Source organism: Lolium rigidum, chromosome 3 (genome assembly GCF_022539505.1).
Source record: "Lolium rigidum isolate FL_2022 chromosome 3, APGP_CSIRO_Lrig_0.1, whole genome shotgun sequence".
In the NCBI taxonomy this organism is placed as follows: Eukaryota; Viridiplantae; Streptophyta; class Magnoliopsida; order Poales; family Poaceae; genus Lolium; species Lolium rigidum.
Window position 1 is genome coordinate 38,990,927 of NC_061510.1, and position 70,986 is coordinate 39,061,912.

General features: G+C 43.9%; 4 protein-coding genes and 1 pseudogene across 6 annotated transcripts; 4 read left to right on the top strand and 1 right to left on the bottom strand.

The window, feature by feature from the left end:
• Nucleotides 1-2,014: 2,014 nt before the first annotated feature.
• On the bottom strand, nt 2,015-2,919 carry LOC124695695 (probable glutathione S-transferase GSTU6). The gene has a single exon (XM_047228519.1). The coding sequence runs from the start codon at nt 2,803-2,805 to the stop codon at nt 2,095-2,097; it is 711 nt and encodes a 236-aa protein (XP_047084475.1). The 5' UTR covers nt 2,806-2,919; the 3' UTR covers nt 2,015-2,094.
• Nucleotides 2,920-5,673: 2,754 nt separating this feature from the next.
• LOC124701465 (putative ribosomal large subunit pseudouridine synthase SVR1, chloroplastic) lies at nt 5,674-9,553 on the top strand. Its single transcript, XM_047233528.1, has 10 exons — nt 5,674-6,154; nt 6,265-6,344; nt 6,643-6,743; nt 6,875-6,941; nt 7,088-7,181; nt 7,256-7,304; nt 7,611-7,761; nt 8,001-8,057; nt 8,684-8,739; nt 9,071-9,553. Exons 1-10 carry the CDS (start codon nt 5,674-5,676, stop codon nt 9,174-9,176), a joined length of 1,242 nt encoding a protein of 413 aa, XP_047089484.1. The 3' UTR covers nt 9,177-9,553.
• Nucleotides 9,554-10,313: 760 nt separating this feature from the next.
• Nucleotides 10,314-15,195, top strand: LOC124701467. Its single transcript, XM_047233529.1, has 10 exons — nt 10,314-10,608; nt 10,740-10,817; nt 10,899-11,467; nt 12,152-12,742; nt 12,828-12,982; nt 13,407-13,612; nt 13,695-13,828; nt 13,902-14,203; nt 14,290-14,393; nt 14,691-15,195. Exons 1-10 carry the CDS (start codon nt 10,329-10,331, stop codon nt 14,759-14,761), a joined length of 2,490 nt encoding a protein of 829 aa, XP_047089485.1. The 5' UTR covers nt 10,314-10,328; the 3' UTR covers nt 14,762-15,195.
• Nucleotides 15,196-16,837: 1,642 nt separating this feature from the next.
• Nucleotides 16,838-27,047, top strand: LOC124701468 (kinesin-like protein KIN-UA). Of its 3 annotated transcripts, XM_047233531.1 has the most exons (18): nt 16,838-16,939; nt 17,034-17,156; nt 17,599-17,784; nt 18,440-18,661; nt 18,740-19,043; nt 20,670-20,758; nt 21,283-21,495; nt 21,895-22,029; nt 22,151-22,330; nt 23,124-23,237; nt 23,509-23,634; nt 23,712-23,841; nt 23,932-24,024; nt 24,203-24,328; nt 24,775-24,900; nt 25,473-25,616; nt 26,307-26,435; nt 26,585-27,047. In XM_047233531.1, exons 3-18 carry the CDS (start codon nt 17,629-17,631, stop codon nt 26,725-26,727), a joined length of 2,430 nt encoding a protein of 809 aa, XP_047089487.1. In that variant the 5' UTR covers nt 16,838-16,939; nt 17,034-17,156; nt 17,599-17,628; the 3' UTR covers nt 26,728-27,047. The 3 variants fall into 3 exon arrangements, with proteins under 3 accessions (XP_047089487.1, XP_047089486.1, XP_047089488.1); XM_047233530.1 differs by lacking the exon at nt 16,838-16,939 and having other exon boundaries at nt 17,054-17,156; nt 23,130-23,237; XM_047233532.1 differs by lacking the exons at nt 16,838-16,939; nt 17,034-17,156; nt 17,599-17,784 and having other exon boundaries at nt 18,457-18,590.
• Nucleotides 27,048-57,435: 30,388 nt separating this feature from the next.
• On the top strand, nt 57,436-58,715 carry LOC124695697 (annotated as a pseudogene).
• The last annotated feature ends 12,271 nt before the right edge of the window (nt 58,716-70,986 follow it).

Below are 70,986 nucleotides of genomic sequence, written 5' to 3' on the forward strand. Positions count from 1 at the left end.
GTGGATGGGAGCGGGGCGGCAGCTCCACGACCGTGAGGACTCCTTCTTCTCGACCGCGAGCGGCGGGCTGCCTAGGCGTTGGGGGAGGGGTTGGAGGAGAGGTCGTGGTCGGCGGTGGTGGCGGCGGCGAGGACGGAGCGGGTTGGAGGAGGAGAAACCGAGGGGATTGGGGGAGCGAAGCGTGCGGGGGATTGGGCAGCGTACCGGGCCAGGCGGGCTTTTAGTGACCCATGGATAAAAAGTGGGTCTGTGGGAGGGCCTCAGCGCCCTGAACGGAACAACGGCCGAGATCGCGCCACGTCAGCTCGATCGGACGGCCGAAAATCCAAAGCGCTGTGAGAGCTCCATGGGGGTGCAGCAATCATACCGTGAGATCCATATTTCAAAGTTTCAAAAAATTCTAAACTAAATTCTTACATGTACATCTAAACATTTTATGTAGGTATAAAAAAACATTTTTCTGTGGCTCCTGTAAAAAAGACAAATTTTGATGTTGTAACACGAGAATATATATTTTTGTCTTTTTTTGTACACACCACACAAAATGTTGTTTTTCCACGAAAACTTTTGAACGAACATAGGATGTCACGATGTATACCAAAAAAATTCGGTCAGATTTTTTTGACATTTTTAAAATTGTTTTTTTTATTATTTTCCATAATGAGTGCATATGCATGCGTGTGCCAAAACGCCACCTCCAGGCAAAGAATGCAGACTGCAACATGGCCTCAACAAAATATTTTGGGTTAGTGAATTCACACCATTGAGCACGAAGATCTTCTAACTTTGGGTATGTTTGATTCATATGAATGTTGGAGAAAAACCATAGGAATATGAAATTTTCCTTTGGTGGCACTATTCATCCATTTGATTCTAAAGAATGGAGCATAGGAAAAGTATATAAATTTTCCCTTTGGTTTAGATTTCATAGGAAAAGCAAAGGAATTTTACAATCCACTCAAAAATCATTTTTACATTTCTATGCAAGGAACGAGAGAAAAGTCATAAGTTGCATGATAATGACCCAATCTTAACTTTACATTTATTTTAATCATGATTTAATTATGGTTTAAAGGATTCTTCCCATTCCTACAAATCAAACACCCAATTTCACAAATTCCTGTGCTTTTACAATCCTATAGGATTGCACATACATTTCTATCATATTCATGTGTTTTTTTCTACTCCTACGTTTGTGAAATCATGCGAATTAAACATGTGTAGGTCTTGCTACAGCTTCTTCACCGGTTTGCATTTCAGAAAGAGGTGACCACCATCCTCATCAAGGCGTTTACAGTCTGGACAAATAGTGTCAATCTCCATCACTTGGTGTGCTAGATTGCGACGGATTGGTAAACTGTTATGAGCAATGCGTCATAGTTGTCCACTTAGAGATTTTCTCGAGGAGGATTAGTGGCCGGTATACTCAGAAAAGTCGGAATTAATCAAAAAGTTGGCGCGCATGGGCGTACCCACATGGTGGGCCGGGTGGGCCACGTGGCCCACCCTAAATTCTGGGGGAAAAAATGAATACCCCTAATCTAGATCTCAGGCTATGGCCTCGTTTGATATTTTCCCGAGCGAGAGCTAGCAGGGCGCAGTCCCGTGAGAATGGCGCGTATATGTCAACATTGTACCTATGCACGGTAATTTTTGCGGAAAACTGACATTTTTGTGTCTTGTGTGAAAAGATAAGAAAATGTTTTGCGAAAAGCTTTTTTAAGCACCAAAATTTGTCTTCTTTTGCACACGACACAAAAAATATCGATTTTCCACGGAACGACTTTACGAGCACATATAATGTTGAGATGTACGCGTCAATATTTTGTTTAAATTTTTTTAATATTTAAAACTATGTTGAAAAGTCATTTCAAAAATCGGGAGCATATTCCCTGGTGCAAAAAATCTCGTCCCAGGGCACGTGCCTAAATAACACAATCCTTTAATATTATTATCTTTTTCGCAAAAAAAGGAAAAAAGTGCTGGCCAGTGGCCACGTCATCACCTTCTTGGCTAATCTCGTGTACGTGGGCACGTGGCTGTTCCTCGTTTATTCTGTAGCCACGCCGCCGTGCTTGATCCTCCACTTGCTAATTATGTAGCTGCAGACCCGGCCGCAAAGAGTGCCATTATCATCTTGGCATAGTCGACCACCTTGTCGACATCCTGAAAGACCGCCTTGGCGGCGTCGAGCTCGCCGAACCGCTCCATCCAGGCCGCCAGGAGCGGGGTCCTGGCGGCGTCGAAGAGCTCGTCGCCGGAGATGGCCGCGGTCGCGTGCACCCACGGGACGATGCCCCCCAGCAGCACGTCGACGTACCCCACGCTGTCGCCGCCGAAGAAGCCGCCCTCCTTACGCCCTGCAAGCACACCCTCCAGAGCGCCCACCGCCGCCACTGCCTGCTCCATCCACTCGGCCCTCTCCTCGCCCGTCCTGGCGCTGAACACCCGCCGCCACGGCTTGAGCACTTTGTCGTCGATGTAGGCCGCCCAGAAGAGCGCCGTCGCGCGCTCGTAAGGGTCGGCGGGGAGGAGTGGCGGGCTGCCGTCGCCGGCGGCGACGAAGGCCTCGTCGATGTACTGCACGATGATGTACGACTCGCAGACGGGCCTGCCGTCGTGGATGAGGACGGGCACCGTCTTGTGCACGGGGTTGGAGCTCAGCAGGAGCTCGCTCTTGCTGCTGAGGTCCTCCTCGACGTAGTCGTAGCTTAGGCCTTTGAGGTGGAGCGCGAGCTTCACCCTGGTCACGAACGGGCTCGCCCACATGCCGACCAGCTTCAGCTCATGCCCTGCTCCCGCCATGTCCTGCTCCCTGAAGATGGATCTGTGGTGAGTTAGTGGGATCTGGTTTTGTTGGGTTGGTATGCTATCAACTCTGCATAAATATACATATCGGCTATGGACCAATGCGTCATCCCTGATGTAAGATGCGCTTCATGCGCAGGTTTTCTATTCAGATTACTTGTACACCACGATTGCTCAGAAGAATTTTCATGGTTGATGATGCCCTTTCTAACTATAACTGGACTGATGGAAGAAATGCAATATTCACTTTATGTATACACGGTTATTTATATTGCAGTTGAAGTAATTGTGCCGGCAACTCCAAAAGGTTGTTTAAACTTCGGCATGGGGGCCCGGCATGCTATCCACAATGGACGCGCTACTAGATTCTGGGTGGACTGGTGGCATGAGAAGGGCCCCCTCAAGGTCCTGTTCCCGGGCCTCTTTGCCATAGCGTCGGAACCCCTTGCCACGGTGGCCACGCTCTTCCTGGGTAACCAGTGCAGGCTCACGTTCCGCCGTGAGCTGGGCTTTGGGGAGCGTGTGGAGCTGGCCAACGTCGCCCGGCTGGTGGAGACCATCCACCTGTCGGAACCACAGACCGGATTTCATGGTCCTTGGAGCCAAATGGGAAGTTCTCCGTGCGATCGCTGTACAAGAGCTTATGCCAAGGCATTCCCCACAAACACTATGGGATAGTGTGGGAGATCAAGGTGCCACTCAAAGTCCGCATCTTCCTCTGGCAATTATCGAAACGCCGACTCCCCTCCAACGACAATATCCGGAAACGTAAGGGTCCATCCAATGGTACTTGCGCCCTTTGCTTGGAGGTGGAGGATAACAATCACATCTTCTTTAGATGTCCGCTGGCGCGCTTCATGTGGAGTGCGGTCAGAGACCTTCTTGGGTGCTCTTGGAACCCCTCGTGCTTTGCCGACATTTTTCGGTACATGCGCGTCCACGTTGGCCAGACTAGGAGAGTTCTTTGGTTGGCGTGCGCTGTCCTTCTGTGGTCTCTTTGGAACGTTAGAAACAAATTCACCATTGAGGGTAGTTTCCCTACTAACCCGGCTAACGGCCTGTACAAAATGACTGTTTACCTGCAGGCTTGGAAGCTTCTGGCTAGGAGAGGAGACCGACAAGCGGTGGAGCTGGTGATTGGAAGGATCCGAGCTCTTCATGCTTCTATCAGAGATAGTGTCTAGTGTCTTGTGCTCCCCTCTGGGGCCAAGCGGAGTCAGGTGGCGTCCGGTGTATCTTCGTGGCAGGCTTTGACGTTGGGGCGTCGCCTCGCCATCTGTTGAGCTAGGTCGTTCACCTTGTATCTTGTGCTGTCCAGGTCGTGTAACCTGTGAGTGTGGTTGTGTGGAGCATCCCTCCATCTAGTCGTGTCATGTTCGTTTCTGTGGATGATGTATGAATTCTGCCGTTGGGGCTTTATTAATTTAAAGCCGGGCTCTGCTCGAGCCTTATGTTTAAAAAAGGTTGTTTAAACTGTATGTAAATTTGATGTACTCCTACCGGTTCAAAATAATTGCTTAAAAATGGATATATATAAACATATTTTAGTGTGTAGATAGATACATCTTTTTTTTGGCAACTAGTATAAAGTATAAACCAAGAGAGAGTACATCAGATCTTGAAAAATGATGATAAGTAGTATCAACCAAGATCTCCCATGTGTATATCGACATCACTGACACTATCTTAATTGTCCACTGTTACGAGATTCGTACCACGATGGCTTCCTCACAGTTTTGTATATAAACCCTTCTATTTTCGGAATCAACCAAACTCCACGTTGGTCGTCTTATACTCTCTTTGATTTTTTTATATAAGATGTACTTCCCTGTTCCATAATTATTATCACGGTCTTAATTTAAATTTAATAAAATCACGATAAAAAATATGGAATGGATGGAGTATTAGATTTTAGAAAAGTCAAATGCATCTCGCCGTTATGTTCTTTTGTCCTTACAATTACACATAGGACCAACATGTCAATGGATCAATTTTCTTTTCCTTGCTTTTTATTTTCGACATCTCTCCCCTTCGCACTAACACTTCCTTTCTCACACAAAAGTCGATAGCATTTCGGAGTAGAGATGCCAGAGATCTGGTATCTCTACTCGGAACTGGCTAGTAGACCTAGGCAACACTGGCGGAGCTACGTAAGGGCGGAACTGGGCCGTGGCCCGCCCAGGATTTCTGCAAAATGCCTCTATACCTATGTGTTCTTGGCCCAATCTGCTAGAAGTGGTAGAGCAAACACCAAACAGGCAGCCCCTCACAGCTATGCAGGGCGACCCAGGCAATGTAATGGGCTTTTATTCCCCGCTATCTTGTGTAGCGATCAAAAATCCCAATAAGAAAATTGTCTAAGAAAACACTGCGTCCGCTGTTTTGGCTGCTTCGCAGATTTTCTTAAAAAAGAAGTTATCGTTGGTAGAAAGTAGCTATATTTATTTTGTTATTCGATCATGTATCTTCGCTAGTCTAGCACATGTAAATTTATATCTTACCCAAATTCATAGTTAGCATCTCAATAGCACAACTTTTCACTCAAATTTTCATCAAATAATAATTTTTTAACAAAAAAATCACCAAATTCTTAGTTAATCAATTAAAAACTGCTCTAATCTAGTCTGCTCTAATCTTCCATTCCTTGGTTATGACAAAATGACACACCCTTGTGCCACTGACATGTGTGGTCAAGGCCACCTGTCACTGACACAAAACGTATCTACTGTCATTCGTGTCAAAGCACAATGAAGTGTGTGCTATTTTGTCAATATTTTCAAATCCGATTTATCAAAGTGTCCTTCGTATCAGATATTTTTCCGCGGGGATATCCGATAACCCCTGCCCGCTCGCTCCCACACCCCAATGGCCCTCGCCACCGCCGCCGCCGCGGCTATCTCCGTCCACCCCTTCCTCTCCCGCCCCGCCTGCGTCCTCCGTTGCGGCCGCCGCATCCGGCCCCTCCTCCTCCTCCGCGCCTCCTCAACCTCTTCCTCAGACTTCAACATCACCTTCGCGGAGCCCGCCCCGTCCAAGGCCTCGCCCTCCGGCCAGTCCGCGCAGCCGCTGGTCCCCTGGATCGCCCGCGGGGCGGACGGCAAGCCCGCCCTCCACACCTCTCCGCCGCCGGACGTCCTCCAGGCCGTCGCCGCGGCCGAGGCGGAGGCCAAGAGGGCCAAGAAGAGCCAGAAGGGTGCCGCCGGTGACGCCAGCCTCAAGGTGAAGGAGAGGAAGGCCGCCCCGACCGCGCCGCCCAAGTTCTCCAAGGCGGCCAGGAGATTCTACAACGAGAATATCAGGGAGCACGAGCCGCAGCGCCTCGCCAAGGTCCTTGCCGCTGCAGGAGGTACCCATCCTATGACGCAGGAATCTTTGATAAGTTTCATAGATAGGTAACAGGTCGGAGATTAGAGCAGCATTGTACATGTTTTTTGCTGACTCGGTGGCTCTCCCTAGTGGCCTCAAGAAGGACCAGCGAGGAGCTCATCTTCCAAGGGAAGGTCACTGTCAATGGTTCTGTCTGCACTTCTCCCCAGGTACGAAAAATACTACAACCTGAAGCCAAATTAAACAAGAATGAGCAGGACCCAGGAGCTAGTTCTTTAGGTTGGTTACACATGTAAATAATCTTGCAGCCCCTAGCCACATTTATTTGGTGTCAATCTCAAAACAGTTGTCTAGTTGCGGCAAATAAATAGTAGCTTGTTTAACTTGGCTAGGATCTGTTATTTTGCAACTGTATGGAATTTGGTCAGTCTTCTTGAAATGTATGTACGGAAAATGTTTTTTTTTACTTCGGTTGCGTTTTATTCATAGCCAGTTTCTCTTATGTAGACCAAGGTTGACATCGCAAAGGATTCTATCTACGTTAACGGGAATCGCATTGCGAAGAAGCTGCCTCCAAAGCTGTATTTTGCTGTGAACAAGCCAAAAGGGTTCGTATAATTTCTTCCATATTGTTGCAATCTGCAGATCATTAAAAAGTTGCCTTATTTTTGAATCGTAGATAAGGAGCCATCAGTCCAGCTGTGTGATATCCTTAAATGTTATTTCCGATGTCCTACAGGTACATTTGCTCATCTGGCGAAGAAAAGTCTGTTATCTCCTTATTGGATGACTATTTAAAAGGCTGGGTATGTTCTATGTTAGGAATTTTTTTTGTATAAAATACATTACACTGGTAGCAGTGAAACTTCACCATATTCATGGTGTGCTGAACCTTCGTCTGTTGGTTATACATATGCATGTTTCCCAATACATCTATCTATCACATGTGCAGAACAAACTTCAGCCAGGAACACCAAAACCACGCTTGTTTACTGTGGGTCGTCTTGATGTTGCCACAACTGGTTTGATAGTAGTTACAAATGATGGTAATTTTATAATACTTGGTAGAAAGTACTTAGGGATGAACTCCAAGACCTAAAGTTAGTCGCTCTCCTTTCAGGTGAGTTTGCCCAGAAAGTTGCACACCCTTCTTCAAATATAACGAAAGAGTAAGTTCGACCTCCTTTGCATCATTTGTAGTACTGCAATGCGGAAGTAAACTGTTATTGAAATACAGTAGATGCTATTCAAAAATTTGAAGCAGACAAATTAGGTTGTCTTTTTGGTACTACCCTCATGCCCCCATTCAGTGTGCAGTGGTAATGTGGAGAAGTACTGTTGAAATGGCACTCGTATTAAACTGAAATATTCTTTAGGGAGATAGTTGTGCTCAGACATGGTAAATGGACAATGAGTAATAGGCAAAACCAACATTGGTTATACGTCGATAATTTGACATTTCTTCAATATTGCAGATATGTAGTAACTATAGATGGAGCAGTGCACAAGAAACACCTCATAGCTATCAGCGAAGGAACAAGAATTGACGGTGTCAAGGTCGTACCTGATTCTGTAGAGCCATTGGATGCACAAACTGACACAAAAAGGACCCGACTTAAAATAGTGGTAATTGTCCTTTCTAGCATACCCCATTCTATTGTATTTGATGTTAGTTTTCTTAATTTCTGCAAGTGGTACAACTATGTATAATATTTGCCATGTTGATTGTGAATATCTAATTCGTTCTATTACGTAGTTTGTGGCTAGCGCATATGCTTGACTAAAGCATTATATATAAGTCAAAGGCATCACATTTAGTTATCTACTCCACTGGCATTGATATTGTCAAGTTCTGTTTCTGGCAGGTTCATGAAGGAAGAAACCACGAAGTTCGTGAACTTGTGCAGAATGCAGGACTAAAGGTTGTTTTATGTGATCAGTATATCCTTGTCAATTTTTCTTTGTATTTTATTTGTCCATATCATAGTATTTCTTGTTGCTAAGTTACATGTGATGTTCGAGAGGGTAAACATCTGTCAGACTGCGTTGGATGGTGAGGCCTTGATCTAGAATAGCTAGTCAAGGACTTCAGGGACTAGGAGACCTTTTCTTAATTTGTGTTTGCTTAGTTCATCTCAAATTCAATAAGCTTCCTTTCCTTCCATGGAGAATCAGAGATTGGCCCTAACTCTGCCTCACCACTTGAAGTAAAAGCTGCCTTAAGAGTGAGCAGTGAGCAGTGAAACTAACTATAAATATGAGATTCGTCACGTGACTGACAAACCTCGTCAAGAGGGCAGGTGTTCCTGCAATTTCATAAAGGGAAAGAGAGTTGGCCTGTTTATAAGGGGAAGCAGGTCAGATAACCATACAAAGCTCGGTTAATTGGAGAAACCCCCTACATTTGTTCTTATTTAGGGGTGTAGAACTATTTGTGTGATTTTACGTGGAGCTGTTTGGGTGGACTTGTATGCATCTTTTTGTTCATCAAATAATATCCGTCTTATTGTTTTGAACGTAACTGATATTTTATCATTGTTCTTGATAGGTCTACGCATTGAAACGTGTTCGGATAGGCAGGTTCCGCCTCCCATCAGATCTGGGGTAATGTTGCTTAGCACAGCAGTACATGTTTGGCAGATAGCATTGTACAATCTTTTTGGCAGATTTCCATAATGGTTCTTACAAGTCCTCGTTTCCACCTTTTTAAAATATCTGAAGAACATGGCTGCTTGGTGCAAAATGATAGTGTAAAAAATCAGTCCAGTGCAGTAACTGATATACCCTCTTTTAGGGGCTTGAGTTTTAATTATGTGCTCAACAAGTAAAACTAACTTGACAATCAACACTTATTTGAGTCTGACAAATTTTCCATTTTCACGATGAGGTAACGGAACACTAGATATTAACCCTTTGTTGGATGTTACCCTTACAGGATTGGGAAGATGGTTGAACTTAAAGAAGCTGACATCAAGGCACTCGAAGGCGACCAACGTGCTAGCCCAAAGACCCGCGATTCTGTTAGTGTAGAAGTTAAATAGGGACTATAAGGCAACGACAACTAGAGTGGTGGTCACCTGAGTTCATGGGCACTGTTTTTGACACCGACTGGACAATCACGTCGCCGTCAAAGGATGAACACCTTCCTTGTTAGGTGTCAAGGCGATAGCTACTCCAAGCCCAAAGGGCCGTGCTAGCCTAACTTAAATAGAGGCTTTACCCTGATGGTCAAGTGATTTTGCTTCCAAGAACACATGAGCTGCTTGGCTGAAGAATTTTCGGGATCCCAGTGGTAGCGGTATGCTCAGATAGCAGAGTTGGTTTTTCTTTTGAGATTGTAGCAGAGTTGGTTATATTGGCTACTCTTATGTACATTTACCGATTTATCTGTGAAATGTATATGCTCTTAATCGAGTCACAGACCACTTTCAGCAGTTTTCGTAACTTGTAACTCGTACCACTACAGCATATAGATGCCTGATAATTCTTGAGAGCTCGGTCAGCATCGTGTTTTCAACAGAGTAAGGCCTATTCTGCTTAGTACGCCTTCTCCTTTTCTTCATTCCTCATTTATATTCTCTTCTCGGCTGATCTAGTTTTTCTTCATCAACATTGCATCTTTTTTTTTTTTGAGGGAACATTGCAACTTTTATTAGGTGTAAATATTTTCTTCAAGAGACTTTTTTTTTGTAAGCTTTTCAAGAGACAAATTGAATCGGTGGGCCATAGTAGTAGACAAAAACAAAGAGATGAAGCAAGGCGTGTCTGGGCCCATCTGGGCCGATGTTGGGCCCTGTGTTAGTTGGCAACGAGGAGGAAGAAGATTTAGTTTAAGCCGCCCCATTACCATGAATCATCATCGTCGTCTCCGGCTCAGATCTGTCTCCTCGCTGCACGCCGAGGGACGGAGGGATCAGCACCCACCACGAGCCACCACCACCACCACCCACGACTCCACCAGCACTTGTCCCGTCGTTCCCATTTGCGAGCTCTTCCCTTCCCCTCACCTCCCAAGATCTCCTTCCAATCCCCAACCCGCGCCGCCGGACGACCGCCCCGTCGCCGCCCGGGGCAGCGGTACCGGCGTTCAGTGCTGCTCAACGGAATTGACCAAGAAGATCTTCAGGGCCATTTCGTCCTCCTGCTCGCGCTCGCGCTCGCACGGCAGGGGAGCCTGCTGACGACGAGCAGCGATGAATTTCCTCTACCGAGCCGCGCAGCCGGACCTGCCGCGGGTCCCCGAGCAAGATCGCCGCAAGGACGGCGCCTCGCAGAAGCAGGCCAAGACCCTCGAGGGTCTTATCGCCGACGACCCCTACCGCGTCTCCGCGGCCGCCGAAGGAGACGGAGCTGCTAGCAACAATGGAGCTGGAGAGATCGCCGACGACGCTTCTTCAGATTCCAAGAGCTCAGCTCCGGCGGGGAAGCATAGCGACGTCTCGGAAGACGAAGGGTGGATCACGATTCCAGACGGTCCGTGCCCTTTGCCTCCTTGCTCGGCTTTTCTTTCCGTTGCATTCGAGATTCACCAGCGCACATTTCTCCTTGCAAATGTCGTCTGATGCTCTGATGCTAGCTTAACAATTCACAATCTACTGTCGCAGGGGAGCTTCCTGAAAATTGGAGCGAAGTTTCAGACATGCTGCAGCTGCGGCCTTTGGACCGCTCCTTCCTTTTTCCTGGTAAATGCATCTTCATTATTCTCAAGGTGCTACTTGAGACAGTAGCTGTTTTCTGGAATCCTGAATTTGTTTGGTCATCAGGTGAGCAGGTCCACATACTGGCGTGCCTGTCAGCCTCTAAGCAAGACATGCAGTTCATATCCCCGTTTAGAATTGCTGCCGTGATGTCTAAGAACGGGAACTCGCCGCAACACCCCGCAAAGAAACCTAGCTCTGTCAGTGAAAATGGTGACACGAACCGGACAGCCGAGGAAGATAGCTCTCCTCGTGGTGCTGAGGATAATAACATGGAGAGTGTTGAACTCGGTGACAATGTATCTCCTGCAGCACAAGATGTTTTGGAGACTGAATCTCTCCTTCGGATGGAAGATCACAAGCAACAGACAGAAAAAATGCTGCAGAAATTCAAAAGATCTAATTTTTTTGTCCGAATTGCGGAGTCAGATGAACCTCTCTGGTCCAAGAAAAGGGTGCACGCAACTAAGACGGTAGACGACCAACCATATCCGGATAGCCAGGGAAATAACACGGCTTCAAGGAGTAATGCTTACAACACCATCTCTGATAAAGGGGTTTTTGATGGTAGCACGTCTGGCGGAGTCGCCCGTGATACTGCAAGGTGCTATGCTCTGCATAATGGAGACATCGTGGTATGTTTCCATTGATCCGCCTGTTTACTTGTTGTGTGACACTATACACTAGCTACTTTATATTGTAATGATTGACTTGGGAAGCTTATCAGCTATGCGTAAATAGTCCCAAGTTTACTACTCCGTACTATAATTCTAGTTTTACCAGGTATCTACTTGATACTTGGAGACTGATATGAAATCTTTTACTCCCTCCAGTTCAGAAAAAGTAGACATGTCTTTAAGTTGAACTTTGATAACTCTGATCACTCATATATTTTTCAAATAGTTAGATTAGAAACTTAAAAATCATTTGCATAGATTTGTCTCTGAGAGGTATTTTCAGAATACTATTATCCTATTGGTCGTTATGATAGAAGCTAATTGTCAAAGTTAAATTATGGATGCTGTCAATATCCTAAAAATCATTTTTTTTCATGAACTGGAAGGAGTAACTCAATGCATCAGTTTTCGCGGATTCACTACATATCCTTTGCACAACTACTGCACTTGTCTGAATATGCTAACCATGTTTGTTAGTTTAATAAAGATGCATGTTTTTCGATATTAAAGAAAGCAGCTTCTCTAACAATTGAACCGTGCTGCCGCTTGGCTAATTAGCATTCACGTAATTTTGTCGTCTAATTCTGGGTTACTTATATGCGTACCGATTAATGACTCCTGTTATCTGTTGGAAGGATGCAGGTTGTTTTGCAAGTGAATGTTGGTGTTAGCAATATGGAAGACCCAGTGCTTGAAGTTCTTCAATTTGAAAAATGTACATCAAGCAATTATATGCGTGAGAATCTTGTCAACAGACTCACTAATGGTAATGAGGATCCCTGTCAGGAGCTGCTTAGCTGGTTGCTCCCTTTGGACCGCACACTGCCTCCTCCTCGTTCTTTATCACCTCCTACTCTCAATCCTAGTATATCGCACAAACAATCTTATTCTGCCTCTGGGTCTCAAATTTTTTCGTTGAGTAATTTCAGAAGCTATTCAATGCCTTCACCCTCCTCAGCTCAGTCTCCCAACATAAGACCACCACCTATTTCTGAAAGTGAAGAATTTATGCCCGAAAAGCCTGCAAAAACACCTGATGTTATAAATGATGGGCAGCTTTCCTTTAGAGGAGTTCCTTTGGAGCCTGAACGGTATTCTGTACGTTGTGGTCTAGAAGGTGTATATCTACCAGGGAAACGTTGGTCAAGAAAAGTTGAAATCATTCAACCAATTGAAGTTCATTCTTTTTCTGCCAAATGTACTGCAGAAAATCTTCTGTGTGTCTTAATAAAGGTTTCTTTGAACATCCCAAATCCTTAATTTATTTCTCATACTTAAAGAAACTCCAAAACCTAATGCTTATACCTTCAATTTTCAGAACATTGCTCCACAGCATGTGCAAGATATAGTTGTATTCATAGATGCAATTACTGTTGTCTTTGAGGAGGCATCCAAAGAAGGTTCTCCTCTGTCACTACCCATTGCCAGTATTGAAGTTGGGCATGGTCACAGTTTACCAAATCTGGCACTCAGGTATACACATATTTTCTCATGGATGCTTACTTGAAACACATGATTTCTTCAATAAATTATTTCCCTCTGGAATTTGCCAAATCAACCTGCTTGATCTTGTCTCTAATTTAGCAAAATAAATAAATTCTCACAGTATGCGTAGATGTGCTATGCCCTGGAAATTTTCAGTTTTGGTTTTGGTTTTTGTTTTAGTTTGAACAAGTTTGTTTCATCTTCCTCAAAAATTCCATTTTTCGTTAGAAGAAGTTGATTTCGTAGGATCTAGAGTATTGACTTCGCTGATTGGACCAAACCCTTTTGCTTTCACCAGATCCAGTTAAGTTCTTTATGCTAGCTGCCTTACATACATTATGCCTTTATTTGAAGCTTCTCCTGAAGATTGAAAGCTTCCATATGTCTTAAGTATTACTCTGTTCCTTTCCAGGAGGGGTGAGGAACACTCATTTATTTTGAAGCCAGCAATCATGTCATCCAGGAATCGAAGGAGCAACAGTGATGCAACTCCCACTTTGTCACTCCCAAAGACCAATGGAGCTGCCACAAATGCTTCTGTGCCGAGGGTTAGCGACCCCAGTGTTGCTCTTACTGATCAGTATGCTGTACTTATATCATATCGCTGCAATTATGCAGGTGAACTGTTGAAAATTTTTTTTTGCTTGAGATCAAGTACTGGCTGATAATTCTGACTTCCAGCCCTTTTTGTCCTCTGTAGAATCAAAGCTTTTTTTCAAGCAGGCCACGAGCTGGCAACCCTGTGCAGCCAGTGATCTTATGATATCCGTATCTTCTGAACTGTCATTACGAAATCCTATCCCGAGTGCTCGAGTTCCTCAACTTCCTGTGCAGGTTATTTTGGTCCTTCTTTAGGTTTTGCTGTGCTTCATGTCTCACTTTGATAGTGGTCCTTGTTCTTTTCCAGGTCTTAACCCTTGAAGCTACCAACATGACATCAGAAAACCTCACACTAACTGTTCTTGCTCCAGAAGCATCTGGTTCTTCTTCAGTTGTATCCTTGAACTCAGCTCCAACCACACCAAATGGTTCGCATGATAATCTTAATGAGTCTGCGAGAAAATCTGGCTTGGGAAAACAAGGAACTGGTTTTCAGAGACTAAATTCAGTCGTTGCCGGCTCTCCAATGGAAAGTGACAGCGGAGGAAATAGGTTGAGTACGTCAGCAGGTTGTACTCATCTGTGGTTGCAGAGTGCAGTTCCTCTAGGGTATTGATCCACACCTTTTTTTCCCCTTAACAGTCACAGTGCAGTATTTCAGTACTTTGAAGAATTAAATTTGTGGTGGTAAACAGGTGTGTCCCTGCACGTTCAAGCACCACTGTCAAACTCGAGCTACTTCCGTTAACAGATGGGATCATTACATTGGATACACTGCAAATAACCATAAAGGAGAAAGGTAATTTCTTCATGAGAAACCAAAAGCATAGAAAATCAGTAACTTAGCAGCCAGAAACCCAGAATAGTGCCTACCCAAAATGTGTTATTGCTGTTCTGCTTACTACCTGCCATAGTCTGAATGCATCAGATTCTTCAGATTCAGTGAATCTTTGCTTTCACAAATAAATTTTAACAAGTGCTCGTGTGGTGCGATCATACTACGAAAACTCTTGAATCTGTCCTGGCTTCCGCTGCTGATTCATGCCATGTTCTACTACAGGTCTTACATACTGAATCGTGAATTGTTCTACTACAGGTCTTACATACATACCGGAGCACTCCTTGGAAATACATGCATCTTCTGGCATTCCAGCGGGAAGGTCATAGGAATCAGCAGAGCATTATTCCATGCCTTGCAGTTTCTGGCTCAACCTCAGCGTGGAGCAAAAGTGAGCAAATGCGTTGTTGCTCATTTGTATTGGATGCTGGACATGGGAGCTCTCACGGCAGGATCCTAGAGTCTGAGCCATATATCTCCATTTCTGCTGCCCAAGATGATGGTCTCTGCATCAACTAGAGAAAACACGTTCCGAAATCCGTTCATGCACGGGGCAGGCTCATCGAAAACCTGTAATGTTGTGTTGCATAGTTTTGATTCTTTGTCTTTTTCTTTCTGATTTTCATTTTTGTTTGCTACATGTAAACCTGGCCATTGGCCTTGTTTTGGCTGGCAGGCAGATGTATCATGCGATGTATCGGAAAATGAGAACTTTACGGATCTCTGGTATTTTTTTGGGGTTGGTATTTTTATGCCGGTTTTATTGGCTGATAATTTTGCTTGTTCATCCAGTGTTTGCTCTTGGTAGATTTCGGCTCTGATCTATGCTAGCTAGCTTGTACTCTGTTCAAATCCAGGTTGGTATGCTCGTTTTGAGTGCTAATAGAAATGTTGCTGGACTTGACAACGTTCAACTCAACACACGTGTGGAACGCATGATTATTGTTGGATTTTCACTTTACAAGTCTAAGATTTGCTGATATTATACCTTACTTGTGCAAACCAATGATTCATTTACGAGTCTGAAAGTTACGATTTGCATGTATATTTTGAACTTTCATCAGCTAATTATACATATATATTACTCTGTTTCAAGGAACAAGGCGCACGTGTATTCCAACGAATTTTGACCATAAAAATTGAGCAATAAAATCTTGATTATATTATGGATTCGTTTTAAAAAGAACTTTTTAATGATACTAATTTTATACAAACAATGTTTATCTATTTGAAGTAATTGTTGGTCAAATAAAAAACACGTAAAATGAGGATGCCTTATTCTTTGAAACGGAGGTAGTATGTATGTAAATACGTCCAGGTAAGGCCAAGGAATTGAAGAACCGTTGGTTGTCTCGTTTGATCGACAAGTAATATGGATCGATGGAAACTTCATTCTCGATTCTACGAGATTTTCTATGAAAGCATTTCACTTGCCTCTCTTCAATGAAAGTTTTATTCTTCCCATAATGTATCATAATTTCTGGCTTACTTTTTCTGATGATTGATTCAACCTCTGATAAAAAAATACAAACAAATCTTTAACACCATTCATCAACAATATTGCTAAAGAAATGGAACATAGAGATCTTAACACACTGCAGAGGCACGACCACTGATCATATATGAATAAACAATTCAAATCGAGGCGAGAGCATCAGGAGTGGAGACTGGAGAGGAGAGGCACCTTCTCCTGTACGCCACACTCTGTTTCATTCATTCTTGCTCCCGTCGTGCGCGCCTCGACTGGACTCAAACACCCACCAAAATACAAACAAACCCCAGCGAGCGCCTCCGCCCTCAATCTCACATTCCTCTCCCGCTCTCACCGTCCCCGCCTCACCCGCCGCCGCGAGGATCCATGGCGACCGGCGCCGCCGCCGGCCGGGCGTCGGTGCGGCCCGTCGACAGGAACGGCGCGGCGCCACGCGGCAGCGCGCGCTCCAAGTCGGTCGCGCCGCGGCGGCCGCCATCCCCCGCCCGAGCGCGCCCCGCCGCCGCCGACCACGACGGCGTCGCAGGTACGTCGGCTCCTTCCTCTCCCGTGAATGTGTCGGATGACGCCCCGCCGCTGGGCGCGCTTCGTGTTTTGGGGTTTCTCGGGGAATTTTATTGCGGCATGCTGGAAGAGAAGCGGCAGTAGAGTTCTGCTAGAACGGGGATATGTTCTGGTAACCGGACTGCCATAGATTAGACGCGCACCGCAATAGTTGCAGCTCAACGATACTACTAATTAATCGCTGCTACCTGAATATATTTGCATATATTACCGTTAGGCCGCCCGGCAATCGGTGTTATTCAGTTACATCATGATAACTGGCACATTACTGTTCTTATGACCAATTACAACTTCTAGATCGGTTTTGGAGCTATCTATGTTCTCAGAATTGATAAAAGCCCGCTTCTCAGATGTGTGCAGAGTAAGGGTCGCGGTAAGGATCCGGCCGAAGAACGCTGATGAACTGGCTCAGGGCGCCGACTTCGATAATATTGTGGAGTTGCAGCCTGAGGTTAGCATGTCCGGCCTATTTTACTCTCTGAGCCCGCGCTTCCTTGTTAGCATCACCACCATTGTCGATTAAAGTTCTTTCTCCTTCTCTGCAGTGTAAGAAGCTGAAGCTGAAGAAAAACAACTGGGCCTCTGAATCCTACCAGTTCGATGAGATCTTCACTGAGAATGCTTCACAGAAACGTGTATACCAGGTCGTCGCCAAGCCTGTAGTCGAGGCAAGTAACGTGTTTCTATATCTTTTGTTTGAAAAATGCAACAGAAAAATTATTTATGACCGATGTTTAAGTAACTTGGTAGAAATTCGAATACAGCTAGCTAGTATTTTTTAGTCCATCATTTGAAACAAAAAAAAAATCTGAAATCTCTTGGATACTCTATGATAGTTAGCAACCCATTTGTGGCTCAAAGTAGCTTACTGCACATGCTCCAATTTTTGTGTGGCTCATCTCTGATGCTAAACAGTTGCAGAACTTTTTTTTTTTGCTTCAACAACCACAATTCAGTTTCACTTTGACTTATTCTTAGATTGCTAGATAATGTTTTCATTTTTCATTTGTTGCTTCAAAATCTACTTTCATCAGTCCATTTTCTCGGACTTTTGTTAGACATAAAGCCATATATACCTATTTTGATTTCTTGACCTGGGAACCTTTGCAGAGTGTGTTAGAAGGGTATAATGGGACAGTGATGGCTTACGGTCAAACAGGTACTGGCAAGACATACACAGTCGGTCAGCTTGGAAAAGAAGACCCTTCTCAACGTGGTATAATGGTCAGAGCGTTGGAGCACATCCTTTCCAGCATATCTTTGGAGACAGATAGCGTGGCTGTATCATACCTCCAGGTTCAGTTCACGACTACTAACTCTATTTTCCTTATACACATTTCACCATTTCCTACCAGTGGACACTTCTTTTTTGCATGAGTAGCTTTCTATTAAGGACTCACGAATATCCATGTTGGTTTGATTTGTGCATGAACAACCAGACCATCGTAAGCTTACATTATGGAACATACATTGAGTCATTGACATAAACTGCGACTATTGACTGGCATGTTTAGAAAGTAAATTTGGATTGATTAGGGAGAGGCACGAATTTTGCGAATTGATCTTATGACTTCAAAGACATTACATTAGGTAGGTTATCTGTAAAATGGTTTTTACTATTTTCACTTGTTTGGATTGTGCCTCCACATGTCCATAATGCAAGACAAATGGAAAATTGTCATGCTAGAATGAATTGTATGACACGCAACAAGAATGTTTGGAATTGTGAACTGCTGTTGACGACAAATCTTCCTATTGACCTCACAACATAAAATAGGTGAAATAGACCATGGTTCATCCAAACAAGTCATCACCAACTCATGCTTATGCTTATATCTATATATTTAAGGACTGATAGCAAATACTTATAACTTTATAAGTCTTGATCTAATATCACCTTTATTGTATTATAGTACCTTGCCATACTAACGGCTGTACCTTCTTGATATAGCTATACTTAGAATCTGTTCAAGATTTACTGGCCCCAGAGAAGACCAATATTCCAATAGTCGAGGATCCTAAAAGTGGTGAAGTTTCATTGCCAGGTGCTGCAATAGTTGAAATCAAAGATCTTGAACATGTTTTTCAACTTCTACAAATTGGTGAGACAAATCGTCATGCTGCTAATACTAAGATGAACACAGAGTCATCTCGCAGTCACGCTATTCTAATTGTATGTTGGTGGGTTTCTATCATCTTAGTGTAAGCTGCTCTTGTTAAGTTTTTTTATGAAAATTTAATTTATTTTCAGATTTATCTACAAAGAAGTGTAAGAATAAAAGAAGAAAGCACTAGCACTATCCCTAATGTTGCAGAACATATTCTTGCTGATGATTTACCACTTGTTCTGAAAAGCAAACTCTTAATTGTGGATCTTGCTGGATCAGAACGAATTGACAAGTCAGGAAGTGAAGGCCACATGATTGAAGAAGCCAAGTTCATTAATCTTTCACTATCATCTCTAGGGAAGTGCATTAATGCACTAGCAGAAAATAGTCCTCATATACCAACAAGAGATTCGAAGCTTACAAGGATGCTTCGTGATTCATTTGGAGGTGCCATTCTCTTCATGTGCTTATTTTTTCATGATATGTTTCTTGATAGCTAACCAATGTTTGCTAAAGCTCTTTCATTGGGTTGTCTAAATTTGCGACATTGTAGAAATTATAGGTTTCTATTCTAATGGCTTATTTTTGGGAAAACGCAAAAAGCTTTGTGTTTCGATGCAGTGATAGAAAAGAGAGTTTTCACAGATATGTACAAGCTAAGGACAAGCCAACACCCCACCATACAACTCGAGCCACTAGATCTAGATCTACGTCACGATGGGGATCAAAGCTTGTAAGACGATTGGGCCAGCGGTGGCCCAAGACCGAGCCTCGGATCAAATCGTGTCGAGGACACCGTTCGTGCTAGGTGACGTGTTGTCAAAGATGACCGCGTTCTGATGCTTCCAAATCCAAATCCACCACACTGTTAGCATGACGAGCGACATCCAGCAGAGGTCTAGGCAAGCAAGCCAAATGATTCATTGACTTGTGTGTCTGTGTGTGTGTGTGTGTGTGGGTGGGTGGGGGGCAAGAGCGCCAATTAAGCTTCCACGATCTGGATACGAAACAAGGGCATCACCGAGAGCTGCACATCCTGCACCCTTACCCAGAACTGAACGTATTGTTAAAGGGCTAGCGAACTGGGCACGCCCTGGATATCGGCAATCCACGGGCGCTCCACCAACGTCTCTCTCACCATACGGTGCTTCCAGGTGCGCTTCGCGATTAGCGCGAAGAGATCCGGTGCTTTCTCCCTGATGGCTTTCCCATCGAGCCATCGATCCACCCAAAATAGGGCGGTCTCACCATCTCCAACCACCATCTTTGTGGAGGCATCATCAAACACTTCTTTTTTCTCAAGTAGACGCAAAGGAGGCAGTACAAATTGTTGACCTGTGAGAATTGCATGTCGAGGCCGTGCCAAGGTTGCAACGGGTTAGTACACATCCTCCAAATTCAGCATGTCCACAGCCTGAGCGGTGTGTGAGCAATGTCTGGGATCCCTAGCCCACAACACCTCAACGGCCTGACATTTCATCAAGCCCACCTACAAGGCTACGGCATACGTTATGTGGCTACTAGCCGAACAAAAGCGTAGAAGATAACTACAACACTTCTATAGTTTGATACTTGATTTCGGGCCATTTTCTCCTTTTCGAGAATACAAAAAAGCTTTGCGTCTCAAAGCCTTTGTAGAAGGGAAGTTATAGTACACTCATGTGATCTAGGCCAACCCCTAAGGTACACCCACTACAACCCAATTGTTACGCAGCACACATGTCCTTAGCCAACGATGCCAACTTAACATAAGCAGCACCTACAATTGCACAATCTCTAGCCCCTGCCTTATCTCCACATAGTCCAATGTCTTTAAAAGCAGTGTCTCAACTTACAGCAGACAATGCCATACTTATTATAATAGAAAGCAAGCAATTAAAAAAAAGGTTTTCCAAGGCATGAGAAACTAAGAATTAACAATTGTGAAACTCCCTAAAAAAAGAATTAGCAATTGCCAAGATTTAAATATTATTTAAGGGTCAAATCATTGTTCTGTCATTTTTCCATGCTATGGGTGTAGAGTTTATCTGCTCAAATCCGCATTTGTTTACTCAAATTGGCAATTGTTTGCAGGAACTGCTAGGACTTCCCTTGTTGTGACAGTAGGTCCATCCATAAGGCATTACTCAGAAACTTCAAGCACAATTTTGTTCGGTCAAAGAGTAAGTTCAGTTTTGCTCATTTTCTCCTTTCTAGTCCCTAGAAATGTGCCTTGCTCTTCTATGGAAGTTAATATTGTATAGTTAGGTCGACATTACTTTCCCCACTTGATATATGGTGGTTACTAATATCTGAATCTAATCAGTTGTACTTTAAGCTGGCCATGTCATCCCAACTGCTTAAATCATACTGCCTCTGTTCCCTATTAATTGACTCTAATTCAGTATAACTTTGTACTAAATCAGAGTCAATTAAAAGGGAACGGAGGGAGTACAAATTTCGGTAATAAAACTAGGTGGTGTTAAATTTGCACATGGTGAGGAAGTGTATAATATTGGAGCCTTAGTTCATGAGATCAACTCCACCTCATGTTCTTTGTTCTTTCCTATTCAAAGAAACTCATTTGGCCATTTAAGACTGAAAGTGGGCATTTGCTCAAATAGACTTGTTTGTTCGGTTGCTTCATATTGTTTCTTCTCACTTGCACTTGTAAAACTGTACCGAGTACTTCACCTGTGATTTTCAGGCTATGAAAGTAGTAAACACAATAAGGTTAAAGGAGGAAGTTGATTATGAAAGCCTATACAAGAAGGTAGAAAGTGAGGTTGATCATCTCACATCAGAGATTGAGAGACAGCAAAAGCTCAAACACAACGAGAAAATACAGTTGGAAGAAAGATTGAAAGAGTCAGAAACATTCTTGAATGATTTAAGAATGACCTCTGCCATGCAAATTGAGGTATATGATGTTCATATCAACTTTGCATTATATATGCTAATTTCTCTGTTGACTCTTTAATGCTGCAATAACAATCTACCCGAAATCCAGTATGGCTTTTTTTTTTTCGAGAAAACGCAATGACATTGCGTTTCTTTTCATTGCATAGAAGAAGAGTATGGCTTTCTTTTGGTTGTTGTACAGCCGGCTTATTATCCTTTTGCTTCCTGAACTATGACCCACTACTTCCTATGGGGAAGATATTAATTTACAATAGGGTATGCATTGTTGTAATGCAAGAAAAACAACCTCTGCATTTATTCGTATTTTCCAGAAAATGGGTGGTTCTGAGCATTAGAAAACAACTACTTTGAGTTCAAAAAGTGTGTTCCAGGATTAACAGGTGGTTTATTTACCCAGAATCTGCAGAAGGAAAAACATCAATTTGAATACGCAATCAAAAGATTGATGCATGAGCTAGAGGAAAAGGAACACCAAAATAAAGTTTTATCCGAGAGAATCATTCATTTAGAAACATCACTGAACGAAAAGAAGGTATCTTTTCTTTGCCACCTTGATCCATACTTTGAACTTGTATTTCTAGTTTTCTACTATTGCAATGCAAATTTCTCTTTGGATGATAATTTTTTTTTGAAACAAAATTTGTTGATAGTAGCAACAACAACTTGAGATCTTCTCAAGCACGAAAATTCTCGCCGAAACATCTAAGGGCCATGAGAAGAAAATGGTAGAATTGGTAAAGCAGCTTGAAGAGGAAAGATCTCGTTCTGCTAGTATGAAGAGTCATTTTAATATACTACAACAACAACTGAGTGATGCTCAGAATTCTGCTCAGGTATACTTTCAGAATTAGAAATCATATCACTTGTAAGCTAGTCATGTTTTGTACTCTTCTTTGCTGCTTCCTGCAGTCATGCTTGTTACAATGTGGTATTCTTCATCTTTAAACTAATAAATCTTCTTATTAATTAATAATTAAATTTGTACGAACTGTTTGGATTCACTTTGGAAAGTTTGTTTAGCTTCCTCAACAAGACTTTTGTTTAATGCCTGTAATGAATTTTTCATGGATATCTTCTACCTAGTTCAGATTCAACTAAGTTCAGTCTTGCTATATCAATTTAAAACAAATGTTTTCAGCTTTAAAATGGCTTATTATATCCACATAATTTAGTCCGGAGACCTCTCGGTGTACATGCATGGAATAACAACCACAAGAAACAACAAAAGTTGCCTAAACAGTATGGAAAAAGTGGCTTTGCGTTCTTGCGGTATCCCAAATAACTGTTGATATTATTCACAGAAAAAATAACTATTGATATGGGTGGTAAATATGTTAGATAATCCCTTGGCAAATAAGTCAGACTTATGTCAATATCAATTTGACCAGGCCGACTATTGAGATATTTTGTACAGTGTTCATGGAATTTAGCTTTCATCTACTATTCTATCTGGCATTAGATTGGTCGTCTTCTCTCTGGTACATTTTTTGGTTGCTTTGCTACAACATGTTTGTAGCAAATCATATCAATAATTTTATACGGTGCAAATATACAATATGTCTGCTCGAGGATGTGCTTTTGTCTTGCAGAAATTTTGGAAAAAATGGTTCATGGATTTTTTTTCAGCTCCAGGAAAATACAGCCCGTGAGTTGAAAAGAGAGCTATCCAAAATCACTAAAGAATTTACTAGCCAAGTACACTCACTAGAAGAAAAAAACAGTCAACTCATATCAGAGAAGGTATGTGAAACCCAGGATTTTTATTTCTGTCATGTGTAACATTTTTCACTTCCTGTATAGTTTTGTTTTCCTTTCTTTTCCTTTTCTCTTGTAGCTCTGCTACCACCTGTTTGCTCCCGTCTTCTTGACGGTTTTCTTCTAATATATAATGACGCATGCTTTGGCATGTGTTCGAAAAAAAACATTTTTCACTTCCTAAAATATGGTTGTATATGTTTGCTTTGAAATCACAAAAAATATCAACTACCTGTTTCTTCCATAATTCTTGTAGGACTTGATACATGTAGAACTGAAATCTGCAAATGAAAAGGTGCAACATGAAACGAGGCATAGGGAGAGCCTTGAAGCTGAAGTTCTAAGGTTGAAGCGACCTTTGACTGATAATTGTGTTGAAGAGGTACCATTGTTTTATTATAACTCTGTTGTTCTGATTCTCTTTTTATAATAACACTCATGTTTGTTCCTCTTTGACAGTCTAAAGCATTATCTGGTATGATTAGATCAGGATCTGGATTAGGTAGTGATGCACTTATGTCTAAATCAGGAAAATTCAAGGAGACCCTTTCAAGCCTGAGAGGTCTCATTTCAAAGATATTTGAAGAAGGTACGGATCTTCATGGAAGAATGCATGGGAAACTATTTTTCTTTCTTTGGACTCCATCTTAATATTGCCTCTGCTCCAATTGGGATTCAGTTGGTCTTACAAGTGTCCTGGCTCTGCTGAAGTCTAAAGATCTAGAGGTGCAGATCCATGCCGTCAAAGTGGTCGCTAATCTTTCTGTTGAAGGTCCGGCATTTACCCTTTTCTTTGTAACTCTTGATAGAAGTTGTGATATGATATGCACATGCACAGTTTTGTAGTAAGCACTATCATAATCTGTCTTATCTCAACTCTATTTCTCTTCAAGAAGGTACCTGTTAGAATCATGAAAAGTTCTCCCTTGTCCTTTGGTTTGGAATTGTAGATATTAATCAGGAAAAAATCGTCGAGGAAGGAGGGCTGGATGCTCTTCTATCACTTCTAGAAACATCAGAAAACACGACGATTCATCGAGCCACTGCGGGTGCCATTGCCAACTTGGCAATGAATGGTACTGAATCTATTCCAGTTGTTCATCAGTTTTTTTTCTCCAAATGGACTATAATTCATTGGAATGCTGGCTTGCTGCTCCCGATATTGGTACTATGGAAATGGTTAATTAATGCATGTCTGTTAATTGTTCCTGGACTACCCTTCCCACCACAGACACACAATCACACATACGTATGCACAATTTAATTCCAAATGGCCCAACCGTTGCACTCTTAAAGAAAGATTATTAGTCTTGTTTTCTCGTCAGCAAAACTACCTTGTAATTTCTAGCTCTGAAATAATTTTCTCTAAAAGTTGAGGTGCACTATAATGTATTTGAACTATCTCTACATTACAATGTAACGTTTAAAAAGTTCAATTCATATATTGAGTCTTCTACAGGCTAAAGGGATAGTAACTTATTTCATTACCTCTCAAGTATTACATTCATCTTTGTTATTGCAGTATCAAACCAGGGGCTTATAATGAGCAAAGGAGGAGCTCGACTATTAGCAAATGTTGCATCTAAAACTGATGACCTTCCAACCATGCGAATGGTAGCCGGTGCAATTGCCAACTTATGTGGAAATGGTACAAGTTCTTATAATCATTATCCTGTATGTTTGAACAATATTCATTTTATGTTAAAATAATGGTGAACCTGAAATCTAACGCGTGTGAACTTTAGCCATGCCATCACGATCCTTACTCACACTAACGTCGTCCAAATAGTTAGTTTATGTTAAATAGAATGTTGAACCTGGATTCAACATGAAGGTAATAGTATGGTCAAGTCTAACAAATGGGGATATAGACAAGGATAATCTTCTTGGAACATAACACACATAGTCCAAAGCAAAAAACTAGAGTTCTGTTGTGAAATTCATCCTGAACGGCTGTTTTCTAGACACCTCACCGCAAGGACTCTGTCTAGCTTCAGTTCAGTGAGTATAAAACAATAAAATTGTCTTATTTATTTGAGAGCTAAAGAAACATCTGACATATAGGAGGATGAAAGTCAGTGACCCTTCTAGTCTTTTGTTCTTAGTAATGTACTCCCTGGTATTTCTTACGACCTTGAACGGCTACCAATTACTGTGTATTAGACTATTAGTTACCCGTTAAAATTATGAGATTTATGCTACGTGTCTTTTCTTTTCCAGAAAAATGGCACATGATGTTGAAACGAGATGGTGGAATAAAAGCCATGCTAGCGATGTTTCAAACAGGAAATGATGATGTCATAGCTCAGATAGCACGAGGATTAGCAAACTTTGCAAAATGTGAATCCCAAGTAACAAGCCAAGGTTTGTAATTTCCTACTTGCTTTGTAAAGTCTTCCATTATCTGCTTTTGTTGAGCTCATTATGGTCGCATATTAACTGTAAGTGGAAAACTGTTTAGTAGATATAGGACGGTGCTATTCTGCAACCTGTTGCGGAGGCACTGCAGAACCTCTCCATATGTAGGCAGTGCACCTCTTCATGTAGGTGGGCGTTCGCATTGCCTAATATGAGATGCAGTGCCGGTTGTGGAATAGCTATTTTGCAACCACGGTGGAGATCAATATAGTTATCTATTACTGCAATATGAAACCATTGATGTGTTAATATTAAATTGCTTTCTTGATATAGGACATAAAAATAAAATTTGAAGAAAGCTTATTACTAAAAATGGGAAATTGTCCATGTTGATTAGGTGATTGAACCAAGTTCTTTAATAAAGAAATAACGACATGGACATTTTAACCTGATGCAGAGCTGTACAAGAGTACGCAGGTATATAGCCAAGCAAAGCAAAGAAATTTGCTGTAATCGTATATTGTACTATCATGTACTAACAAATATATCAGATGTCACATGTCTGCTACCTTGAAATATATTTGTGATCTCTCTGGAGATACATACACAAACGTGAATATGTTGAGTCGATGTAGTTCAATGGTGGGAAACAGTTGCTGTTTCTGAAGATATATTTTGGTATACTACTCAATATAGGCCACAGGAAAGGGCCCTCCCTTCTCATTGAAGATGGCGTCCTTACTTGGATCGTGGCCAACTCTACCATGTTTTCTCCTCCGGCGCGAAGACATATCGAGCTTGCCTTTTCCTATCTTGCTCAAAACGGTAAGTAGCACTAAAGCTTGCCTTTTACCCGTCTTTCCGTGTATATGCTGGTGCATTTGATCCAAGACAATAAAAGACCTTGGATTATTAATAGCGACTGTCGATGTTGTGCGCTCTTTGATATGAAATGGCCATACTCACCTTTGCAGAGGAAAACTCCCGTGATATCATCGTGTCTGGAGGGATCAAGGAGCTCCTTCGCATCTCAAGGGAGTCTTCAAGAGAGGACGCCCGTAGCCTGGCGAAGAAGGCACTAAATTCAAACCCAGCTTTCTTAAAGGAGATACAGTGATCCCCTTTTTGATTGTCACATTCGGCAGATACTTTGTATCCCTTGCTTCCCATGCTGGAGGTTAAAGCTTGAGTAGCTTGGCAGTAGGATCTAGGCACTGAACTCTGGAAAATATGTAATCAAGGCATCCTCCCTCCCTGAAGACTGACATGAGGCCTGCGGAGGATACAAGAGCGGCCCTGCAAGATGTCTACCCGCAGTACCGAGACAACGCTACAGACAAGGCGTGATCGCGTTACTGGGAGTTGTTGTTTTGTGCTGTTATGTGGTGGGCGTGTCTTCCTTTAGTTTCTCGTTGTCCTTTCAGTTCTTAGTTTTTTTTTTTTGCCTGGGATTGTAATCCATTTATGAATCTTGTGAACTGCTGGTTTCATTCAAGTAATGGAACTGGGGGTGGGGTCCTTTCGATCTAATCAAGGCATAATTGTGAGACGTGTGACTCGTGTTGCATTGCACGTAGACGCGTAAACACACAGGACGATACACGGCCTCCGATCACACTCGTCCTCCACTCTACGGCCACCGGTCACGCTTTAATTATGATATAAACTCTAATTAATTTAAAGTAGCCTGGCAAAGTTTTTATCCCATGGTCTGTATACAGTACTGTCCCATTATCTAGTCTATAAGCATGAAGCTACCATACAAACAAACCCATTTTTGTATTGATTGTACATTTTTGTAGGTTAGTTAGTCGTTCCATCCATTTTTTGAGATTTTCTACGCCATTTGTTGTGTTCTATAAACGGGGACTGCTGGTCGATGTCAAAATCATGCGATGGTCTAACCTACCAGGTAATTATTATCACCGCCTAAGGATGCTTTCCTTTGATACCGAAGTGCTATTGTACTTTAAGGGGTACCATATTTTGCCATCAGAGGCTCATGAATAATGTAGTTAGCATGGCAGGTAGTACTCAAAAGACCACTGTTTCTCTAGCTTAACTTGCGTGTAGTCTGTTTAATCTTTCTTGGGATAACTTGTGACAAGTTGCTGTTATTTAAATATATATCAAGCATGTGCAGAAAACAAGTCAATTGGAGTATAAATATATCTTTGCTTTGCCGATTCAGCTTATCTTATCTTGGTTTTCACGTGATGACGTCAGGATTCACCATTGCACATGGCTGTGGGCGGCAACCAAATCAATTAAAGGTGAATTTCCCTTCTTTGCATGATACGAGAAATTGGATATTTTTCTAAGAACTCCCTTATTTGATATTTGATGTCACTCTTACTAAAAACTGATGATGATTGCAAAATTGTCTTTCCAGCTATTCTTTATTCTGATTAGTGGATTCTGTTCACAAATGAAAAAATTAGAAAACTCTCGTGCAAGAAATAATAATTATACGCCAATAAGCTTCGTTGAATATGTTTATCGTTTTACTCTGCTTCAACTCATGTTTCACTGCTTATGATAGATAGAAGTGTGCATGTTATTTTGTGGTAATCCCTGACAATTTTCCTTATCTTCAAGAAGCAAACGCGTGTTAATTTCTTGACTAGGTAAATTGCTTCGACTTTGGCTTCAGCGGATGTTAGGTGATGTATTTGAATATATGTTAGTCATACAAATTTCTTTGCAGTTCTTTTTCTAGCATTATAGCTAAAAAATGTCATTAAACTAATTAATTTGGTGACTATCATAATGCCCTGAACTGGTTTCCAGAGTCTATAGCTGTTTTGTAGAAAACGAATTGATCCGAACTTGGTTTTTTTAGTTGCTCTTTATGGTTGGTTGTTAGAGAACTCTCGAGAGGTAACTATTTTGATGGATGAAGTTGTCGAGATTTATAGTACATGAGTATTGAAATATAGGCAGCATTTTCTTCGGATTCCCTGTTTTTGAGACAAATATGATGTTTCTGAGACAAACATGATGTGTTACAGTACTTCATCAATCGGAACGTGTACTTTGTCTTAGCCTTTCCTTTAATATGCATTTGATAGTATGGTTGACCACTTCTTATCAATGATGATAATTGCACATGATGTTCCACTTTTGTCTATTGGTGCGCCATGTAGTTGATTTCTCAGTTGTCAACTTATTAGCATTGATGCTTGAAGTTACATAACTAATATTCAATATTCCAACACTTAGAGAGTAAGAGAATTTAAGAATACATGAATATCCAAGAGGATTAACGTTATTTGCCAATTGATGCCACAATCGGTGCATGCCATAGCCATCAATTTGCCGATCCGCCTACATCGACCATCACCCGACCAAAAGTGGACGCCGTGCTTGGTTCTTGGCCTCCTCCTTCTGCTGGCCTTTGAACTCCTCGGGCATGTCGCCGAGGAAAACTAACAGATATAGCCATGGTAGATCTAATGCTCTATTTTCACTTTTTTGTTTAGTACGTCATTTTAGGCCTCATAAATTTGGGTGAGAGTGGTGATATTTAGTGGGAGAGTTAGATGCGGTAGCTACTATTATTATTGGATAGTTTAGACAGTTCGTTGTTACATGACTACCATTCATGTGCGCATGTCTGATCACTTATTCTTCTGTTGGTAATTATGTGGAACTAAACAGGATTGATAGACTAATTATCAAGGTGTAATTAAGTTCTCACAAGTTGAGGATTTAATTTTAGTATTTTTCATAACTGGAAACTCCATTTGGAAGGATCTGGTTGCGGCGAGTTCAGCGTGACACGATTGATAGATTAATTATCAGGGGAGGTGTAATCAAGTTCTGAGAAGTTGAGGCCGGTGAGTAGCCCCGACACATCCACTTGCTTCTATTTTGCTGACGCTACGGGCTGTGTTGTGAAAACCCTAGCCTAACTCACCTGGTCAGGGTTCATTCTTGGGTGTGGTGGTACAACTCATGTTTTGGCCTCGGGCTTGGGGTCTACTCTAGAGTGTGGCGGCTGGGTCGTTCGGTTTCACCGTTGGGCGATGCCTGTGTTGTTGGGAGTTGCTACTAGGGATGCATGTCGGGCTAGCTGTGAGGGTGATGTGCCGCCTCTGTGACGCTGCCTGGTGGCCTCTCTGTAGCTTATGTCGAAAGGATATTTGTTACTTCAGGTTAAGTGTTCAGTTGAAGGATAGCGTTCTAAGAGCAGGTCTAACAGACCCCTTAAAAGGGCCAAACCCGTATAATAACCGCCGATATACGGGGTAGAGCTCTACCCGGCCGTCTAGCAGACCCCGTAAAATCGGCCCCCGCTTCAATTTTTGCTGTTTTCGATTACGGGGCGGGTCTTCGCCCCTTACTTGTGCGGGGCGGGAGGCTGTATACAGGGCCAACCCCTCACTCGTGGCGCGCTGAACTTTCAGGAAATCGCGCGGACTAGGACCAAGCGACGGCTGCAGGAGCTCGTCCATGCCTCGCGTCGGTCGCGGCAGGGGGCCGGGGCAGCGTCGCAGAGCACGTCGGCGGCTAGCGAGAGCACGCAGGGGCGGCCGCGGGGCAGCGCGCAGCGGGTGGCGGCCGGGACGGCGAAGCGCGTAGGGGGCGGCGGCCGGGACGGCGAAGCGCGCAGGGGACGGCGGCCGGGGCGGGGAAGAGTGCAGGGGGCCAAGGTCGGGGCGGCGAAGCGCGCAGGGGGCCAAGGTCGGGCGGGGAAGAGCGCAGGGGCGGCGGCCGGGACGGCGAGCGCGCAGGGGGCCAAGGTCGGGGCGGGGCAGCGAGCAGGGGCGGCGGCCGGGGCGGGGCAGCGCGCAGGGAGCGGCGGCCGGGCGGGGCGGGGCAGGGGCGGCGGCGGGGGGGCGGTGGCCGCGGCGGGGCGGGGCAGCGCGCAGGGGCAGCGGTGGGGGCCGGCTGCCGGCCGGGGCAGGGCAGGGGTGGTTGGAGGAGGAAGAAGGAGAGGAGGAAGAAAAGAAAAAAAAGAAATTGATTTGGCATATTTTAGGAATATGCCTTTTTACAGTTTAGGGATACAGGGTCTGCTAGCTCGGACAAGTTTTCGGCCGATCGAAATCGAATACAGGGCCCTCTACTCGCGTTTTAAGGGGCGGAAAAATACGGGGTCTGTTAGACATGCTCTAATGTTTCTGAGTGCCTAGCTGTTTCCCCTTTATATATCTCTTCTTATCTTTTCGACTTCTTGAAAGATAATTACTTTCTCAAACATTATAGAATGATCATGCTCTCTTTGCATATCTGTTGTCATGCTCATGGTTCAACTTCATAGCTCATTGGTTCTGTTTACCTTTTTATACGTGAAAATCAAGATAGGGCTCTACTGTCTACTCTCGACTAATCTATGAGAGAGTAGAAGTAGATTCTATATATTTGAATAGTGGATTCAGATTTTATCAGATATATGTGTTAATGCTTTTTCTATGAGTGAGTTTTGCGAAAAGTGTCTTTGGCTCATGGGCTCCAGTGCTCCTGCTGTTTAAAAAAATTCGAAAATCATACATATTTGTTTCAAAAAAATCTGAAAATAAATCTAGACTTAATAAATGACGTAATCTACAAGCGTGTAAAATTTTAATATGAAATTCTTTATATTGTAGACTACACAAAAAAGACAAAATCAGTTGAAATTTGGAGATTTGAAATATGCATACCTAGATCCACACGTTTGTTATTTTTGTGTAGCCCAGAATTTTTTGTATTTGAAATTTAAATTTTGCACGTTTATGGGACAATTCATTGGCTACACTATGATTTTTTTTTCTAATTTTTTTGAAACACATAAATGTGATTTTTTATTTTTTCTAAAATAGCAGGAGCACTGGTGCCCAGGAGCACCAAATCTCTGTAGTTTTGCTGCTACTTTGTGTTTTAGTACTAACTTGAGCTGCCTTATTCCCAGAGTAGAAACGAGTTAATTCTTGATTTACTACTACTGACTCTGAACTACTGAAATCCATTGAAAAGCGATTCTAAGCTTTGTTGGTTTCAGTTGTTTGTGGTGACTTGCTCACCTGCATGAGACCCCAATTTAGCATTCAGAATACATGATTTGGGGTCATTCAAATCTCATCCTACCAGTAAGACATTATTGATGCAGAGTCTTGCTCCATTTTAATAATATGAATTCATTTTGCCAAGGTTGGAACTTGGAAGATTACTGCTATTTGCAATTTTGTCATAGTTTGGGGGAGTCCTTGCAGCAACACGAGGAGGCAACTTCCTTGGAGAGATGGACCTGTCTTTGATTCAAGCTGTAAGTTATAAGATTGATTGTTCATCCATATTTCTCATAGGTGGCTTTGTGCTTGCGCTTCTTATCTCAGGCATAGGGTAAAATCTGTAGGGAGAACATCCCCTTGGAGATGCAGAGAAGAGAGGATCTTCACAGGTTGATAGATGTCCAGAAGGACTATGCAGGATAGCTGGAGACGTGCCGGATTCAGGCACAATGCATCATTTGCACATATTTTAGCGTCGACATGTTGCCTACTTATATAAGGATGGTACTCTCTGGCTCCAATCAACGAAACACATAATTAGACCACCATCCCCCAAAAGTGAACGGTGTTACAGTTATGTAAAAGGCTAAAAGGCCAGCATTGCATTTATGTAATAGCAGTACTAAAACAAAACGAAAACTGAATGTTGTATGACCAGCAGCAATGCGTTTGAACACATGCATGCAAACACATATGAAAACGTCAAAATCCAGCAAGATTAACACACAATGCCAAACGCACTTTAGACGGTGCGGTGAAGGCGCGCTTTCTCGTCTAGTAAAAAAGAACACCTATTACAAGAGAGAATCAATTGAGTGTAGCAAGTGATGAAATGCGTCGGGTATATGAAAATAAGTGAGACAATGAGCCTCTTTTTTCGTGGATAAAGAAGGGCGGGGTAACCCTAAGGAGCTTCCAAACCATGTCTTGTATGTTGCCACCAAAGTTACCTACACTTTCCTCTTGAATATCATTCACCATTGTATTTAGTCCAATGTCACGACAATTCGCCTAAACGACATGAGTTGGAAAATTCGAGTGCCTCACGACAGTCAAAGCCTCCACACTAGCATGTCTATTACATTTGGATAAAACAATGAAAATTTACAAACACCTTCAACGCTTGAACAAACGACACCAACCAAACCTAAAGCTGCATTCCTAGACACAATGACGTTGATGTTAATCTTTGTGAAGCCCTACGGGGTTTTGATCCATCCAGCGTGAGAAGGTTGGGTGTGTGGGGGTCTGTTTAACATGAGAGGTCAAATGTTCAAGGTAGACCGTGACAAAGCAATGAGTTGACAAATGGCTCTGAAGTTCTGCCTCATGGATGGCGTTCCCTTGCAGCCTATATTATTTTGCATTTGGTCAACCGCTGGTGGTAGTGCAAATATGCTAAGCCAAAGAAAAAGAAATATGCCATGGAACATCAAATGAAAAAGTGACCTCAGGAATTCCGAAACCGTTAAAAAAAGGGAAAACAACTTCAGTTTAGTGTAAATCTTTACTATTAAATGGGAGTTGGTCGTTTGACACTCAACGCACTTTGGTGGTAGTCATTAAAACAATCCGGACCATCCAATTTAATCTGAAGGTCTCCGCTCAAAATCCATCCGTCCAATACGTCTAAACAACATTTAAGGAAGTATATTATGCACAAATCAATCAGGGGATAGCGACAATCACGGAAATTTCAAAATATGATCTTTCGTTGACCAACGGGGGAAGATTCCCTCCCTTGGCTATACGTTGTTAGATAGATGATGAGACCTCTCCAGCAGCGAATTTATACGCGCTAGATAACACCCCGTTTAATTCAGTCCCGTTGGGACTCGAACCCAGTTGGGCTGGCTGCGCACTCGCAAGCCTTGCCACTGAGCTAGCACTCAGTTCTCCAAAATATGATCTTTCCACGGTAACTCGCCATTTGTTTGCATTTATTACCGCTAATCATGGTATCAAATTAAACTCTATCAATACAAATTAAATATGATCTTTCCATGCAAGGCATATCACTACCCAAAAAATATTCACGGTATCGGATTAGAATCAATTAGGACAAATTAAATTGGATATTTCCTTCCTTGTACCAGCAGTCTACGCCCGCGTCCCAATAAAAAGAAAAGGAAGATCAAGACACATGAGCTTGCCTGAATCCAGGACATGCGCCAATTCGTGCGCTCAGGGTACAAGGTGCTCTCCGTGGTAGCGAGCCAACGACTTGAGGAAATTCAACTCGCTTGTGGCGCCCTGACAACGAACGGGGGCGACGGCTTGAGGAACTCGAACAGTTCATGGCAGTCGTAATTGTTGTGCTCGTCACCGGTTTATTCTTCCACCTCAGGTTCTTCTCGATCAACATAGGGTTCTCCACCTCGGGTTCTTCTTGATCTACATTTTATGCTAAGTGGGATGTCCGCTCGCAAAGGGTTGCCCACCGAATTCACTGTAAGGTCCAGGACTCTCCCCATGGATGAAGTCTCAGGTATAAAATTCCCCAAATATAACATGAAGTCCTAAGAAAATCCACGTTATAATCCATCCAGATGCGTTGTTGACCCGCTGCAATTTTTTTGAGCTGATTACTTTCCCATTCTGATACTACTATATTTCATGATCCATCCGTAGGTGCAGCTGTTCTACAAGTCCGGCATGGTCGCATGATCCCCCACTCCCGCCGGTAAGAGCGCTTAATCCCGTCCGAGAAGGCTCTAGGGTCATGCGGTGTTAGGTTATGCTTTTTTTTGTCCTTTGCCTGAACCGTGATTTATGATAGGTTTTTCTTGAAAATTACCTTGAATTAACATGGGTTTTCCTTGAAAATATTTTATGAAAACATTAATAAATGCAGTTGAAAAAAACGATCTCTACACATATATGGGAATGGAAGAGTAAAAAGAGAGGAAACTCAAATGCTAAAGAGCAAACTACTTTTTAATAAAGCATTAGCAGTATCATGTTGTTAATCGTGCCTGGTCAGTTTATCAAGATATTTTAAAGATTACATATAGTCAAGTTGACCACATCCAAATTTACAAAGTTTATATTTTCATCTCTATGACTTTTTGTGGTTTGTTCGATTTCCTTTTAGGCCCTATGAATATATCTTCAGTTTATTTTCTAGCCAGGAGAATTTGTTTTTTGTTTTGTTCTATAAAGGGCAGACACTGATACTTTTGCACTAACTTATGTTCAATCCATCTGGGGTTAGCTTTTCAATATGTCTCTTTTTATTGAATTATGTAGCGGGATCCCACTACCATATACCACTCTATTGCTTACAATTTAGACCTATCATGCAGGTATACATAAACCCGTAGGCATCCATCCCTGTAGGCATCCCTACATATCCTTTTAGATAGTCCAAGGAATATTTTAGTTACAAAGAAAATAAAGGACCTTGATGTGAATTACCCAACTTTAATACTCCCTCCGTTCCATTCTATAGTGCCTATTGTTTTTTGGCACGGAAATTAGTGCAAGAGTATTTTTTACACAAGACCCCTAGCTGAACGATTTGAGATCAACGTAAAATTTGGGAAATCCATATCTTCCAAACTTACCATAACAATTTTGGGAGCTAAACGATTTGGAAACTGAACGGGGAGGGGGTAATTGAAGAAAAGCTAAGCTACAACCTTATATTCTGAAACAAATGCCAAAAATTTATAGGCACTATAGAAAGGAACGGAGGGAGTATATGTGAACTGTCATGTTTTTTTATGTTTTTTTTTATGGACGGATATTGCAGATTATCCCTTCTGTCATTCATACTTCCACATTGATGAATAGCTACTACGTGACCTCTTTACTTATGAAGTTTCATATGAACCAAACAAGATCCATATGATCTCATTTGCATGTATGTAATCAGACTGTCTTTGCAGATATGCTTTGTTTTAAGAAGGAATTACCTTCTATGGCTATTAACGCTTTTCTCCATGCAGATTAAATTGGGATACCTCTGAAGGGAAATAATCCTAAGTGTGCATGAGAAAACCCAATTATTCCGTTTAAGTTATTAACCTATGTTACAACCTTTTTTAGTTCGTTTCATTTTTGGAAAACATAGACAATCTTGGAAAACAGAGACGAGGTTTGTGATGCGTGCCACGATTCAGCTGATGTAACCAGGTCCAAGAAAACATATATAACTTGTTCAATGCCTTTTTGCTCATGTATTTTGGTTCAGATTCTGTTACACAAGAAGAATGAGTGGTCTCATGCCTGGCAGTCAAGATACGGTTAAAGATTGGCGGTTTTCTTTGCGGTAGAGATGCCTGAAGGAGAAGTATATTTTGGCCATGTATTATGGTTCAAATTCATGGAGAGATGGCAACCTATATCAGTCGAGGTGCAAGATTTTCTTTTTGTAATACTTCGTGCATTATGTATATGAACTACTGTATGTTTAACCTGTGATCATTTCCTTTTTTTTAATCAAGAACAATGTCTCCACTAATTCATCTTGGTTTGTATCATATGAAAAAAAAGTAGCTTAGTCCTTTGACGTACTTGGGTTTTCTATACTCGTGCATCGCTTTTTGGATCCCAAGATGAGACTTTTCCAATCTTTCATTAACCAATTTTTTCTCTTAAAAATTAGTTGTATCAAATGAAAAAAAAAGGTAGCAGGTTCAATTATAAGAAAGAAAGTATATTTGCAGGCTGCGAAGTCCATATATGCTCATAAATCAAAAGTGTAAGTACCTGATATTTTTGGTGGCTCCTTTACCTAGGTATCTCTGGCAATTGGAAAGCCATCTTTTACTGATACAGTGTCCGTGTCTAATGTAGTTGGCCAGATTCAGATATTATTGAAGTGCTTTCATCTGTTATCTTTACTATTAAATGGGAGTTGGTCGTTTGACACTCAACGCACTTTGGTGGTAGTCATTAAAACAATCCGTACCATCCAATTTAATCTGAAGTTCTCCGCTAAAATCCATCCGTCCAATACGTCTAAACAACATTTAAGGAAGTATATTATGCACAAATCAATCAGGGGATAGCGACAATCACGGAAATTGCAAAATATGATCTTTCCACGGTAACTCGCCATTTGTTTGCATTTATTACCGCTAATCATGGTATCAAATTAAACTCTATCAATACAAATTAAATATGATCTTTCCATGCAAGGCATATCACTACCCAAAAAAATATTCACGGTATCAGATTAGAATCAATTAGGACAAATTAAATTGGATATTTCCTTCCTTGTACCAGCAGTCTACGCCCGCGTCCCAATAAAAAGAAAAGGAAGATCAAGACACATGAGCTTGCCTGAATCCAGGACATGCGCCAATTCGTGCGCTCAGGGTACAAGGTGCTCTCCGTGGTAGCGAGCCAACGACTTGAGGAAATTCAAATCGCTTGTGGCGCCCTGACAACGAACGGGGGCGACGGCTTGAGGAACTCGAACAGTTCATGGCAGTCGTAATTGTTGTGCTCGTCACCGGTTTATTCTTCCACCTCAGGTTCTTCTCGATCAACATAGGGTTCTCCACCTCGGGTTCTTCTTGATCTACATTTTATGCTAAGTGGGATGTCCGCTCGCAAAGGGTTGCCCACCGAATTCACTGTAAGGTCCAGGACTCTCCCCATGGATGAAGTCTCAGGTATAAAATTACCCAAATATTGTAGGATAACGTTGCATAGAAAACAAAAAAATTCCTACCGCGAACACGCAATCCAAGCCAAGATGCAATCTAGAAGACGGTAGCAACGAGGGGGTATCGAGTCTCACCCTTGAAGAGATTCCAAAGCCTACAAGATGAGGCTCTTGTTGCTGCGGTAGACGTTCACTTGCCGCTTGCAAAAGCGCGTTGAAGATCTTGATCACGATCGGTTCCGGCACCACGAACGGGCAGCACCTCCGTACTCGGTCACACGTTCGGTTGTTGATGAAGACGACGTCCACCTCCCGTTCCAGCGGGCAGCGGAAGTAGTAGCTCCTCTTGAATCCGACAGCACGACGGCGTGGTGTCGGTGGCGGTGGTGAACTCCGGCGGAGCTTCGCTAAAGCACGCGGGAGCTATGGAGGAGAGGGGGGCGGCTAGGGTTTGGGAGGGGTGGCCGGCCACTTCAAGGGGGGCGGCCAGCTTGTGGTCTTGGGGTGGCCGGCCCCCTCCCTTGGCCCCTCATTATATAGGTGGATCCCCAAGAGTTGGTCTCCAAGTCTTCGAATAAGACCCGAACCAAAACCTTCCAAAAGGGGAAACCTAGCCAAGCTAGGACTCCCACCAAAGGTGGGAGTTCCACCTCCCATATGGGGGTGGCCGGCCCCCTAAGGGGGAGTCCACTTGGGACTCCTCCCCCACTAGGGTTGGCCGTCCATGGAGGTGGAGTCCCATGTGGACTCCACCTTCCTTGGTGGTTTCTTCCGGACTTTTCTAGAACCTTCTAGAACCTTCCATAGAACCTTCCGCGACATTTTAATTCACATAAAATGACATCCTATATATGAATCTTATTCTCCGACCATTCCGGAACTCCTCGTGATGTCCGGGATCTCATCCGGGACTCCGAACAAATATTCGAACTCCATTCCATATTCAAGTACTACCATTTCAACATCCAACTTTAAGTGTGTCACCCTACGGTTCGTGAACTATGTGGACATGGTTGAGTACTCACTCCGACCAATAACCAATAGCGGGATCCGGAGATCCATAATGGCTCCCACATATTCAACGATGACTTTAGTGATCGAATGAACCATTCACATACAATACCAATTCCCTTTGTCTCGCGATATTTTACTTGTCCGAGGTTTGATCTTCGGTATCACTCTATACCTTGTTCAACCTCGTTTCCTGACAAGTACTCTTTACTCGTACCGTGGTATGTGGTCTCTTATGAACTTATTCATATGCTTGCAAGACATTAGACGACATTCCACCGAGAGGGCCCGAGTATATCTATCCGTCATCGGGATGGACAAATCCCACTGTTGATCCATATGCCTCAACTCATACTTTCCGGATACTTAATCCCACCTTTATAGCCACCCATTTACGCAGTGGTGTTTGAGTAATCAAAGTACCTTTCCGGTATAAGTGATTTATATGATCTCATGGTCATAAGGACTAGGTAACTATGTATCGAAAGCTTATAGCAAATAACTTAATGACGAGATCTTATGCTACGCTTAATTGGGTGTGTCCATTACATCATTCATACAATGACATAACCTTGTTATTAATAACATCCAATGTTCATGATTATGAAACTAATCATCCATTAATCAACAAGCTAGTTAAGAGGCATACTAGGGACTCTTTGTTGTTTACATATCACACATGTATCAATGTTTCGGTTAATACAATTATAGCATGGTATATAAACATTTATCATAAACATAAAGATATATAATAACCACTTTTATTATTGCCTCTTGGGCATATCTCCAACAGATCTCCCACTTGCACTAGAGTCAATAATCTAGATTACATTGTAAGGAACCTAACACCCATGGCATTCCGGTGTTGGTCATGCTTTGCCCTAGGGAGAGCTTTAGTCAACGGATCCGCTACATTCGGATCAGTGTGTACTTTGCAAATCTTTACTTCTCCATCTTCGATGTACTCGCGAATCGAGTGGTAACGCAGCTTGATATGCTTCAGACCTCTTGTGTGACCTTGGTTCTTGTGCATTGGCGATGGCACCCATGTTGTCACAGTATATGACTAGTGGGTCCAATGCACTAGGAACCACACCGAGCTCTACAATGAACCTCTTCATCCATACCGCTTCTGATGAAGCCTCTGGAGCCGCTATGTACTCCGATTCTGTTGAAGACTTCGCCACCGTGCACTGCTTCGAGCTTGCCCAGCTTACTGCAGCACCATTCAATATAAACACGTACCCGGATCGTGACTTAGAGTCATCAGGATCAGTGTTCCAACTTGCATCGGTGTAACTTGTTACAACGAGCTCTTGGTCACCTCCATAACAAAGAAACATATCCTTAGTTCTTTTCAAGTACTTCAGGATATTCTTGACCGCTGTCCAGATGCTCCATTCCCGGATCACTTTGATATCTCGCTAGTCAAACTAACAGCATGCGCTATATCCGGTCTTGTACATAGCATGGCATACATAATAGAGCCTATCGCCGAAGCATAGGGATCCGATTCATCCTTTCTCTTTCTTCGTCGTAGCCGGTCCTTGAGTCTTACTCAAGACCTTGCCTGGTAACATAGGTAAAAACCCTTTCTTACTTTCGTCCATTCTAAACTTCTTTAGAATCTTGTCCAGGTATGTACTCTGTGATAGCCCTATTAGGCGTCTTGATCTATCTCTATAAATCTTGATGCCTATGAAGGAGATATGCCCTAGAGGCAATAATAAAGTAGTTATTATTTATATCTTTATGTTTATGATAAATGTTTATATATCATGCTATAATTGTATTAACCGAAACATTAGTACATGTGTGATATATAGACAACAAAGAAGTCCCTAGTATGCCTCTTAAACTAGCTTGTTGATTAATGGATGATTAGTTTCATAATCATGAACATTGGATGTTATTAATAACAAGGTTATATCATTATATGAATGATGTAATGGACACACCCAATTAAGCGTAGCATAAGATCTCGTCATTAAGTTATTTGCTATAAGCTTTCGATACATAGTTACCTAGTCCTTATGACCATGAGATCATGTAAATCACTTATACCGGAAAGGTACTTTGATTACATCAAACGCCACTCGCGTAAATGGGTGGTTATAAAGGTGGGATTAAGTATCCGGAAAGTATGAGTTGAGGCATATGGATCAACAATGGGATTTGTCCATCCCGATGACTGGATAGATATACTCCGGGCCCTCTCGGTGGAATGTCGTCTAAATGTCTTGCAAGCATATGAATAAGTTCATAAGAGACCACATACCACGGTACGAGTAAAGAGTACTTGTCGGAGACGAGGTTGAACAAGGTATAGAGTGATACCGAAGATCAAACCTCGGACAAGTAAAATATCGCGTGACAAAGGGAATTGGTATCGTATGTGAATGGTTCATTCGATCACTAAAGTCATCGTTGAATATGTGGGAGCCATTATGGATCTCCAGATCCCGCTATTGGTTATTGGTCTGAGTGAGTACTCAACCATGTCCGCATAGTTCACGAACCGTAGGGTGACACACTTAAAGTTGGATGTTGAAATGGTAGAACTTGAATATGGAATGGAGTTCGAATATTTGTTCGGAGTCCCTGATAAGATCCCTGGACATCACGAGGAGTTCCGGAATGGTCCGGAGAATAAGATTCATATATAGGATGTCATTTTATGTGAATTAAAATGATCCGGAAGGTTCTAGAAGGTTCTAGAAAAGTCCGGAAGAAATAAGGATGGAAGGTGGAGTCCCGCAGGGACTCCACCCACCTTGGCCGGCCAACCTAAGGGAGGAGGAGTCCCAAGTGGACTCCCCACCATGGTGGCCGGCCACCCCACCAAGGAAAGGGGGAGTCCCACTCCCCTAGGTTTGGACACTTGGAAGGTTTTGTTGGGGTCTTATTCGGACTCTTTTGACCTAAACCTTGGGGCCTCCACCTATATAAACAGGGGGAGAGAGGGGCTGGCCGGCCACTCAAGCCACCACCATGGCCGCACCCCTCAAGGGTGCCCTAGCCGGCGCCCCTCTCCCCAAACCCTAGCGGTCTCTCTCCTCCACCACATCCCGCACGCTTAAGCGAAGCTCCGCCGGATTTCTCCACCACCACCGACACCACGCCGTCGTGCTGTCGGATTCAAGAGGAGCTACTACTTCCGCTGCCCGCTGGAACGGGGAGGTGGACGTCGTCTTCGTCAACAACCGAACGTGTGACCGAGTACGGAGGTGCTGCCCGTTCGTGGCGCCGGAACCGATCGTGATCAAGATCTTCTACGCGCTTTTGCAAGCGGCAAGTGAACGTCTAACGCAGCAACAAGAGCCTCATCTTGTAGGCTTTGGAATCTCTTCAAGGGTGAGACTCGATACCCCCTCGTTGCTACCGTCTTCTAGATTGCATCTTGGCTTGGATTGCGTGTTCGCGGTAGGAAATTTTTTTGTTTTCTATGCAACGTTATCCTACAAGTGGTATCGCAGCCGTGTCTATGCATATATGGTTGCACGAGTAGAACACAATGGTTTGTGGGCGTTGATGCTCTTGTTATCTTTAGTTTGAGTACTTTGCATCTTTGTGGCATAGTGGGATGAAGCGGCCTGGACTAACTTTACATGACCGCGTTCATGAGACTTGTTCCTCGTTCGACATGCAACTTGTATTGCATAAGAGGCTTTGCGGGTGTCTGTCTCTCCTACTATAGTGAAGATTCAATTTACTCTTCTATTGACAACACTAGTATCACCGTTGTGGTTCATGTTCGTAGGTAGATTAGATCTTACTCGAAAACCCTAAACCACGTAAAATATGCAAACCAAATTAGAGACGTCTAACTTGTTTTTGCAGTGGTTTGGTGATGTGATATGGCCATAATGTGATGATGAATATGTATGAGATGATCATTATTGTATTGTGGCAACCGGCAGGAGCCTTATGGTTGTCTTTAATTTTCATGTTGAGTAGTATTTCAAAGTAGTTGTAATAGTTGCTACATGAGGTGAACAACCATGAAGACGGCGTCATGAACCTTGATGCTATGCCAACGATGATGGAGATCATGCCCGCTGATGATGGAGATCATGTCCGTGCTTTAGAGATGAAGATCGAAGGCGCAAAGACAAAAGGGCCATATCATATCACATATGAACTGCATGTGATGTTAATCCTTTTATGCATCTTATTTTGCTTAGAACGCGACGGTAGCATTATAAGATGATCCCTCACATTAATATCAAGATAATAAAGTGTTCTCCCTCGTATGCACCGTTGTAATGAGTTCGTCGTTTCAAAGCATCTCGTGATGATCGGATGTGATAGATTCAACGATTCACATACAACGGGTGTAAGCCATGTTGCACACGCGGAATACTTGGGTTTGCTTGACGAGCCTAGCATGTACATATATGGCCTCGGGACAACGGAAACCGAAAGGTTGAACACGAGTCATATGGATGATATGATCAACATGTTGATGTTCACCATTGAAGCTACATCATCTCACGTGATGATCGGTTTTTGGTGTAGTGAATTTGGATCGTGTACCACTTAACAACTATGAGGGATGTTGTATTAAGTGGGAGTTCATTAGTAATTAGATTAAAACATGAACTAATTATCATAAACATAGTCTGAGTAGTATTTTTGAATTAATTTTGTAGTATTGGCATCCGTTTTCTACTATGCGCTAGTCTTGTTATTGAGATAGAAATACTGTTAAAATCTGACAAGAAACTTTACGGATTGGTACCGTATTGTTAAAGAATCAAGAATTGATTAAGTCCTATTGCAAATTTTTAGTAAACCTCACATTGTTGATTCAAAGATCTATGGTTTCAATTAGTACCTAAAGTTATCTTGTCTCCGTCAAACTTAAAGTTCAAATTTGTTTGAAAAGTAAGGAGCTGAAAATTTAGTTTTCAGAAATAATCAAGGTATGAGATATATGTGATATCTAAGACCTTATTGCAAGATGATAGAATATAATTTGGTGAGACTACATAAACTCATAAGTTTTATGGGAATGTATGAAGGTTGAAGACGCCGAGCGTCACAATCCTCCAACTATTGAAGCACTAACGATATTCGCATATCCATGAAGTTATCATCCTTAGTATGCACCGTTGCTAAGACTCGTCGTATCGAAGCATCACGTGATGATCGGGTGTTATAGATTCTGCGTGTGCTTACAACGGGTGCAAGCCAGATTTGCACATGCGAATACTAAGGTTAAACTTTATGAGCCTAGCATGTACAGACATGGTCTCAAAAAAATTGTCATGAATTGATGGATAAAATTATGAGTGAAATTGTTCATCATAGTTACTAATAAGTGAAATCTAGAACACTTGTCATATGATGATCAACTTCAAAATAAGAACCTCAAGGTTATTGGTATTAGACCAACAAACCTAGAACTTATTAATGTTGAAGTGTTTTTTTTTTCTGAATAATGAGGAAAGCTAAAAGAAAAACTGCAAAAGATATTTTGGCAGAAAGAAAGAAAAGACTAGAAAGTCTAGCTCAGGTGTATATAAATGATATACATGTTATGGTTGTATTCCTAGTTAGGTCACACTATGAAATTCTTGGATATTATTACTATATTGGTTGGTATGAAGTGTCATACAAAACAACGCAATACAAGAATACAATGGCCTAAGTGATCGACAAGGAATATGATAGAAATGTACGTCCGGAACAAAATAAAGTGTTATTATGTTCGTCGTTGGCATTCTATCTAGCCCTTAAAATTTATAATAAAGAACTTAATAATTGTTATTTTGCTCGGTCAAATGAAAACAATGAGTTGTTCAAATTATGACATTACTCCATATACGATGGATAAGTTATTATAAATCTTAATGGTGAACCACACATACATAAAACCGACGCTAAAATGCCATAAGGCAAATGATTTGAATTCCACTTATTTGTGGAACCGCCATTTAGGTCATGTTAGAAAGGATCGCATGAAGGAACTCCATGCAAATGGATTTTTGGAGTCATTCGATTTGTTGAATCGTTTGGCACTTGCAAAATCTTTTCTAAAAGGTAATGACTGAAATACCGTTCATAGGCCGAAGAATTGAACGGGCAACTAACTTAGTGAAAACATGCATAATGATATATGTGGTTCACTGGGCATAGTTGTGTGCGGAAGATTCTTCTACTTCATGAAAACTTTCAAACAATGAATTGAGTATATATGTGGATATATTCAATAAGGAAAAGTTTGAAACATTTGAATAGGATTCAAATAAATTTCAGCATGAAGTGGAAATCATCGTAATAGAAAAGTCAAATATCTATGATTGGATCATGGAGGAAATATTTGAATTACGAATTTTAGCGAACATCTAAGAGAGTTATGAAATTGTTCTACAACTCACATTTCTTGGAGTATCATAGTGATGATGAAGTATCCGAGAGATGTATCCAAACCTAGTTGGGTCAATGATGAGATAAAATATTAATGCCATTATATTTTTGTGGATTATGCTTTAGAGACTACCGCTTTACACGGAATAGAGCATCATAATGATCCGGTGAAATGACACCATACAAGTTATGGCATGGGTATAAACCCTAATAGTCAACCAAAATCGGATGAATGTCTTTGTTGGTTATCCCGTAGATTTAATTGGGAATTCTTCCCACGAGACAAAGACAAAAGTGTTTGTCAATGTTTCTTATTTCCGAGAAATTGTTTCGAGTGAAGTTTTTGAGTGGGAGGACAATATAATTTGATAAGGTTTATGAACCCGAGCATAATGATCGTAGTAGCGCAAGCATCGGAATTGGTTTCGGAAGCGGCCACGACGATCATGGCTCTCATGACTACAAAGTGTTTTAGCCATGGAGATCGAAGTACATATTGAATCTTTGTAGGTATGGTTTACTTTGTGATCAAATAAATGATTTGTGGACAAAGGATTGATTTTGAACAATGATAAACCAACTACAAAACAAAGAAGTTATGATGGGCCCTGACTCCGTTAAAATGGCCATGCGCCATGAAATCCAAGATAGATGAATACTTTATGAAAGTAAATGGATCTATGAAATTGATAGACTTGGATGAAATATCCTTGAAGAAAGCTTGACTTATCGAAAAATTGTTTACGACAAAGTTCAAAGAGTTGAATACGATAAGATTAGATCTTCCGTAGCAATGCTTATAGTCTATGTGGATTATTCTAGTAATCACTACATATTTCTTTTATAAGATATGCTAGTAGGATGGCAAAATACATTACTTATCAGAAGTATGTATTAAAGGTGAATACAAGATACAACCAAGAGTTTTGCTGGTCCGTGGAATACTAGATAGGTATACGAACTTCAATTGGATGAAGTAAGTATTGCGAAGTTGGAATCTTCACCAGATGAAATAGTCAAAGAGTTTTTGATTTCATCGTAGACGATGAAGAGGCTTGCATTTGCAAGAAATTAAGTGGGAGCGCTAAGACACATTTATAATACTTTATGTAGGTGACATATAGTTGGTTATAAATGATGTAATTATATACTTGATTAAAAAGGTTTCATTGAGAATTAACTTCAATGAAAGGATATGGATCGAAACAAATTTAGTGTCAAGATCTATGAAGATAGATTGAAACACATAAATAAGTTTAAGTCAAAGTACATATGATGGATATTGAAGTAGTTCAATATAGAAAAATTAAGAAAATGTTCTTGTCATGTGAAGGTTTAACAAGACTTGAGTGTATCTGACACTCAATGAGTAAAAACACATGAGTGATTATAGATCACGAATAATATGTACACAATCAGATATCATGTGCTATAAAGTGTTATGAGCATATACCAGAATAATTCATATGATGATCATTGGACAACAGTAAGAAGATCCTTGAGTACTTTAGTTGAACTAAGGATATATATATATTTTTTTATGAAGAAATGACAAACAAATCGCTGTAAGGTGTTACACCGATATTGGTTTTGTCACATATAAAATATAATTTCAATCTCAAATTAGACTAAGTGTTGTTTAAAAGGTAGCACAATGAGCTAGAAGTTGTCTATGCTAGATTTAGAAGAGTTCTAAATATTGTGACGGAATCTACAAAAGAAGGCAGAGTATGTCATTGTTTTGACAATGACAAAGGATGTTAAGTCAAGAGGTTCTTTGAGAACTTGGTGTATTTCCGACAGAGTCGAACTTTGAAGCTATATTGTGTGTGACAATATTAGTGACATATTTCAGACCGCGGAATTAAGGTTCCACCGTAAGACCAAACATATTTAATGCCGACTCATTTGGAAATGAGTGATGCGTTGAGACGCAAATGAATTACAAAATACATACGGTTCTGAGCATGTCGATCCGTTGACTAAAACCTCTCTCGTGAGCGAAACATGATAAAGCACCGAAGGCCAAGGTGTTATATCTTTACAAATGTAAACTAGATTATTGACTCTAGTGCAAGTGGGAGACTCGAAGGAGATATGCCCTAGAGGCAATAATAAAGTGGTTATTATTTATATCTTTATGTTTATGATAAATGTTTATATATCATGCTATAATTGTATTAACCGAAACATTAGTACATGTGTGATATATAGACAACAAAGAAGTCCCTAGTATGCCTCTTAAACTAGCTTGTTGATTAATGGATGATTAGTTTCATAATCATGAACATTGGATGTTATTAATAACAAGGTTATATCATTATATGAATGATGTAATGGACACACCCAATTAAGCGTAGCATAAGATCTCGTCATTAAGTTATTTGCTATAAGCTTTCGATACATAGTTACCTAGTCCTTATGACCATGAGATCATGTAAATCACTTATACCGGAAAGGTACTTTGATTACATCAAACGCCACCGCGTAAATGGGTGGTTATAAAGGTGGGATTAAGTATCCAGTAAAGTATGAGTTGAGGCATATGGATCAACAATGGGATTTGTCCATCCCGATGACGGATAGATATACTCGGGCCCTCTCGGTGGAATGTCGTCTAAATGTCTTGCAAGCATATGAATAAGTTCATAAGAGACCACATACCACGGTACGAGTAAAGAGTACTTGTCAGAGACGAGGTTGAACAAGGTATAGAGTGATACCGAAGATCAAACCTCGGACAAGTAAAATATCGCGTGACAAAGGGAATTGGTATCGTATGTGAATGGTTCATTCGATCACTAAAGTCATCGTTGAATATGTGGGAGCCATTATGGATCTCCGCATCCCGCTATTGGTTATTGGTCGGAGTGAGTACTCAACCATGTCCGCATAGTTCACGAACCGTAGGGTGACACACTTAAAGTTGGATGTTGAAATGGTAGAACTTGAATATGGAATGGAGTTCGAATATTTGTTCTGAGTCCCTGGATAAGATCCCGGACATCACGAGGAGTTCCGGAATGGTCCGGAGAATAAGATTCATATATAGGATGTCATTTTATGTGAATTAAAATGATCCGGAAGGTTCTACGGAAGGTTCTAGAAGGTTCTAGAAAAGTCCGGAAGAAATAAGGATGGAAGGTGGAGTCTGGCCGGCCAACCTAAGGGAGGAGGAGTCCCAAGTGGACTCCCCACCATGGTGGCCGGCCACCCCACCAAGGAAAGGGGGGAGTCCCACTCCCCCTAGGTTTGGACACTTGGAAGGTTTTGTTGGGGTCTTATTCGGACTCTTTTGACCTAAACCTTGGGGCCTCCACCTATATAAAGAGGGGGAGAGAGGGGCTGGCCGGCCACTCAAGCCACCACCATGGCCGCACCCCTCAAGGGTGCCCTAGCCGGCGCCCCTCTCCCCAAACCCTAGCGGTCTCTCTCCTCCACCACATCCCGCACGCTTAAGCGAAGCTCCGCCGGATTTCTTCACCACCACCGACACCACGCCGTCGTGCCGGTCGGGTTCAAGAGGAGCTACTACTTCCGCTGCCCGCCGGAACGGGGAGGTGGACGTCGTCTTCGTCAACAACCGAACGTGTGACCGAGTACGGAGGTGCCGCCCGTTCGTGGCGCCGGAACCGATCGTGATCAAGATCTTCTATGCGCTTTTGCAAGCGGCAAGTGAACGTCTACCGCAGCAACAAGAGCCTCATCTTGTAGGCTTTGGAATCTCTTCAAGGGTGAGACTCGATACCCCCTCGTTGCTACCGTCTTCTAGATTGCATCTTGGCTTGGATTGCGTGTTCGCGGTAGGAAATTTTTTTGTTTTCTATGCAACGTTATCCTACAGCCTAATATATACGATGCTTCACCAAGGTCTTTCATTGAAAAACTGTTATTCAAATAACCTTTTACACTGCTTAATAGTTATATATCATTCCCAATCAATAATATGTCATCTACATATAATATCAGGAATGCTACGTAGCTCCCACTCACTTTCTTGTAAATACAAGCCTCTCCATGACATCGTATAAACCCGAAGTCTTTGATCACCTTATCAAAGCGTCGGTTCCAACTTCTTGATGCTTGCTTCAGTCCATAGATTGAACGCTGAAGTTTGCATACTTTGTCAGCATTTTTAGGATCGACAAAACCTTTGGGTTGTACCATATACAACTCTTCCTCAATGTCTCCATTAAGGAACGCCGTTTTGACATCCATCCGCCAAATCTCATAATCGAAAAATGCAGCTATTGCTAACAAAATCCTCACAGATTTTAGCTTCGCTACGGGTGAGAAAGTCTCATCGTAGTCAACTCCTTGAATTTGTCGGAAACCCTTTGCGACAAGTCGAGCTTTATAGACAAGTAATATTACCATCAGCATCTGTTTTTCTCTTGAAGATCCATTTATTCTCGATGACCTTTCGGCTATCGAGTAAGTCTACCAAAGTCCATACTTTGTTATCATACATGGATCCCATTTCGGATTTCATGGCTTCTTGCCATTTGTTGGAATCCGGGCTCATCATCGCTTCTTCATACGTCGCAGGGTCCTCATCATTGTTATCCACAATCATGACATTTAGACAAGGATCATACCAATCGGAGTGGCACGTTCCCTTGTCGATCCGCGAGGTTCAGTAGTTTCCTCGTTCGAAGTTTCATGATCATTATCATTAGCTTCCTCTCGTTGCCGGTGTAGGCGGTACAGTGTACAACTTCCGGCATCGCGCTACTCGATCAACGAGTATAGATTCATTAATCTCATCGAGTTCTACTTTTCTTCCAAATCACTTCTTTAGTGAGAAATTCTTTCTCAAGAAAGGTTCCGTTCTTAGCAACAAAGATTTTGCCTTCTGGATCCGTGATAGAAAGTGTACCCTATAGTTTCCTTAGGGTATCCTATGAAGACGCATTTCTCCGCTTTGGGTTCTAGCTTGTCCGGTTGTAACTTTTTTACATAGGCTTCGCAACCCCAAACTTTAAGGAACGACAGCCTTAGGTTTCTTATTAAACCATAATTCATACGGTGTCGTTTCTACGGATTTTGATGGTGCTCTATTTAAAGTGAATGCGGCCGTCTCTAATGCATAACTCCAAAATGATAACGGCAAATCAGTAAGAGACATCATAGAACGAACCATATCTAATAGAGTTCGATTACGACGTTCGGACACACCGTTTCGTTGTGGTGTTCCCGGCGGTGTCAATTGTGAAAGTATTCCGCATTTTTTTAAATGCATGCCAAACTCATAACTCAGATATTCACCTCCGCGATCAGATCGTAGAAATTTAATCTTCTTGTTACGTTGATTTTCTACTTCACTTTGGAATTCCTTAAACTTCTCAAAAGTTTCGGATTTATGTTTCATGAAATAGATATACCCATATCTACTCGGATCATCCGTGAAGGTTAGAACATAACGATAACCACCGCGCGATGCTATGCTCATTGGTCCGCACACATCGGTATGTATGATTTCCAATAAGTCGAGTAGCTCGCTCCATCATACCGTAAAATGGAGTCTTAGTCATTTTTCCCATTAGACATGCTTCGCATCTATCAAGTGACTCAAAATCAAGTGATTCAAGTAATCCATCAGTATGGAGTTTCTTCATGCGTTTCACTCCAATATGACCAAGACGACAGTGCCACATATAAGTAGAATTATCATTCAATTTAATTCGTTTAGCATCAATGTTATGTATATGCGTATCACTACTATCGAGATCTAACGAAATAAGCCATTCTTTTCGTGTGCTCGACCATAAAAGATATTATTCATAAAAATAGAACAACCATTATTCTCGGACTTGAATGAATAACCGTCTTGCATTAAACAAGATCCAGATATAATGTTCATGCTCAACGCAGTACATAATAACAATTATTTAGGCTTAAAACTAATCCCGAAGGTAGATGTAGAGGAAGTGTGCCGACTCGCGATCACATTGACCTTGGATCCGTTTCCAACGCGCATCGTCATTTCATCTTTCGACAGCTTGTCGTTTATTCTTTAGTTCCCGTTTCGAGTTACAAATATGAGCAACCGAACCAGTATCAAATACCCGTGTACTAGAACGAGAACCAGTAAAATGAACATCTATAACATGTATATCGGATATACCTTCTTTCTTCTTCTTGACAAGGCCGCTCTTCGTATCAGCCGGATACTTGGAGCAATTACGCTTCCAGTTGTCCCTTCTCCTTGCAAGTAATAGCACTCAAGATCGTGCTTAGGGCCGTTCTTAGGTTTCACAGGAGGTGTGGCAACTTTCTTGCCACCCTTCTTGAATTTTCCCTTAGACTTGCCCTCGTTTCTTGAAACTCGGTGGTCTTGTTGACCATCAACACTTGGTGCTCTTTCTTGATCTCAATCTCAGCAGCTTTTAGCATGCCAAAGAGTTCGTGTAACTCCTTGTTCATGTTCTCGCATATTGTAGTTCATCACAAAGTTCTTGTAACTTGGTGGCAGTGATTGAAGGACACGATTAATCCCCGACTCGTTAGGAATTACTATTCCCAAGTCACCGAGTTTCTTCGCATGCCCGGTCATGGCGAGCATGTGCTCACTAATGGAGCTGCCTTCTTCCATCATACAACCGAAGAAATGTTTCGATGCTTCATAGCATTCCACGGCCGCATGAGTCTCAAAAATAGCTTTCAGCTCATTCATCAACTCATGAGGATCGTGGTGCTCAAAACGTTTTTGAAGATCGGATTCCGCATCGCACAGGATGGCACACCGAACTTGAGAGTACCGAGTTTTCCGAGTCTCGTAAACAGCTTTTACTTCATCGGTTTCAGCTTCGCAGGAGGGTCACCTAGCGGTGCATCAAGCACATATTGCAGATTTCCGCCGCAGAGGAAGATCCTCACATGACGGAACCAGCCGGTGAAGTTGCTACCGTTGCTCTTAAGCTTTTCTTTCTCTAGGAACCGGTTAAAATTGATTGGGGACGCCATCTCTACAACATATATTTGCAATAGTTTAGACTAAGTTTATGACAAATTGAGTTCAAATTTTAATTCAACATAATTAAAAATCTAGGTGAACTCCCACTCAAAACAATATCCCTCGCATTGTCTTAGTGATCACACGAACCAAATCTACCGCACCTAAACCCGATCATCACGAGGTGTGATTTCAATGGAGAACACTCAAAGTGTTCATCATATCAATCATATGATTCATGCTCTGCCTTTCGGTATCATGTGTTCCGAGACCATGTCTGTACATGCTAGGCTCGTCAAGGCCACCTTAGTATCCGCATGTGCAAAACGGTCTTGCACCCGTTGTATGTACTTATTGAATCTATCACACCCGATCATCACGAGATGCTTCGAAACGACAAGACTTGATAACGGTGCTACTAAGGATGAACACTTTATTATCTTGAGATTTTAGTGAGGGATCATCTTATAATGCTACCGTCGCGATCTAAGCAAAATAAGATGCATAAAAGGATTAACATCACATGCAGCTCATATGTGATATGATATGGCCCTTTTGTCTTTGCGCCTTTGATCTTCATCTCCAAAGCACGGACATGATCTCCATCATCTTCGGGCATGATCTCCATCATCGTCGGCGTAGCGTCAAGGTCAATGGCGCCGTCTTCATGATTGTCCTCCATGTAGCAACTATTACAACTACTTTGAAATACTACTCAACATGAAATTTAAAGACAACCATAAGGCTCCCGCCGGTTGCCACAATACAATAATGATCATCTCATACATATTCATCATCATATTATGGCCATATCACATCACCAAACCCCGCAAAAACAAGTTAGACGCTCTCTAATTTGGTTTGCATATTTTACATGGTTTAGGGTTTTCGATATAGATCTAATCTACCTACGAACATGAACCACAACGTTGATACTAATGTTGTCAATAGAAGAGTAAATTGAATCTTTACTATAGTAGGAGAGACAGACACCCGCAAAGCCTCTTATGCAATACAAGTTGCATGTCGAACGAGGAACAAGTCTCATGAACGCGGTCATGTAAAGTTAGTCCGAGCCGCTTCATCCCACTATGCCATAAAGATGCAAAGTACTCAACTAAAGATAACAAGAGCATCAACGCCCACAAAACAATTGTGTTCTACTCCTGCAACCATCTATGCATAGACACGGCTCTGATACCACTGTAGGATAACGTTGCATAGAAAACAAAAATTTTCCTACCGCGAACACGCAATCCAAGCCAAGATGCAATCTAGAAGACGGTAGCAACGAGGGGGTATCGAGTCTCACCCTTGAAGAGATTCCAAAGCCTACAAGATGAGGCTCTTGTTGCTGCGGTAGACGTTCACTTGCCGCTTGCAAAAGCGCGTAGAAGATCTTGATCACGATCGGTTCCGGCGCCACGAACGGCAAGCACCTCCGTACTCTGGCCACACGTTCGGTTGTTGATGAAGAGGACGTCCACCTCCTGTTCCAGCGGGCAGCGGAAGTAGTAGCTCCTCTTGAATCCGATAGCACGACGGCGTGGTGTCGGTGGCGGTGGTGAACTCCGGCGGAGCTTCGCTAAAGCACGCGGGAGCTATGGAGGAGAGGGGGGCGGCTAGGGTTTGGGAGGGGGTGGCCGGCCACTTCAAGGGGGGCGGCCAGCTTGTGGTCTTGGGGTGGCCGGCCCCCTCCCTTGGCCCCTCATTATATAGGTGGATCCCCAAGAGTTGGTCTCCAAGTCTTCGAATAAGACCCGAACCAAAACCTTCCAAAAGGAGGGGAAACCTAGCCAAGCTAGGACTCCCACCAAATGTGGGAGTTCCACCTCCCATATGGGGGGTGGCCGGCTCCCTAAGGGGAGTCCACTTGGGACTCCTCCCCCACTAGGGTTGGTCGGCCATGGAGGTGGAGTCCCATGTGGACTCCACCTTCCTTGGTGGTTTCTTCCGGACTTTTCTAGAACCTTCTAGAACCTTCCATAGAACCTTCCGTGACATTTTAATTCACATAAAATGACATCCTATATATGAATCTTATTCTCCGGACCATTCCGAACTCCTCGTGATGTCCGGGATCTCATCCGGGACTCCGAACAAATATTCGAACTCCATTCCATATTCAAGTACTACCATTTCAACATCCAACTTTAAGTGTGTCACCCTACGGTTCGTGAACTATGTGGACATGGTTGAGTACTCACTCCGACCAATAACCAATAGCGGGATCTGGAGATCCATAATGGCTCCCACATATTCAACGATGACTTTAGTGATCGAATGAACCATTCACATAGAATACCAATTCCCTTTGTCTCGCGATATTTTACTTGTCCGAGGTTTGATCTTCGGTATCACTCTATACCTTGTTCAACCTCGTTTCCCGACAAGTACTCTTTACTCGTACCGTGGTATGTGGTCTCTTATGAACTTATTCATATGCTTGCAAGACATTAGACGACATTCCACCGAGAGAGCCCGGAGTATATCTATCCGTCATCGGGATGGACAAATCCCACCGTTGATCCATATGCCTCAACTCATACTTTCCGGATACTTAATCCCACCTTTATAGCCACCCATTTACGCAAAGTGGTGTTTGATGTAATCAAAGTACCTTTCCGGTATAAGTGATTTATATGATCTCATGGTCATAAGGACTAGGTAACTATGTATCGAAAGCTTATAGCAAATAACTTAATGACGAGATCTTATACTACGCTTAATTGGGTGTGTCCATTACATCATTCATACAATGACATAACCTTGTTATTAATAACATCCAATGTTCATAATTATGAAACTAATCATCCATTAATCAACAAGCTAGTTAAGAGGCATACTAGGGACTCTTTGTTGTTTACATATCACACATGTATCAATGTTTCGGTTAATACAATTATAGCATGGTATATAAACATTTATCATAAACATAAAGATATATAATAACCACTTTTATTATTGCCTCTTGGGCATATCTCCAACAAATATAACATGAAGTCCTAAGAAAATCCACGTTATAATCCATCCAGATGCGTTGTTGACCCGCTGCAATTTTTTTGAGCTGATTACTTTCCCATTCTGATACTACTATATTTCATGATCCATCCGTAGGTGCAGCTGTTCTACAAGTCCAAGCATGGTCGCATGATCCCCCACTCCCGCCGGTAAGAGCGCTTAATCCCGTCCGAGAAGGCTCTAGGGTCATGCGGTGTTAGGTTATGCTTTTTTTGTCCTTTGGCTGAACCGTGATTTATGATAGGTTTTTCTTGAAAATTACCTTGAATTAACATGGGTTTTCCTTGAAAATATTTTATGAAAACATTAATAAATGCAGTTGAAAAAAACGATCTCTACACATATATGGGAATGGAAGAGTAAAAAGAGAGGAAACTCAAATGCTAAAGAGCAAGCTACTTTTTAATAAAGCATTAGCAGTATCATGTTGTTAATCGCGCCTGGTCAGTTTATCAAGATATTTTAAAGATTACATATAGTCAAGTTGACCACATCCAAATTTACAAAGTTTATATTTTCATCTCTATGACTTTTTGTGGTTTGTTCGATTTCCTTTTAGGCCCGATGAATATATCTCCAGTTTATTTTCTAGCCAGGAGAATTTGTTTTTTGTTTTGTTCTATAAAGGGCGTACACCGATACTTTTGCACTAACTTATGTTCAATCCATCTCGGGGTTAGCTTTTCAATATGTCTCTTTTTATCGAATTATGTAGCGGGATCCCACTACCATATACCACTCTATTGCTTACAATTTAGACCTATCATGCAGGTATACATAAACCCGTAGGCATCCATCCCTGTAGGCATCCCTACATATCCTTTTAGATAGTCCAAGGAATATTTTAGTTAAGCAAGAAAATAAAGGACCTTGATGTGAATTACCCAACTTTAATATATGTGAACTGTCATGTTTTTTTATGTTTTTTTTATGGACGGATATTGCAGATTATCCCTTCTGCCATTCATACTTCCACATTGATGAATAGCTACTACGTGACCTCTTTACTTATGAAGTTTCATATGAACCAAACAAGATCCATATGATCTCATTTGCATGTATGTAATCAGACTGTCTTTGCAGAAATGCTTTGTTTTAAGAAGGAATTACCTTCTATGGCTATTAACACTTTTCTCCATGCAGATTAAATTGGGATACCTCTGAAGGGAAATAATCCTAAGTGTGCATGAGAAAACCCAATTATTCCGTTTAAGTTATTAACCTATGTTACAACCTTTTTTAGTTCGTTTCATTTTTGGAAAACATAGACAATCTTGGAAAACAGAGACGAGGTTTGTGATGCGTGCCACGATTCAGTTGATGTAACCAGGTCCAAGAAAACATATATAACTTGTTCAATGCCTTTTTGCTCATGTATTTTGGTTCAGATTCTCGTTACACAAGAAGAATGAGTGGTCTCATGCCCGGCAATCAAGATACGGTTAAAGATTGGCGGTTTTCTTTGCGGTAGAGATGCCTGAAGGAGAAGTATATTTTGGCCATGTATTATGGTTCAAATTCATGGAGAGATGGCAACCTATATCAGTCGAGGTGCAAGATTTTCTTTTTGTAATACTTCGTGCATTATGTATATGAACTACTGTATGTTTAACCTGTGATCATTTCCTTTTTTTTAATCAAGAACAATGTCTCCACTAATTCATCTTGGTTTGTATCATATGAAAAAAAGTAGCTTAGTCCTTTGACGTTACTTGGGTTTTCTATACTCGTGCATCGCTTTTTGGATCTCAAGATGAGACTTTTCCAATCTTTCATTAACCAATTTTTTCTCTTAAAAGTTAGTTGTATCAGATGAAAAAAAAAAAGGTAGCAGGTTCAATTATAAGAAAGAAAGTATATTTGCAGGCTGCGAAGTCCATATATGCTCATAAATCAAAAGTGTAAGTACCTGATATTTTTTGGTGGCTCCTTTACCTAGGTATCTCTGGCAATTGGAAGGCCATCTTTTACTGATACAGTGTCCGTGTCTAATGTAGTTGGCCAGATTCAGATATTATTGAAGTGCTTTCATCTGTTAAACGTACAAGCGACATTCTACCCAGGTTCCATTTGTTATGAAAAGAAGTTGTCACGAATTGCCTAAAATGTATCAGCTATTGAAGAATGAAGATATAATTGGGTGAAGAATCTTTAAACCTAGCATTTCAAACCCTACCATGTTTCGGTTTCTATAGAATGCATCATCTTGAGATGACATTTCAAATATTTGAAGGTCAAGGTCAAGCGACCATGATTGAATTTTTGACCTAGAAGAAAATTTGGTTACACTATGTGTTGAAATTGCATATTTGAATATCCTAAGTGAAAGTGAGCATTTTTTTCACACGTATTGTCCAACCTTGAAATTTTTTTACTACGGAAAAGAATTGAATTGTCATTTTTGCATGGTGCCCTTTCACTATACATATGTATGATGCACTATCGGAGGAGGGGTAGGTAGGAGTATGAGACACATTGTGTTCATGGGCACATATTACGATATTGTACTTCCACGAGGGACTTTATCATCTGAAGCCAGCACACATTTGAAATAGACAAAAAATGATGTAACTGTATATTAGAGGCCGTAGCAACACACGGGTCATTCAACTAGTTTAATCTAAAACTTCAACACTTTTTTTAGGACAAAACTTCAACACTTGTGATGGATCGGAAGATGGAGTAGCGCCATTTTGCATTTTAGGCCCAATAGAGAACTGGACTAGCCCTTCGTTCAACGAAATCAGGCCCAGCAATTTATTACGGTAGTTGCTGCGATAGGACAGTTTCGAGGCGGACTCCCCTACCACACCGAGACCGAGCCCCTCCGCCGCCGCCGCCGCCGCCGTCGCGATGCTTCACCTCCCGAAACAACTCCTCTCGCTCCGCCACCCAGCCTCACCAGTGATCCTTTCTCTCCGTCGGGCCCTCTTATCCACCGCGGCGGCCACCGACGCCCCGCCGGGCGCCTTCGCCGCCGCCGACTACCTCGTCACCACCTGCGGCCTCACGCCGGAGCAAGCCCTGAAGGCCGCCAGGCACATCTCTCACTGCAAGTCCACCTCCAACGCCGACTCCGTCCTCGCCTTCCTCTCCGGCCCCTCCCTCCGCCTCTCCAAGGCGGACATCGCCCACATCGTCTCGCACGACCCGCGCATCCTCAACTGCAGCGTCGAGAACACCCTCAAGGCCCGCATCGCCAGCCTACGCAGCTATGGCCTCGACGACGCGCAGGTCCGGACCTTCCTTCGCGTGACCCACTGCGTCTTCCGCACCTTCAGCATCCAGGAGAAGCTCGGCTTCTGGATCCCCTTCCTGGGGTCGCCGGAGAAGCTCCTCCGCGTCCTCAGGCACAACTACTACTTCCTCACGTCCGACCTCGAGCGGGTGGTCAAGCCCAACATCGCGACTCTACGGGAGAGCGGGATAACCCCTGCCGACATCGCCAGGATGTGCGTGCGCAACTCGAGGCTGCTCACCTGCAACCCGGACACCGTCAAGTCCATCCTCGAGCGCGCCGACAAGCTCGGTGTGCCGCGCAACTCTCCCATGTTCAAGCAGGCGGTGGACACCGTGACGGGCCTCGGCGCGGAGACCATGGCGGCCAAGCTCAAGCTCTTCGGGGAGACGCTCGGGTGCTCCACGGCCGAGGTGGCCAGCGCGGTCAGGAGGTACCCCATTCTGCTCAGGGTCTCCGGCGAGAAGCTTCGCCGCGTGACGGAGTTCCTGACCAGGGTGGTCGGCGTCGACACCGCCTACATCCGTGCCCGGCCCTCCATCTTCATGTACAGCCTGGAGACCAGACTGGCGCCTCGGCATTCTGTCATGAAGCTGCTCCAGGACAAAGGTCTGGTCCGAAAAGACCAAAGCTTCTTCACCATGGTCATGCTTAGCGACGACACGTTTCGACGCAGGCATACCTATCCTCATAAGGATGTTCTTCCAGGCCTTGATGATGCCTACATGGCTGCTTGCGGAGGGAAAATGCTCACTCAAGTCGCGCTATGAAGGATCCTATAGCTGCTTGTAGGTTCCCAGGTTATGACTCTTCACAAACCACCGTCTAAAATGTGCACTACTATGCTAGCATCTGAATTCTGCTTAAAACTCACTGGCTACCATTTATCCAGCTACATTTCGGCTCATTCTTTTTGCACTTGAACATGAAAAACCCAATTTTAAGCTACAGGTTTTTTATACATTCACCTTCGCATAATTATGCATGGCTGCATGGCTCAGGGTGCTAGATCCAGCAATACATAAACCTCAACCTTCTCCATGGTCATCCTTGAAATTGTATGTGAGCATATTTTATTTAGCTAGATCAGTTAATTGACTAATGTAATTATTTTATGTGTATGACCGCTGCAGTACATGTTACTGTATATTGAAATGAAACAAATCATCCACTAATTACGGTTTTGGCAACTAACGTGAGTGTGAATTTGTATATTCTGTTAAGTTGCTATATCTTGAGTTTTCGACTTGTGATTGTTTGGGCTCATTTGAAACTCAGGCTACCTGAGAGTGGTGTGAGCTGAAGCTCCTCATAGCTGGTATGGTCAGTGTATAATTGTTTCTGTCTTTGCTTTGCCACTACTTTTTGTGGGGTGTGCTCACACATTTGAGATGGTTATTGTTCTGGAGTAGTCTGTCGTCGCTTCCTGGGGGAAGATTTGCCCGTGGTTGTCGGTGTCGGCACTGAAGCACGATCATCCTCCGTCCCAGGTCTCTGTGATCAAGATACTCCAAAAGAAACAAATGGTCTGTTAAAATATGATCTTATGGGCTTGGTGACCATGGTTTATGGGAACTTTTATTTTGCTGCGGTTGATGAAAAGTTGCGTAGACGTCGTTATATCACCACCACAGGGGACAGGGATTTTTTTCAGGGTCTCGGGCGTGTGTTCGAACGATCATAGTGCGAAGGATCAGGAGTCATGATCTTTATGTTCCAGTATCTGGATTTGCTGGTTAAAAACTATTCGAATTTCACACCTAATCCTCATACTCTTGAGGCGTGCCTTGAAACTTTTTATCCTAGCACTCTGATTATTGCAATCTTCTGAGTACTTAACCTTTTATTTTGTAAAAAAAAGTAAACCTGATGAGATTCACTCTATTTTTCAGTTTGCTCACACTTGGATTTTCATCACCAGTATCTCTTCTACATTCCCCTTCTTTCTAGAGAGAATAGCCAAAATATCACTAGTTGAAACCGAAAGTGCCAAAATACCACTAGTGAAAACCAAAGTGCCAAAATAGCACTCATCTTAGGTTTTTTCATGCCAAAACCGTGTGATGTCAAACAGATTCAGTTAGTTAAACCGTTATTTTTTCTTGACTTGACAAAAATACCCTTGACTTCATCTAAATGAAAAAAAGGGAACACTCGCCGGTGCCGGTGCCGGTGCATCAATCCCCCATGACTCGCTGCCCCTGCAGCTAGTTCCACGCTTCACAGGCACTCCTCCAACCAGCTACGCTAGCACCGAGGACCAGGCCTATATTGCTATGCCGCGCAGGGTTTCTCTCCGACAAGATCCGCCAGAGGCAAGGTGCTTTGGTGATTGCTACTCTACATAGTATGCTCGTGCATCCAGCCAGGCCGTCGCCGTCGTACCTGATGGATTGAACGTGGTCTGCTACTGCTCGTCTGGGTTCGTAACTATGTCGCCGCTGCTTGTTCTTCTAGCCCGATGCATGGATGCATTTGTTCTTGGTCTCTTGGAGCATGTTGATTGCAGGTTGCAGCTCGTAGCACCTCCACAACCTATTAATCAACATTAAACTAGCAAAACATTCTTTTCATAGAAGTTGCTCTATGTGGAAGAGGCGTGGTCATTTATGTCTTTCTTTGAAAATGTTAGTGCCAGTTAGCCGCTAGTGGTATTTTGGCATGAATAAACTAAGTTGAGTGGTATTTTGGCTCTTCGGTTTTTTTTTTTTTGGAGCAACCGGCAGGAGCACTGCCTTTTCATTAAGCAAGAGGGAACAAAACGATCCAGACTGTACAAAGAGAGGGCATTTTTAGCTTAAGGTGGTAAAATGCCCAGAACCCACCATGAAAGACGAGCTACCAAAAAGAAAAACTAATCCGGCTCGGCCGGGATGACCGGGCCGAAACCATTTATAGCCCGATCCCTTTGGAGGATATCCTCGTTAGCGATACTTGCGACCTCAAGGTAGGTAAGACATTGTCCAGTGAAAATGCGCCGGTTTCGTTCCTTCCATGCGTTCCAAAGTACATATAAGAACCGGCCGCTGATGCGTTTCTTTTCTTTCTGCGGCTTTTCCTTTATCATGTCATTCCACCAGTCAGATATAGATTGGAAGTCGAGGCGTCGGTCATCGGAGGAGTCGCCATCCCAAGATTTGATAAGGTTCCAGACGGCCGCCGTGAACGGGCAGTTTCTGCAGAGGTGGTCAGCTGTCTCAGGCTCGCTGAGGCACAAGGGGCATCGAGGGTCGTGAGGCCATCCTCGGATGGCAAGCATATCGGCGGTAAGGAGCTTTCCATGAAGGGCTAGCCAACCAAATAACTTGCATTTGGGCTCCGCATGTGCCGACCAAATCTTCATGGCATCGAAGCGGGCTTGGGAGCCAAGGAATTGTGCCTCATAGGCGGAGCTAGCGCTGTAGGTTGAAGTTGCATTAAGCGTCCAGTCGATGTTGTCTGGCAACTCGGGGGCAAGGTTGATGGAGTGGACGGCCTCCCAGACGTCGATATATTGTGCGAGCTGTTGAGGCGAGTTAAGGGACACGACAGAGCGGATCCAGTTGTTTTCACTTAGCTCTTTGGCGACCGTACGATTCTTCCTCGAGGCAATTTTGTAGAGGTCGGGCGCCCATTGAGATAGAGGGCCCCGAGCATACCAGTTGTCATGCCAGAATTTGGCTGTCTCCCCATTTCCAATGGTAACTTTAGTGGCGGCTCTGAAAAGGGACATGTCGGTGTCGTCGCATGGAAGCTTTGAACCAGACCAAGGGCGGTCCGGATCAGTCCACTGGAGCCAAGGCCATCGTAAACGCAGGGCACGTCCAGATCTCTCAATGTCCGGAATGCCGAGACCCCCCAGCTTCTTTGGCCTACAGACCGTTTTCCAATTCACAAGAGCTTTCCCCTGGGCGGCATGATCGCCCTCTTCGCCGGCCCAGACGAAAGTCCTGGCAATCTTGTTGATCCTATCACGAGCCCATTTTGGCGAGAGGAATAGCAGTGGCATGGTAAATGCCAGTTGCCATGAGCACCGTCTTCGCAAGGACGACCCTTCCCGGTCTCGCAAGGTTCTTGCCGATCCAACCCGGTAGCTTTCCGGCGATCTTGTCGATTAGGGGTTGTAGGTCCACCTTCTGAAGACGGCGGAAATGCGAGAGGGAGCCCCAAATATTTTCCGGGGAAGCAGGCAAGCTTTGCGGGGAAGTCATTGAGAATTTCCTGAAGGTCCACGGTCAGCGCAGCGCACCGGAAAAATTTCCGTCTTGGTCATGTTGGTGACAAGTCCACTGGCCTTTCCGAAGCAGTCGAGAATGGAAGAGATGGCACAAAGATCCTCCTTACTGGGGTTTACGAAGATTCCAGCATCGTCCGCGTATAAAGAGATTCGGCAGCGGTTGGTCCTAGAGCGTATGGGACTCGAGAATGCCCAATTGCGTGGCCGAGGCCGGGATGCGTTGTAGGGGGTCGATGGCGAGGATGAACAACATGGGTGATAGCGGGTCTCCCTGTCTGAGGCCGCGGGCGTGGCGGAAAGGGGTGCCAGGTTCACCATTTAGCAGCACTCTGGACGTGGCCGAGGAAAGGGAAAGACACACCCAGTCCCTCCAAGCTTGGCCAAACCCCAGCGCTGACATGACGTCGAGAAGGTAAGCCCATCCTACGGAATCGAAGGCCTTGGAGATATCAAGCTTGAGGAATAGGCTCGGGGTCTTGTTCGCATGAAGTTCCCGTATGAGGTTCTGAACATGTAAGAAGTTGTCGTGAATGCTTCTTTTCTTGATGAAGGCGCTTTGGCACTTGGAGACGATATCCGGGAGCATTGGGGCCAGGCGATTGGCCAGAAGCTTGGAGAAAATCTTCGAAAGACTATGGATGAGGCTAATCGGCCTGTAGTCTCCCACCGAAGTGGCCTCAGCTTTCTTGGGGATGAGGATGATGTTGGCGGAGTTGACAAGGCTGGCGCAGCCCTCCCGGAGATGGGACATGTGCATGATGGCGGCGATAATGTCGTTCTTGATGATGTCCCAACAAGACTTAAAAAGGCGCCGATGTATCCATCCGGTCCAGGGGCCTTGACGGCGGGTAGGGAGAAGACGGCCTCTTTAATCTCATCGTTCGTAAAGGCGACGTCCAAGTCGGAGAGGTCATGTGGCACGTATCCGATGCTCTCCCAAGCGAGGCTCAGAGGCCTAGGTGCTTTGGTGCCAAGAAGATGTTTGAAGTGATGCAACAATACATCTTCTTTATCTTTGGAAGTGATCGCCAATCCACTATCTGAGGCAAGGGACTGAATGTGGACCTTCCTTCTTCTCCCATTTGCACGCACATGAAAAAAATTTGTGTTCGCGTCGCCGAGCCGTATCCAAGTGAGGCGAGAGCGTTGGCGAAGTTTAATCTTTTGGATGGAGAGAAGTCCCAAGTAGGAGCTCTTGATCTGTCGACGTAAGGCGCGCTCCTCATCGGAAAGCGGCCTAGCCTCCTCTGCGAGGTCCAGGCGCATTATGATCTCTTTTGCCGTAGCAAGCTGAATTCTAAGGTCGCCGATGCTCTTTCTCTGCTAGGATTTAAGGGCTTTGGCCGTTCGGGCAAGCTTGATGTGGATGCGGCGGATCGGGTCATTAGCCGAGATGGTTTTATTCCATGCTTCAGAAACAGTCTCCTTGAACCCTTGCATGCGCAGCCAGAATTCTTCGAACTTGAAGGAGGGCTTCCTGTTAGTGGAGACAACCCCTTGAAGGAAAAGAGGCGCGTGGTCGGAACATGCAGAGGTAATGGCTTGGAGATGGGCATCCGGGAATAGGGCGTCCCAGTCAGCGGTGCAGAAAACGTGATCTATCTTGGTGAGTACCGGGTCCACCTGGGCATTGGACCAAGTGAAGCGCCTCCCGTCCATCCGTATATCTTTGAGGGCGAGAAAGTCTCGGGCAGCCCGGAATTTGCCAATGAGACGGCGGTTGATATTAAGATTGTTCTTGTCCGAGGCCTTAGTGATGAGGTTGAAATCTCCCAACAAGAGCCAAGCATCGTGGGCGACGGTCTGCAGGGCCCTTAGCTCGTCGATGAAGAGAAGCTTGTCGGCCTCAGTCTGCGGGCCATAGACACAGGTGATAAACCATGAGGTACCATCGTCTAACATCGTGATCGATGCCGAAAGGGTGTTTACGGAGGTGTGGACATCCGAGAGGGTGAAGTGTGCATCCGACACCGCGAGGATAATACCTCCAGACGTGCCGGTGGCGGGCAAAAAGGCGTAGTTAGCGATGAAGTTTTGGCCGAGGGCGGAGGAGATAGTGCCATTGTCGACGTTGTCAAGTTTTGTTTCCTGTAAACAGACGATGGAGGCGTGTGTGTCTCGGACGAGATCGCGTACAGCGTCGCGGCGTACTCTGCTGTTTAGTCCGCGGGGGTTCCAGTTTAGAATGTTGACGTTTTTCTGCGACATTAAGAAAACCCCGAAGCCACGTAGAGGAGAAGCAGACAGTAGTAGTGGTTGTAGCTGTAGCCGGTTAGAAGTAAGCGGATGAAGAGGCATGGACTGAAGCACGATGAAAGGCGACGGTGACTTGGCTTACAGCAGATGGAGCACAAACAATGGAGCGACTTGCTGGCGCAGCAGCTTAGGTAAAGTAAAACAACAACAACAACACATGTGGAAACGCCGCGGGGCCTCTGCCCATGAGGTATGTAACCTGAAGATGCACTAAACATCAGATAGGAGGGGCACGGTAGCTGCAGGCTCCACAGGCTTGACTGCATCCTTCTTCTTCTTAATCTTCTTGACTTGTTTCACCAGGGCGTCCAGGGCATGAATGACAGAGGCGGCCATCGGAGCGTTGAGGAAAACTTTGTGGTAGGCATCCTTTGCCGCGTCGTCGAATGGCGCCGAAGGGGCGATTATGCCGCAGACGCGAGCGATGAGCTCCTGGACGGCGTCCGCTCCCTCAGCCAGAGAGCGAGCCTGCTTCTTCACAGCGAGACGGCCGCTGCGCCGTGGCGATGTCAGCGGCACGGCGGATTTCTTCTTCTTCTTGGTCGGCGGAGTGCTCATGAGAGGAGGCTGCACAGGGATTGCGACAAAGTCGATGAAGTCCTTGAGGCGTGTCGCTGCGTCGTCCACCACCGAGGGAGTCGTGATGACATCCGGAGGTGCATGAGAGCCATCACCGTTGGTGATCAAGCCAGGAGCATTAGGCCGCGCCACAGACCCAGCGTCCGTGCGGCCCAAACCGTCGTCCCAGGCTTCGTTCCCATTGTCGATTTGGAGGAGAGCGATGCGGTCGGCCATGTCTTCATCTTGGTCTATGTCATCGATGATGAAGCCAGGTTCCTCCAACGGGATCTTGGCGAGCATCGGGGAGGCCTGCCGGGCAGGCGAACCCGACGCCGAAGCAGGCGTCGCAGCCAGATCAGCCATCTTGTCAAGGTACGCCTTGGCCTTGACGTTCCAGATGCGCAGCGCCTCAGATTCTTCAAGGAGAGGCTGAACCGCACCAGCCAGGCACGCCAGCATCTCCTCACGTAGCAGCTTGGCATGCTCGGCCATCAGAGCCTGCAGGTCCGGAGCAGGCATCACAGGTGCACAGATAGGAGGCACAGCAGTGAGCTGCAGCCCAGGGCCGGAGTCGCGGCGACGGCCGTAGCTGGCCCCATCATCACGCCTACGAGGAGACCTGGTGCGCTCCCGGCGGAAGGCACCGTTGGCGTCGCGACGCTCGCTCGCCCCGCGACGATCGTGAGTCCTGGCGTTGTCACGGTCCATGTCGTCGTCCTTGTCGTCCCGGCGAGACTGGTAGTGCCTCGGGTGATCGTCGACGCCCTTGCTGCGCCGGTCACGGCGAGCCAAGGCGGCCGCACGGAGCTTCTCCTCGTCGTCCTCAGTGGCACCGGTGGCATGCCGTCAACGGTGAGGTAGTGCCAGAGGAAGGTGACCGGTGTTGGCCGGAAGGCGCTTGCATCGCTGCTGGAGCCGGGCTCTTCGGTTTTCACTAGTGGTATTTTGGCACTTTCGGTTTTGCCTAGTGGTATTTTGGCTATTCTCTCTTCTTTCTATGCCTTGAGGTTCTGCAAATGAAGGGTAGGCTTCGCGTCGAGCCAGAGCAAGCAGTGGTGAAAGGTGGAGAAGTGTTGTGGATTAGGTAAAAACTAGAAGGGCCTAGCGCGCTTTGTTGCGCCCGTTGAATATTCGTGAGGCTTCCATGTTGAATTAATTCAATACAGGAGCAGGTGTACTGTGCTTTCAAGATATACACTCATTATACAAATGCAAATCATAAAGGAATGATCAGAGCAGCTCCACGTCATCTAAATAAAAACAAGAAGGTATAGAGAGTAGCAAAGTTTATGACTCACATATGTTTCCAGTAACAAGAAAACAAGAACATAGTAATGAGATATGATACATTACAATCGATATTGGTTGCTTCCATATGCAAAGGTTCAGTTTCTAGGTTTGTAAAGGTAATATCAAAAGACCTTTGCCTTTGTTTGGCTCAAGAAATATTCCAGGAAGAAGATTAAAAGAAGTTGCTTTTGCAATCAGGATCAGGACTAAGAAGAGAAAATGAATAATCCAAGAAGTGATTACTCTCCTCCCTCTCTTGAATTAGCCACTGATCCTAGCTTGTTGCATGCCTCTATACATCAACGTCACTATTTAGAAAAATAGCTTATGAATTCAGCAGTCCTGTCCACATGCAACATGTAGCTGTACCTGTACATATGCAATGAATATTAGAAGTGAAATTTGGCCAATGGTTGGCGACAAAATAAATTATGGCATCTTCAACGGGCCGATGCATTTCGGACGTCCAAAATTTCCGTGCGCATCCGTTTGCATCGGCTCGTGGACGCCCTGCGGCCTAGGACGACCGTTTGCATCGGGGTATCCCAGCGGTGCATACACAATATTTTTTAGCGAAGACACCGTCAAGGTCGTTAATGGCGGTTTAACGTCCCGTCAAGGCTTGCCGCCGGCGATTACCGGTTCCCGTGCGACGACGGTCGTTCCTGCGCTTGCCCAACAGGTTGGCACGTTTCGCCGGCGTTTCGCGCGCGCAGGAAACGACCTGCGCGGCAACGCCGTTTCTCGCCCCACCGTGGCTATATATGGTGGACACCGGAGGGGTGACGGGCACACCTCAACCTAAACCTTAGCATCCATCCATGGCCGAGCACAACCTTAGCTGGGATAAGTAGTTCAGATGTGCCGCCAAGTCCACCCCGAGGAGGACGAGCAGCCAGTCGCCGACGCCTTTCAGGCGGAGCAGCTGGACCGGGAGGCGGAGGCGGCATGGTGGGCGCTAGAGCGTCAGCGCCTGTTGGCGGGCAGGGCGGGCGCTAGAGCGTCGATCAGCGCCTGTTGGCGGGCAGGGTGGGCGCTAGAGCGTCAGCGCCTGCTGGCGGGCAGGGCGGAAATAGCCGACGCCAGGGCGGAACTCCGGGCCGAGCTCACCCAGTCCAAGGCGGAGCTATCGGAGGCGCGGGCGGAGATGGCGGCGGCTAGCACCACCCTTGCGGCGGCTCCTCCGTTGCCTGCGGCCCCACCCGCGGATGCCGTCATCCACAACATCGCCGCCAACGACGAGGATGTACCCATCCGTTTCGAGTGCGCCGGCGACCAGCTGGTTCTACTCGCGTCGTTCGAGACCCTAGCTGGGGACGCCCAGCTCCACAGCTATGCGGTTGCCATGGCTCGGGGCTACATGTGCTCCGACCTGGATTCGGTCGCGCGTCGGGGACCTTCTCCCGCGTGGGTCGAGCGGGAGAACCGGGAGCTGGTGGACGCCATCATCGCCAGGGACGATGAGGTGGCAGCGGCGGCTAGGGTCAGGGCCCGCTACCACGCCCACATGTCGGCGGTGGAGGCGGCGGCGGCGGAGGAGGAGGCCCAGGCGGCGGTGGAGGCGACGGAGGTGGCGGCCAAGAGAGTCCTGTGGGACTCCTCTCTGGCCGAGGCCCTCGAACGCCGCAGGCGGCAGGACGAGATGTCCGATCGCCGGCGTGCGCGACGCAAGGAGTGCGTGAAGCGCTTGCGCTTCGACGACGGCGCCGGCCCCCTCAGGTGGCCAGTAGTAGGCATCGCGACTGCGAGCAACCCCGGCTTTGGTAGGCCGCGCGACGGCGAGTAGGTACGGCCGTTCTAGTTTTAGGTTAACTTAACCATCTGTGTAAAGATGGTCCTTTTGGCCAATACCTAGTCACTGCCTACCGGCCCGGATGCAATCAATAGCGTCCGCGGAGACGCAAACCTGCCGCATATTTGGGCCAGGTTTGCGTCGCCGCGGACGGCTCAGTCACTTTGCGTCGTCCCGCTGGAGCAGGGCCCGACGCCTTTTCGGTCCGTGCGGACACAAACGGTCGCTCAGCTTCCGTTTGTGTCGCCCTGTTGGAGATGAAGAATGAAACAGTGGAAAAAGCAGACCTGTGTATAGCTGCTCTATGTAAGAACGGAACAAACTAGGTAAGAGATGGGAAAACTCACAAATGCCCATTTCATAGACTATAGTCACTTTTCTGAATAAGGAATAAAATGGATTCATGGCACTGTTAGATTCAAGGAGGCATGTATATCAGTGTATGAACCTTTTATAAGGTAGATGGCTGCAAATTAGGACCTGAAATTAGACCACACACGATTGTTGTTTTCAGGAAATGAATGTGTTTTTCAGTACTGCAAATTAGCTTACACTTGACTGGTAGCATATGATTCAAGTCAATGAAGGTGAGCCAAGAAGCTCTATGAAACTAAGGTGTGGGAGAAGTCATGGGATAACTTAAAACAGGTTATGGAGTTCAAGCCGGTGGAGTACGGTGCAACACCGATGATATGCGGCATAGAGGAGGTGCCCGCAGGAATAAGGTTGGTGGAAGCCGCCATATTTCCTGGATTTAGAGGTTGAAGGGAGGTTTACGGGACACTCTGAACTTTTTTATATAGACTAGTGAAATATTCAGCGGATGAGCCTCTAAACTGGCTGTTTTTTTACAGGGTGGATGGTTTTAGGGAGTCTTCTAGAGTTTCTCTAACATATCCGCTACATCACTAGAGCCACGAAGGGGTGCGGGTGACCACCAGAATAGATGATATCACGTCTAGGCTACTGGTGTAGAACATGCACATGTTGTCAACTTAATACGGAGTACTAAATTGTTGTAACTTGCAAGACTCATTTGACCCAAAAAAAAGTGTAAAGCATCGACAATTTACAACTACAAGTATTACAAATATAATTGCCTAATCATACAGAGGAAACTTCTATTAGGATTATTTTGATTATACTCTTTAGAGATCTTTACCATAAATATAAAATATGGGTTGTAGGGGTTTCAAAAATTGATTCTAGAATAAAATTTTGTAAGCAAATACAATTTAAATTTAGCAGTGTGCAAGAGTATTTTTCAATGCTGCATTACAACATATACCAAAAAATGCACGGCTAATATTTAGCACGCTAAATATTTAAGTAAATAAGTAACAAAACATTATATTTGTTACGACTATACCATGTTAAACTTAAGTTCTATATGGAAGTATAAAAGTTCAGTATAAATCGTATAATACTAGACCCAATGTTCTTTGTGTACTTTTTCAATAGTCTAGATTGTCTTTTTTTTGAAGCTTTCACCCGGGGGAGAGGATCCCCACATGAATATATTGCACTTAGTGAAAATAAAATTTAGGAGTTACAAAGGGAGATGTGGTTACGCCACAGGTTGGCGTCCACAATCATGTTCGCTTTTTTGATCCATCAAGCATCAGCCTTGTGTCATCAGCCTCCGACAGTTGCACAACCTGCAAGAGATTAGAAAGAGAGACAAGTTGTTGTGTCGCTGCATTGGTTAGTCTACACCGCAAGCCGGCTGATAGATCATTATGTAGAACGTCACACACAAATGCATTGGGTTGGGTGTAGTGTGAGTATAGAGCAGGATATGTTGTGGCAAGGGGTTGTGGAAGTAGCCAAGTATCATGCTAGGATAAAATAGATTTACCATTTTGAACTATGCAGGTGGTTACTTGGATGAGCATGCGTAGGTGCTTTGCTATGATCTTGGTGAGGTAGGATGGGTTTGAGGTGGTGTTTGGGTTTGGTGATTGTGATAGGATCCATTGCTTCCAAGGTAGGCTTTGTGCATGCAAAAAATTGAAGCAAAATTTCAGAAGAAGACAAATCACTACGGGAAAATCAGGCGCTGCCGTGCAGCCAAACTTTGCCGTGAGCTGCTGCACGGCAAAGATTTCTTTGCCGTGCGTAGCAGAAAGAGCGCACGGCAACGAAAAAATGCACGGCAAAGTATTAGCGCAGCGCACGGCAAAGAAACATATCACGGCAAAGAAAGATATGGCGCACGGCAAAGAAGGGTCTCACGGCAAAGAATTGGAGAAGCGCACGGCAAAGATTTTGGGACGGCAAAGTCCCCGCAAGCCGCACGGCAAAGAAACGACGCACGGCAAAGGCACGGGCACCGCCGTGCGGCCAAACTTTGCCGTGCGCAGACATGAGTTGCACGGCAAAGGGTCCTTTGCCGTGCGCTTCTCCCTTTGCCGTGCGCCATTATACTTTTTTTTTGTTTTTCTAACTATTTTATTTCATCTACTACTTATATTTATTTTGTTAATTAGTTTTTCTTTTTGATGACTATTTATTACACTATGTGAAATACAAAATTAGTCTCCATGCTCATCCCCCACATATATCAGGGTTCCGGTGCTCCGGCGGCCGTCCCCCCTCCTCCCCCCCCAAAACAGCGGGACGGCGGGTCTACCCCCTAGATTTCTCCGCGCGACGTTCCACCAATATACCTTTTCATAGGTTTAGGTTTGTTTAGTCCATGGACATATGGAAAATCATGTGTGGTACCCTTTGGCACAGTCTAGCCCCCGATATACCCGCGGCGGGACACTTCACCGTACACGTCCGTGAATCTGTTAAGTGTTATCGCCCGAAGGTGAGGAATGTCGGACCGCGGGGATCCATGCCATGCACCATTTGGTGAATTACACCTAGCATCACACTTTGACACATAGAATAGGTCCACATGCAAGGTTTGGTGGGGTTCCGGTGCTCCGGCGGTCGTTCTCCCCTCCTCCCCCAAAACAGCTGGAACGTGTGCCCCGGCGGGTCTACCCCCCTAGATTTCTCCGCGCGAGGGTGCACCAATGTAACTTTTGATTCTTTTAGGTT

Excerpts from the sequence above, each read along its gene's own strand:
- LOC124701465 (XM_047233528.1), top strand. The coding sequence starts at position 5,674 with ATGGCCCTCGCCACCGCCGCCGCCGCGGCTATCTCCGTCCACCCCTTC. Across the intron at positions 7,305-7,610 it reads TCTTCAAATATAACGAAAGA|ATATGTAGTAACTATAGATG; the intron begins GTAAGTTCGACC and ends TCAATATTGCAG. Across the intron at positions 7,762-8,000 it reads GGACCCGACTTAAAATAGTG|GTTCATGAAGGAAGAAACCA; the intron begins GTAATTGTCCTT and ends TGTTTCTGGCAG.
- LOC124695695 (XM_047228519.1), bottom strand. The coding sequence starts at position 2,805 with ATGGCGGGAGCAGGGCATGAGCTGAAGCTGGTCGGCATGTGGGCGAGC.
- LOC124701467 (XM_047233529.1), top strand. The coding sequence starts at position 10,329 with ATGAATTTCCTCTACCGAGCCGCGCAGCCGGACCTGCCGCGGGTCCCC. Across the intron at positions 10,609-10,739 it reads GTGGATCACGATTCCAGACG|GGGAGCTTCCTGAAAATTGG; the intron begins GTCCGTGCCCTT and ends CTACTGTCGCAG. Across the intron at positions 12,743-12,827 it reads TTCTGTGTGTCTTAATAAAG|AACATTGCTCCACAGCATGT; the intron begins GTTTCTTTGAAC and ends TTCAATTTTCAG.
- LOC124701468 (XM_047233531.1), top strand. The coding sequence starts at position 17,629 with ATGGCTTACGGTCAAACAGGTACTGGCAAGACATACACAGTCGGTCAG. Across the intron at positions 20,759-21,282 it reads CAATTTTGTTCGGTCAAAGA|GCTATGAAAGTAGTAAACAC; the intron begins GTAAGTTCAGTT and ends TGTGATTTTCAG. Across the intron at positions 23,238-23,508 it reads GTCAACTCATATCAGAGAAG|GACTTGATACATGTAGAACT; the intron begins GTATGTGAAACC and ends TAATTCTTGTAG.